This window comes from Gossypium hirsutum, chromosome D06, assembly GCF_007990345.1.
Source record: "Gossypium hirsutum isolate 1008001.06 chromosome D06, Gossypium_hirsutum_v2.1, whole genome shotgun sequence".
NCBI classification, from domain to species: domain Eukaryota; kingdom Viridiplantae; phylum Streptophyta; class Magnoliopsida; order Malvales; family Malvaceae; genus Gossypium; species Gossypium hirsutum.
The window spans coordinates 28,055,165-28,127,253 of record NC_053442.1 but is presented as its reverse complement, the minus strand read 5'-3'; the positions used below and the strand labels follow the sequence as shown (position 1 = coordinate 28,127,253).

General features: G+C 33.2%; 1 protein-coding gene and 1 non-coding gene across 2 annotated transcripts; one reads left to right on the top strand and one right to left on the bottom strand.

The window, feature by feature from the left end:
* The first annotated feature begins 16,361 nt into the window (after positions 1-16,361).
* On the top strand, positions 16,362-16,468 carry LOC121218930 (small nucleolar RNA R71). The gene has a single exon (XR_005915412.1). It is a non-coding gene; the product is annotated as a small nucleolar RNA R71 (small nucleolar RNA).
* A 25,619-nt stretch (positions 16,469-42,087) lies between these two features.
* LOC107901999 (importin-5) lies at positions 42,088-52,909 on the bottom strand. The gene is made up of 20 exons (XM_016828198.2): positions 51,515-52,909; positions 51,069-51,272; positions 50,037-50,141; positions 49,884-49,949; positions 49,634-49,798; positions 48,947-49,021; positions 48,700-48,854; positions 48,263-48,398; positions 47,740-47,809; positions 47,521-47,648; positions 47,356-47,412; positions 46,760-46,945; positions 46,534-46,626; positions 46,319-46,404; positions 46,168-46,234; positions 46,022-46,088; positions 45,811-45,947; positions 45,401-45,492; positions 45,225-45,291; positions 42,088-42,768 (listed from the first exon to the last, which is right to left on the bottom strand). Exons 1-20 carry the CDS (start codon positions 52,724-52,726, stop codon positions 42,607-42,609), a joined length of 3,330 nt encoding a protein of 1,109 aa, XP_016683687.1. The 5' UTR covers positions 52,727-52,909; the 3' UTR covers positions 42,088-42,606.
* Between the last annotated feature and the right edge of the window lie 19,180 nt (positions 52,910-72,089).

The window sequence follows — 72,089 nt, the reverse complement described above, 5'->3', positions numbered from 1 at the left end:
ATTGCTACCTCATGGTCCTCTTCAAAATCTAGGATAGCAAAATCAGTCGGGATAATAAAGCTCCTCACTTTGACCAACACATCTTCAAGTACTCCTTTCGGTAGTAATGAAGACCTATCAGCTAACTGTAGTGTAATCTAAGTATTTTTAAGCTCCCCTAACTCTAGTTTTTCATATATAGATAAGGGCATTAAATTTATAATGGCTCCTAAATCACATAGAGCCTTGCTAAAATTTCTATCCCCTATCTCTATAGGAATCGTAACACTTCCTGTGTCTTTTAGTTTTGGGGATCACACTACATGAGGCGCTTGCGTTAACTTGCTCTCCTATTTTTATTTCCCTATGCCTAGACATAATTTACTTTAAATATTTGGTGTATTTAGGAACTTTTTCAATTAAATCAATTAGAGACAATTTAACATTCAGGGATTTAAATAAGTTTAAAAAACTTACAAATTCTGCCTCATCCCATCTTAGTTTCTCTTATACCCGTGAAAGGAATGGTACTGTCAGTGTAGGTTCCTTGACTGGCTCGTCCTCGGACTCAGCTACGAGCCAGTCTCAATTTCTTGGGGATTGTCTTGAAGATCTTTAAAATCCTCTTTATTCTCCTTGTGAATTGATTTTTCTAGGCTACTTATTACTTTGCCCAAACGAAGGGTGATTATTTTCACATGCTCCTTCCCATCTTTCTGAGGACTATTTTCTATGTTACTAAGGATTCCAGTGCCAATTTGTCTTTTGATGTCTCCTATCATGCTCATCAATTGACTCATTTGATCTTTCAGCTTAGTCAATTTTTTCATAGTGTTAGTAAACTCAAATTGCACATGTTTTACTTCAGTCCTCATTGACGGCATCTCCCCTTTGATCTGATCCAAACGTTGACCACATACAATATGGTCTTTTGGGTTGACCATTTCCTAAGGCTTTTGCAAATAAGGAGGTTGATAATTAGTATTTTTAATTCGTTGTGCACTGTTACCTCTTCCTTGATTTTTGCCCCATCTTAGGTTTGGGTGATCTCTCCAACTAGGATTATAAGTGTTTGAATAAAGGTTCTCACCCTTATTTTCAACGTAGTTGACATCCTTAGTTGGATTATTAATGTAATGAAAGAGTGGTTTTCCTCCGCCATAAATGGATGACGCACTTCATGAAGAATCTATGCAGTTGTGTCTATCCATTATTTGTTGGTATCTATCATCCTCCTAGACAACTTTTACCTTAGATGCCTTCTAGCCATATGTATAGCGTTCGGTTGGCCATTGGTAGGAATTCATCTCCATGTTTTCTTTCAACTCATGCGCATCTTCGTATGTTCTGTTTATTAAAGCTCCTCCTACGACTCCATGTAGTCCTGAATGTGTGTGCACATCCAACCCGTTGTAGAACATTAGCAGTCTTAGCACATATATTACACATATAATCACCTAACATTCAAGCATATATCACAATATTCAAAAATAGGTTTATAGGTAAATTGCATAATGGTCACACGTCATATAAACACATATCACAATACACATATATTCATAATTTAAGATAATTTGGCACTTGAGCTATAAAACATAGAAGTGATCTATATCATCACTCATCAGATACATGAATCTCCAACACACCAAACATAAACTCATAGAGTTAAACATGTCCCAAAAGTGAAGCATAAAGCTAACACTCTCCTTATTTCCCCTCACATGTCCCATTGAATGGAGCTTAGCTCACATTCCCTTTTCCTTCCAACATGTCCCAGGGCCTCAACACCTAAAATCACTGTACATATAGATGAGTAGTCACAATCATATGGCATGCCAACCATATCCAATGGTTCCAAGATCACAAGGCCAAAATATTTGAAATCAAACACATATCACTTATCGATTATCTATGCACTATCACTGCATATTTGCATCTTTAGCAAAATACTATCACTAACATTTAGCATATACCTAACACGTACATATTTGCACTTTCACAACAATTACCATAACCACATATCACATGTTATAGTATCTCATCTCAATTCTCATATTCACAAACACATAAACACTTTATTCACAAGCTAACATAGGTATGAGAAAGCTTACACTCAAAATTTAGAGTAGGGGTTTAGGATACTACTAAATTCCAAAATAATGCATTGAATCATGTCCACAAGTAATTATTCCAAATACTCACCAATTATGCTTTCATCAAAAAGCTGAAAGCCTAAACTAGCTTTTCCTTGCCTTTATCTCTACCTGTAGAAGGTTCTATCGAATCTGAAACTTGAACACAACAAATTCACACAACAATACATCCAAAACTCAGTCAATGACTCATTACAAGCATACAAAATATAAGTCTAAATTGAGTTCTCATGTAACCAAAACATTTAACATAGCCAACTTAAAACTCAAATATCTCGGTCTATACTCAATCTTTCGCCTAAAACCAATTACGTTCATCTTGTAATTCACCTACAACTAATTCTCAACCTTTAAAATACAACAAATACTCAATTCATAGTATTGACTTTTTCAACATGTTTTATGGCTATTTTCTAAAAATTTATTAAAACTCAATAAATCTTTAACGAGACTTCAAAGTAAGTTTAGAAACCTTATACTCATGTTAAAAGAAGTTGAAAAACACTTTGAAATCACATTTTTATGCAAAATCCCAAAATCCACCATTAACGACCCAATTTTTAGCTTTTATTCAAAACAGGCGATTTAATGGCTAAAAATTCCATTTAAAAGACTAGGTAACATTAAAAACTCATAGAAAGATGAATGGTTACCTTAGATGATGAAAATCCAAGTGTTTGATTAAAAACCCAAAAAAATCTGAAAGCATGACAATAGAGAAAACTATGGTGATTTTTGGTGTTTTTCTTGGTATTTAATGGAGGTTTCTGATTAGGAGGATGATAGAAATCAAAGGAATAGAGTTTAGGAATCAAAATCAATTGGGAGAGGCTACTTCAAACAAGGGACGACAATACACGATATTGGGGAAGAGACTAACGTGAAACTTATAAGTGGGGGATGATTTTAGGTTGATTTTTAAAATTTGGTTTAATTGCCTCTTAAAAACTCACAATTTTGACTCTTTTACAAATTAGACCTATTTTCAAACTTAAAGGTATTTCAAACTCATTTTCAGAAATTGATTTAATTTTCTAAAAATCATAGTAAGAAACATTGTCAATAAACCATGTCATAAAATTTTAAACACTCTAAGGCTAAAATTCCTAAAATACCCCTAAACTCTTAGGCCCTATTTTGAGGTGTGATAGGTGTTCCCTTACTACGAGTCATATACTGAAACCAAAAATAAAATAAAAGATGTAAGTGAAAATAAAATTTGTCTCTATAATTTATTAATTTCCTAATTATTCTATTAGAACGTAAAAATTAAAATCAATTTAGTAGCGTTGCCTCTCCGAAAATGGCGCCAAAAACTTAACCGCCTCTGAACATACCAACGTCTAAAGTGTGAATACTGCAACTAAAAGATATGGAATCAAGGGGATGTCTGCAAGTATACAGGTTAGGATGTAATACAGTTACAACGAAGTAGATAAGTACTCCAAGGATTATACCTAAGGGAGGCAAGTACTATAACATCCCAAAATTTAGCTCAATAAAAATGTAGAAATATATCAAAAATAAGGAATTGGCCCAATGGCTGGTTATTAAATGTGGAAGCAAGAAAGTTAGTTGGAGGTCCCAAGTTCAAGTCCCATCTCTTGCAAAATAAGTTTTTTTTTTTTGCAAAATTCCCTTGTTTTTTTTAATGTGTTATCGTCTAAGCCTAGTAAACCTAGGTATAAATACAATTTTTACTCAAAATAATCAATCATTAACTATTTTTTCTCCTACCTTAGTCATCCCTAACCTCTTCTCCCTCTCTTGATCTTCATTTTTTTCTCTTTCTTTTCTCTTACCACCATTGTTGTCGTTACACCTATCACCATCATTCACTCTTGATTTTTCTTTCTTTTGTCTTCAAAACTGAGCATCATCTTCATCCCTATGTTGCTGCCATTTTTCTTCAATTAGAACAGCCCAAAATTGACATCTTGAATCTCCAAGATCAACTCCAACCTTGCCAAGAAAGTGCCATTGCCTCCCATCTTCATTAGCTTGTGGAAAAACGTTCTTGATCGATTGGTCATTCGAAACTCACAATTTGGGAAGCGTGTTGACCCAAACATCCCAAATCAACCGTAAAACCAAAAAACGATCGCACATATGATACACATCAAAACAGTGTTTGTATAAGAATTTATTAAGGAAAATTGGAAGATTCGCTAATATGCTACGAGGAAGCGAGAAATAAGGTGTGGGTCCTAAACTTGTAAATTTGTTTGATAATGATAAATTTCATGATATATTTGATAAATTAGCTTGTTGATTGAATTGGCATAATAGTCAAAATATCATTTTTTTGAATGGCCTCACTAGGTACGTTTCAAACCTTAAAAGATTGATGTGTTGGCAAAATTGCTAGTTGGACAGTATGAATGTGTGATTGAGATTATCTTGCGTAATTGTATTATGTGATATGAGAATGTTTAATTGAATGGTATGAATTATTGAGATATTAGGTTTATGCATGAATTAAATGCATGAAATATTCGCTATGATGTATATTCATGAGGTAGCTATTTATGCACAATGAAATTCGTAAAGTATGTGAAATTGAAAGATATTGATAGATACCATATTAATGGTAATTTGAAAGTTGGAACACTATTTCCTTTTACTAAAAGTATGTCATTATTGAGGACATGTTGAACATGCCAAATAAATATGAAAAGTATTGAAATATGAATATGTATGAGTTTGTGTTGCGTGTAAAATGATATGCAAATTGTGGAAGTATACACGTCAGATCAAGTAATAAAGTGATGAGTGAGTATCGTTCTCACGAGGATCAGTTTAAGGCACAAAAGTGGTCAAGTTATTATAAAAATTACAATTAATGTTATGACAAAATCAATGATTGGAGTAATGATGTAAGCAATACGTGAAATTAATGAATAATTGGAAATGCTAAGGCAACAGTGAAAGTAGAAATGTAATGGCAATAACAAGAGTGATTATCCAAATAGACTGTAAACAAAGAAATAAACAACTATGCTATGAAAAACTTACTATGACAAAGAATAAGGATGGAATGATGTTGATTCGGAAAGGTTGGGATTACCCAGAATCGAACCTTATTGTCAATAATGCCTTGGCAAAATCATATCTACCTTACTGCATAGAAGAGTTCTAAAATAGCCTGCCTCTCGTGAGAATAAAACCTCAAGTTCCCTTGCCCGTGTCTATAGGCTTTTTAGATATCTTGCATGTATTCCTTCTATATGATCCTAACTCTATGTCTAGAGTTGACTACAAGTGTCAATCGAATACTTGCTCATTTCATTTAACTTTAATCCAACCAATCCAACCCTTTCGAAATTAGACTCAGTTTTTAGCATGGGAACAACCTTCGATGTCTAGAGATCATTGCAATTTAATTAAGAACTAAGAAAAATCAAATTAAATAGAAAATTAAATGAGATACATACGGCATTTATAAAATAGTTAAGGGTTTATCGAAAGTAATCCCGACCCTATGAGATTTAGCTCATGCACTGGGAATTAAAATTCCAAACCAAAATATTATCCGACATCGTGTTCAACTACTACAATTCAATCTTTCAAAGGAAATAATGGAAGAAATTTGTGAAGCATCTTGTGCTTGCCCAGTCCACACTTCGGCAACACAGCCTCTTTGTGATGGCTAAGAAGGACTTCCTTCGACTTCCTATCCCTTGCACAACCAAACCCTTATTCATGCCTAAGGATCTCTCTCACTTTTTCTTTGCCCTTTGTGAGATCTCCTTCATCAGTTTTTATAGATAGATTAGGCTAGGGTCGGCTAACAGCTCATGATTATACTCTCCTCTTTTAGGGGGCTTTATTTGGTACAATTTTGAATTTGAATTTGAATTTGAACTATTGCGTGAAAAATGTTGACTTGGTCTTCCCGACATTGCCACGGCATCTGTGCTGGCAAACTGTCTTCACTTTGCCCTGACACAACTTCACTCATTTATTTCCTCATTCATAAACATGTTCCTGCCACACCAACACAAAAATTCCACCAAAAATGATTAAAATCACCCAATTCCCACACAGTCTAAGTCCTAATGCAATATTAAAACTGCTAACTAAAATGTCCTAAAATGCAACAAAATGTACTTGAGTACACGCAACTATTTAGGTCTAAAGGCATGAAATATAACTCTTTTCAAGAGTTATCACACCTCCAAACCTGAGTTTTTTCTTATCCTCAATCAAAATACACCTAAATGCATGAATACACCCATCTTGCCTTGGCAAAATATACTTTTTTGTACTGCCTAGCTATCAAAAAAATAATTTATACCTCTATTCTCAACAATATTCTCTTTTCCTAAAAATAATTCAATTGTCAAAGGTTTGTTCAGCAAAGGCAGTGCAAAAAATTATTCCTAAAAACAAAATTTCCTAAGTACCCATGAATTCTCTCTTTCGTCCTATAGCATATATCTTTTTTATTTACTTAGTTCATTTGTTACCTAAACAGAAGTCGCTTCCTTTAAGTCCATATCAAAATTATTCATATATTTATTATATTTTTTTAAAATAGTAAAGTAAAATATTATTAGGGGATTTATCATGTCACAACATTCTTTGACTTGAAAATCAAAATGGAGCATACAATAGATTACCGAGTACTCAAACATGTCACAATTTAAACCAAAAGTCACTTATGAAGCTAAGGCTTTTCACTAAAAAGATGGATGGAGCAAACAAGCACCTCATTCACTACTTATTCCTTTGCTACAACAGAATGCCCCTTAAAGTTATACCACACACTTTTACTTAAGTCCTCCTTTCTAATCAATAGCACAATGGAGCAAACAAAATGATGTTGACTTACTTAGCAACTCTAAGCATTGGAGTGCATATTTATTTAAACATAATGTCGTGGCAATGTACTAATGTTTGGTTCCAAAAATCCCTAAGGGCATTAAAAAGATACTATATTTCAAAAAACCAAGAAAAACACAGAGTATAGGACATCCCACTTTTAGAAATCAATTTCTAAGCAACTTAGCCTAAGCTAACTTCACCCTATCCTAGGCATATTAAAAAATCGTAAGCTCATCATAGAACATCATAAAGAAAAATTGTACTTCTTATAGTCAAAGCAGTATTTCAATAGTTATTATGCCATGACAAAATATCCTCTCAAAAAAAAATTTTTGAAGTGATTTTCATAATGCCAAATCCCTATATTTCACATATGACCAATACCTAGCCTGACATTCATTTCTTTGTTCCAACTCTTCCATCATCTGGAATTGTTGCACCTCAAACAGAGGCAACCTCTGTTCTAACTATTTTAAAGAAGTCAAGATTTTCTGCTCATGAGAGGCAGGAGATGCTGTTGTGGGAATACGTGTGGTAGGGGAAGCTTGACTATTATAGGATGTTGCAGCAAACTCAGTTCCTCGTAGCTTGGAAAAAATTGTTCGTGTTATCCCACCCTTATTGAGTGTAACATCCTCAACGTCATCTAAAGGCACATTTTCCGCCTTACATAGGGCAAAAATAAGGGAAGAAAAATTCAAACTTCCGGCATTTTTATTAGAACACCTATGAACCTCTTGAAAGATAATCATCCCTATATTTATTTGTATTCCTTGTAGAATAGAATGCAACAACAACATTCTTTCTTTTGAAATAGTTGTGCTATGCGTAAACGGCGTAAGATTCTGTCTTCCTTGTAGAATAGAATACAACAACAACATTGAAGAATATCTGTCATTGTGAGGCACCAGCGTGCGAAGATTCTGCTACTTTAGAAGTACTTCTTACACTCGACATGAAGAAAAGGTTAGGGAAATAGAAAAAGAAAATTAATAGAGTAAAAAATGAAATAGCAAAGAAGTCGAAGACGAGAGGACTGTGAAAATGTAAACTTTGTGAGAAGTGGGAGACGTGAACTAGTTGGAGAAAATAAAAAGGGATAATGATGATAGTTTTTAGGGAATAGGAAACGTGAGGGAGAATGGTTATGATGTGGATGAAAGGTTAAAAGTTGACAAGACTTTTGGAGGGGAACTGAAATAATGGAGCCCTACATTGTGGGCCTCATACTTTGCATTTCCCAACTTTCACTATATGCACTATCTAAAAAATCTTTCCTTTGGAATTTTCTAACAGGTCAACTTTATTAACACCTCATCATTCAGTTTTTCATGGCATAACGTTTCTTTGTAATGCCGCAACAAACTGTTGCTTTGTAATGCCGCGACAAACTGTTGCTTTGCTTACAATTAACAAGTCCTGCTTCTTTTATGCTGCTCTTGTTCATAATAATAATAATAGAAATGAAATTGTATTAACAATAATAATAGGAAATAAAATGGAAAAACTACTTATTGACCAAAAAAATTCAAACATCACGAGGGCTAATTCTTTGCTTGTCACGGTCTATAAGAACACCCCAATAATGCTTCAAGCGTTGTCCATTAACCTTGAATATAGCCCTTATTCTTAGGTCTTTAACAACAACAGTACCATGTTGATACACTTAAATTACTTCAAAAGGTCCTGACCATCAGATTTTAACTTACCAAGAAATAATTTGAGCTTGGAATTAAACAATAATACCTACTGTCCAAGTTCAAATTGCCTTGGTAAAATTATGGCGTCATGTCAATGCTTGGTCTTTTCCTTATACAAACAAATATTCTCATATGCTTGTGTCCGAAACTCCTTTATCTCATTCAATTTTAGCAATATCTTGCTACCAGCAGTAGCCCAATCCATGTTCAGCTTTTTAATTGCCCAAAACGCTTTATGTTGTAGTTCAACAAATAAATGACATGGTTTACCATAAACAAGTTTAAAAGGTGACATCCCTAGTGGTGTTTTAAATGCAGTTCAGTATCCACATAGAGCTTCATCCAATCTAGTAAACCAGTCCTTTCGAGATGGATTCACCACTTTTTCTAGAATTTGTTTAATTTCTCTATTAGAAACTTCAGCTTGGTCATTCGTCTGAGGGTGATATGCCGTGCAATTCTATGTTTCACCCCATACCTACGTAAGGCATTGGCCATCATTTTGCAATCAAAATGGGATCCCTCGTCACTGATAATTTCTCTCGGTGTACCAAATCATGGCAAAATGTTCTTATGAAAAAATTTCAATACCAACTTAGCATCATTCTACCCACTTAGAAACATAGTCTACTACCAAAAGTATGTATATCTTGCCTACGGATGGTGAAAATGGACCCATAAAGTCTATTCCCCATACATAAAATAGTTTAATCTCCAATATTGTAACACCCCAAACTCGGCCTAGACGTTATGGTCGAACCTGGCGCGCCACATCAAAGTCTCTTTCGAAAATAGGACTTGTTGGTAAAAATTTGCTTCTAGATTTAAAAACCCCTTTATTATTATTTAACAAATCATCTAGTCAAAAAGTTTTCTTTGTTATCTGCAATTGATATAAAAGGTTGATCTAAAATCGCAGAAGCTTTTGAAAACTCTAATGTTTAAATTTCATGTCTTTGAAAACAGTAATTATTTTGAAAATTCGTCTTCTCCTAAACTAGCAGTTTAAAATAAGTAACCAAAAGCCCAATTAAAAATTTAAACAAACATAAATGGCCTTATTACATAAATAAAACCCAACATAAACTTTAAATTTAAATAAAAACAAATATAAAACAACGGCAGTTGTGTGGCCACCTCCGAGTCCCTTGATGGACCGAATCGCCTATTACTGAGGATTGCCTACAGAGTAAAAAGGAGAGGGTGAGTTTACGAAAACTCAGTGTGTAATCCCCTATCAGTAGATCAGTATACAACATGCTGTAACAGTCTAGGCCTGAGCCCTATTCAGTAGCAGTACAGTGTGGGCCTTAGCCCAATACAGTAACAGTGTGGGCCTTAGCCCATTACAGTATCAATACAGTGCAATAATACAACCCATCCCAATCCAGCCAACACACCATTCTGTCCTGCCAAACAGACCATGTGGAGATAAAATCGAGCCACCCAGCCAGACACACCAAGATTAGCACCGATTGCGGCACTAAACAGTATTGCAGCAGAGCTGCCAGTAAGATAAACGGCATATAGCCATCAGTAGGTCTACAGTCGTCTTGGGCGAGCAGTGCAACCTTATCAGTACGGTAAACTTCCTCCAAATATAACAACCCATCCCCATGCAATATGTCGTGACATAATCTCATACGTGTATGCAAAATGTCATGCTAATCATAGTCATACATATCATAAAGCAAATCAGTCATACATAAATAAGGCCATAAAATTCGTTTCATCTCTTAGAGGTATAACAGTCATTTTACCCTATTGGGGTATTTCGATCATTTTACCCTATGGGGGTATTTCGATCATTTTACACAATAGAGGGTATTTTGGTCATTTTACCCTATAGGGGTATTTCAATCATTTTACCCTATACGGGTATTTCGGAGCTCGATGCATATATCGGCCTCTTGAAACATCTGCAGTCGCCTCGAGCGACTCAGGCATCCTAAATGCTCATCACAGTGTAAATAGGCCTAAGGCCCATTACTCGGCCCAAGTGGGCCCACACGCTCGTGCGGCCTGTTCAGCCCAAATTTCACATCGACTATGATATCTACAAAGCTCAGTCCAGTATTTAACTCAAATCGTGGATTTCATCCGTGTGGGGCCCATGAGCCCACTGAGCCCACACAGCCCATTTCGGCCCAACGTGGCCCATTTGGCCTAAGCCCATGAAAATGATCACAGAGGCCTCTACCATTTAAAGCCCACACAATTCACTGGTTGGGCTTGCCACACGAGCGATCGTGTGCCTGTGTGGTCTCAAACGTCGTATTTTCGGCTTTTCCGCTTTTTCCCATTCTACAGTTGAATGGGGTGTTTACACACCTGTTTACGAGAAGAGCGCAAATCTCCACGTACACCAACCTAGATTCAATCATGACCCAAAGTTAGTCCTTTAATCATTAGGGTAAAACACCCTCTTATTGACACTTAATCCAATGCTTGAAAGAGGGCGACTTTACTCCTCCAAGACCGCCAACCAAAAGTGGTCACACACTTATCAATTATCTGCACCACAAAAAATTATCTCAATAACTAAGTTAGGCCATATGAGTGGCCTCAAACCTCGAACGATATCCTAAAGGAACATAGTCAGCATACGGATTAAACCCAAAAGTGAGGAGCATATTACCTTGTTTGAACGTTCGGAAGAAGGGTTGCGACTACTTTAAACCACTTACAATCCACCACTCCTCGAAGGAAACCCTAAAACCACAACAAGTAACACCTTAATAGGAACGAATCAACAGTCGGTAATCAGAGAATAAAAAGAAAAGTTTTCAGTTTTAAGAAGAAGAAGAGAAAAGAACAAGTTTAATCAAAAGTGAAGAGTATAAACACTTTACCGATAGTCAGAAACACTTGCAGCACTAGAACTTCAAGAAGAAGCGGAGAAAAGATTGGCATAGAGAATGATACAATGAAAGGGTGATATTCGGCTAGATGGTAAAAGGAGAAATAGCCTGGAAAGGGTAAACCGATTGAAAGACAAGTGGATATTCAGCCAAGAGAGCACAGATTGAGGAAGAGAAAAGAAAGAGAAAAAGAAAAGAATGGAGAATCAAAAGCCAATAAATGAAAGAAAACAAGAAGAATTCAGTAGAGGAGGGAACCCAAAATACTATTCGGCCAAAACAAAGAAAAAGATAAAAGATAAAAGGAAAGGGCAGCAAAAGAAAACCCGAGAGGCAGTCGAAATCTTAGCAAAAATTCGGTACCAAAAAGTAAAAAGAGGAAACACTACAGGGAACTGAAAATGAAAAGTATACCAAACTGTATAGTATAACCCTCTAGCTGAATTTCCTGAGTACCAAAGTCCATTTTCACCACACTTCTCCTCTCCCCTCACTTCCCTTGATTTTCTCCTAAAATCTCTCCCCTTATCCCTCATTGAATTATTCCACCAATTTCTCCTCAACTCCCCCAACAACTCCATTCAAATTCTACTCAAAGTCCCATTAGCTATGTTTCAATCCAACTCCACTACCTACACAGCTCAAGCAGCAAAATAAATACTCCATTGCACAACCCAAGATTGAACCTCAAACATCACGGCTACACAACACGCCACCTTCCCACTAGACCACAAGCTCTTTTTTTTGTCATAAAACAATCATTATTATTTATAATGCCTATATGTCAGTGTCCAGATTCATTTAAGAGTAAAAATAAAAATTTTGCATAAGCCAGGGCTTGAACCCTTGACTTCTCAGACACTTCCAAACACTCCTAAATCACTTAACCACTGAAGCAGACATTCATTTATGTCACTTCCTTGCACAACTAAATATTTATGTGCAGTCTCCTAACTGTTCCCTTGTTCAAAACCTATTTCTTCTAGGCCCAAAGTTTGAGGTGTTACAAATATACTTTACAACGACATTTCATGTCTCATAGAAACATTTCCTATTCTCTGAAAACAGTCATATGACTTATAGAATTCATAAGCATCATTAAATAAACTCAGCCAATAGAATCCTGACTGGAGTACCTTGGCAGTTGCTTTCATCCCTCCAAAATGTCCTCCATAGAGGGCTGCGTGACAATGTTGTAAGACACTATACATCTCTTCGTTAAGGACACACTTCCGAATTATTTGATCTACACAATGCTTGAATAGGAATGGTTTATCCCAATATTACTGTTTGGCATCATGAAGAAATTTTTGTTTTCTTTGAGCATCGAAGTCAGGTGGCATTACACCACTTAGTAAGAAGTTTACTATATCTGCGTACCAAAGTAATGCCTTGGCATTGAGCAATTTTTCATCTAGGAATTCTTCCTTAATATATTTCATGCTCTCATCTTCATTCCTAGATTCTATTCTTGACAAATGATCAACCACTTGATTCTCGGTTCCCTTCCGATCTCTAATTTCCAAATCAAACTCTTGTAACAAGAGTATCCACCTAATCAATCTCAAATTGGCATCTTTTTTTCGTACCAAGTACTTAATAGTCGAGTGATCTGTGTAGACATTGACCTTTATTCCCACTAAATAAGAACAAAATTTGTCGAATGCAAAGACCACTGCTAGAATTCCTTCTCCGTGGTGGTTTAATTTAGTTGCATCTATATTAACATTCTACTAGCATAATATATTGCATGTATTACATTGTTTCTCTTTTGACCCACAATTACTTCCACAGCATAATCACTGGAGTCACATATGAGTTCAAAGGGCAATGTCCATTCTGGAGCAACCACAGTCGATGCTGTTACAAGTCACTTCTTAAGCTCGTCACAAGCCTGCAAACATTGATCATCAAAACTAAAAAGTTTATTCTATTCAAGTATAGTACACAAGGGTTTAGAGATTTTTGAAAAATCGTGGATAAATCTTTTGTAAAATCCTGCATGTCCTAAGAAACTTCTAATACCTTTAACACTGGTTGGTGGTGGAAATTTTTCGATCACTTCTATATTTTCCTTGTCCACTTCAGTCCCTCACTGTGACACCCTATGTCCAAGGACAAAGCCTTTACGGACCATGAAATGGCATTTCTCCCAATTTAATACTAGATTCGTTTCTTCACAACAACATTAAACTATCTCTAAATTTCTTAAGCAATCTTCAAAATCATTTCAGAACACAGAGAACTCATCCACAAAAACTTCAAGGAAGTTTTCCACCATGTCTGAAAATATGTACATCATGTAGCATTAGAAAGTTGTTGGGGCATTGTATAACCCGAATGGGCATCCGCCTAAATGCAAAAGTGCCATATGGACACGTGAAAGTTGTCTTCTCTTGATCTTCAGGTGCTATGGCAATCTGATTATATCCTAAATAACCATTTAAGAAGCAATAAAAAGCCTTATCATCCAATCTGTTCAGCATTTGATCGATGAACGGCAAAGGGAAATTATCCTTCCTAGTTCCATTTTTAAACCTACGGTAGTCCCTACACACTCTTCATCTCGTAACAGTATGAGCCGGTATGAGCTCATTTTTGCCATTACTTACTACCGTGACACACCCTTTCTTGGGTACACATTGCATAGGACTTACCCACGAGCTACCGAAAATTGGGTAAATAATGCCAGCATCAAGCCACTTGATAATTTCCTTTTTGACAACTTCCTTCATAAATGGATTCAGTCGTCTTTGTTTTTCAATGGATTTTCTATTGCAATCTTCCAATAAAATTTTGTGCATACACCATGTAGGGCTAATCCCCTTATATTGGAAAGGGTCCAACCTAGTGCTCTTTTAGATCGTTGTAACACTTCTAACAACTTGTCCTCTTGCTCAGGTATTAATTTACCAGAAATTACAACTGGCAAAGTACTGTTATTTTCCAAATACACATATTTCAAATGTTGTGGCAGTGGCTTTAACTCTAGAACGGGATATTCCTCTACAGATGGTTTAGGAGGCTAAAAAGATTGTTCTATCAAATTTAGGGATTCAAATTTCCCATTATATACTTGGCTTCCATAAATTCACCAAGCTCTTCAAAGCTTGTTGTATCACCTTGCTCTATCAAATTGTCTTCACTATCAGAATTTTCGTAGCAAAATTTTACAAATTCGTCCACTACTACTTCTATCAAGCCAATGGTGTGACATTCCTCATTCTCACCTATGGATTTTAATGCATTAAACACATTGAAAGTAACATGCTGATCATTCAGTCTCATGGTTAGCTCTCCTTCTTGTACATCAATTAGGTTTTTGCTAATAGCAAGAAACAATCTTTCAAGAATAATTGGTACATCATGGTCAGCTTCACATTCTAAAATAAGAAAATCTATAGTAAAAATAAATTTATCCACCCTTACCAATACATCTTCAATTTTACCTTTTGAATGAGCGTAAGATCGGTCAACCAATTGCAACGTCACTATGGTAGGTCTCGCTTTCGCAATCCTAGCTTCCTAAAAATAGACATAGGCACTATATTTATACTTGCACCTAGATCACATAATGTTTTTTCTACATAATGATTTCCAATTGAACATGGGATAGTGAAACTCCCTGGGTCCTTCAACTTTAGAGGTATTTTATTAAAACACCTTTAGTGAGAGCAACAGTTTCAATGTCTCTCAGTCTGTGCTTTTTTGACAATATATTTTCATAAATTTTATGCAACTAGGAATTTGCTCCAAGGCTTCGATTAGTGGTATATTAATATGGAGTTGCTTCGAAACCTCTACAAATTTTTTAAACTGATCATCTTGTTTGCATTTATGGAATCATTGTGGAAAAGGTAGAGGCAGTCATCCTTCAGGTCGCTAATATTGTTTTGTTGTGACATTTATCTCAACAGCCTAATTTGGTTCTGCCACAGTATTATCATTTTTAGGTTTTGTATGCTTTTTAGATGATCCTGGGATCTGTACCTGATTGTTACTTGCATTGTCCTCTTTTGTCATGACATCGTGAACAACATCACTCAACTAAGTTCTGCTTCTAAGGATGATTTCTTTGCAATGCTCCTTGCCTTGTGTTCTTGAATTCTCAGTATCACTCGGCAGTGCTCCTTATGGCCTTGAATTTAGAGCATTCATAATTTTCCCCACTTGATTTTCAAGTGCTTAAAGAGATACAACCTAGCTTTTTTATTACAGCTTCATTCTTAGCCATACATTCCTTTAACAAGTCTTCAATAGAATTAGAAAATGATACCTGAACTTGCTGAGCATTTTGCCTTGGCATAAGATGATTATAACCAGGCGGTGCATTATTGGTATTCTATCTAATGGCATTGTTAAAATTCCCTGCACCTTGATTACCCCAACTGAAATTCGAATGCTACTTCCACCCTGAATTGTAGGTGTTGGAATATGGATTGCTATTTCGATTAGAATTACCCATGTAATATATTGACGCTAGGTTTGATAGGCATTTGTCAAACACATGAGTTTTCATGCAATAAACACATGACAACTCTGTTGATTTCACCTCATGGACTACAATTGGATTTTTCATAGTTTTAATCATATTAGCTAAAAAAGATACTTGGGTTGTTAACGAAGTGATTGTATCAAGCAAATTGGAACCAACAACTCTTTTACCCATCCCAATTCTCGTGGTCGGATAATGATAATTATTGTTGGCAATCTTTTCCAAAATCTCATATGCTTCATTTTAAGTTTTGTCCAACAAAGTACCATTGGCAGATGCATCAACTACCATTCTTGTGTGCACATTCAACCCATTATAAAACATCTTCATTTGAGTCCAGTGTTAAAATTTATGCATCGAACATTTTCGATTTAAGTCCTTAAATTGTTCCCAAGCTTCATATAGTGTTTCATCCTCCAATTGTTGAAAAAATATAATATCATTTCTCAACTTAGCATTTATAGTAGTCGGTTTATATCGTAGCAAGAATTTCTAGCAAAGATCATTCCATGATGCCACTGTTCCCGATGGCAAAGAATTTAGCCATGCTCTCATATGATCTCTTAAAAAATATGAGAATCGCTTAAGTCACAGAGCATTTTCAGGAACATCCTGATGATTGAATGAGTCACACACTTTTAGAAAGAGTCTTAAATGTAATCGTGGGTCTTCAGTGGGGAGTCCACTAAACTATCCTGCGGTTTGTAACATTATAGGTTTCAACTCGAATTGTTGAGCTTGTATGGTTGGTCTGACTATCCCTGGATTCAAATCATCCAACACTGGGGTGAAATTCTCTCTAATTGGCCTATCTATTCATCCACCACACATCTAATGGGAGGATTTTCATTGTGATCATTTGAATTGCCATTAATATCATTCTTATTTCCATCCATTTTTTTCAATTCTTTTCTACTCCACAAGGTTTTGTCAATCTCTGAATCAAAAAGGTATTCCGTGTTAGTAGGAATGCCTATTGTCATGCACCAATGGGAAACTTGTAAAAAGAGTAAATACACTAAGTTAAATAAAACTACTAAGTAAAATAACCAAACCAAATTTTGCCAAATTATCAATCCCTGGCAAAAACGCCAAAAACTTGTCGCGTGAGAAATGGTATGTGAATTGTGCAAGTATACACATTGGATCAAGTAATAAAGTGATGAGTGAGTATCGTTCCCACGAGGATTGGTTTGAGGCACAAAAATGGTCAAGTTATTATAAACATGCGATTAATGTTATGGAAAAATCAATAAAAATATGCAGTTGCAATCGGTGGAGTAATAACGTAAGCAATACGTGGAATTAATGAATAATTGAAAATGCTATGGCAACAGTGAAAGTATAAATATAATGGCAATAACAATAGTGATTATCCAAATAGATTGTAAATAAAGAAATAAACAACTAAATATGCTGTAAAAAAATTACTACGACAAAGCATAAGGATGGAGTGATGTTGATTTGGAAAGTTTGGGATTAACCAGAATCAAACCTTACTATCAATAATGCCTTGGAAAAATCATATCTACTTTACTGCACAGAAGAGTGCTAAAATAGCTTGCCTCTCGCGAGGACAAAACATCAAGTTACCTTGCCCATGTATATAGCTTTTTAGATATCTTGCATGGGTTCCTTCTGTATGATCCGAATTCTATGTCTAGAGTCGAAACCAAGTGTGAATCAAATACTTGCTCATTTCATTTAACTTTAATCCAACCAATCCAACCCTTTCGAAATTAGACTTATTTTTTAGCATGCGAACAACATTCTATGTCTAGAGATCTTTGCATTTTAATCAAGAACTAAGAACAATCAAATGCAACAATAAAGTGAATAAGATATATACAGCATTCATAAAATAGTTAAGGGTTCATCAAAAGCAATCCCAACCCTATGTGATTTAGCTCATGGGTTGGGAATTAAAATTCCAAACCAAAATATTATCCAACATCGCGTTCAACTACTACAATTCAATCTTTTGAAGGAAATAAGAGAAGAAATTTAGGAAGCAACTTGCGCTTGCCCAGTCCAAACCTCAGTAGCAAAGCGTCCTTGTAGTGGCTAAGAAGGATTGCCCTCAACTTCCTATCCCTTGTATAGCTGAAACCTTATTCACGCCTAAGGAACTCTCTCACTTTTTATTCGCCCTTTGTGAGATGCCCTTCATCGGTTTTTATAGATAGATTAGGCTACAGTTGGCTAACAACTTATGATCATATTCTCCTCTTTTAGGGGGTTTATCTAGTACAGGTTTGAATTTGAATTTGACTTGTTGCGTAAAAAATGTTGACTTGGTCTTCCCGATGCCACGGCATCCGTGCTGCCAAACTACCTACACTTTGCCTTGACACAACTTCACTCATTTATTTCCTCATTCCAAAACTTGTTCCTGCCACAACAACACAAAATATCCACCACAAGCGATTCAATGCACCCAATTCCTACATAATCCAAATTCTAGTGCAATATTAAAAATGCTAACTAAAATGTCGTAAAATGCAACAAAATGTACCTTAGTACACGTAACTAGCTAGGCCTAAAGACATGAAATATAACTCTTTTCAAGCGTTATCAGTTTTTGTGACATATTGCATATGCATTGGGTTGAGATATTTTGTTGTTAACGGACGACTTTCGTGGAGTACCGACGGCTTATTAAGTTCACATGTATTCGTAGCCAGTGCACTACATTTGGAGTATTGGTGGGATAGGCGATTTTATAACATATTATATGTTATTGGCGATTGTATTGTACTATTTGATATTCGGTAGATTTTTGACATTATTGATTATTGGTGGTTTTACCACATCGAGCTATGCTAGCAATTGTTGGAGTTTGGCTGACGGGTTTTGGGGAACTCATGGTGTGTAGCGGATGGTATGGGTAGGATCTCACATGTGCATTTGTCATGATCATGTGCATTTAAGTTTTTATAGATAATGTTTGAATGTGCAATGGGTATCTTAATAAAATTGCTTGAATGAATGCTTAATGCATGTTTGTTTAGTCTCACACTGAACGTGTTAAGCTCACCCCATTACCCTAACTTCTCAGGTAATGAACGAACATAGGATTGGAATTGGCATGCGAACATACGACGGACTTTGAACTCAATTTCGTCTTATTATTTTTACTTTACTTTAATTTTTGGTTTATTTTCTCATTATTTTTATTATTTTGTTTTTGGATTGTAAGTTATTTAAAATTATGGTTTGGGATTATTTATCTTTTTGGGGATTGCCATGCATGCATGACACTCATACTTGGTTTAGTTTTACGGATCTTGCATACTGAAATTCGATTATGCATGATACATGGCTAAGTTAATAATTTGACTAGTAATGATATTTTTTCACTACTAAGAAGGTATTCAAAATGACTTTTCTAAAGCAATGCTGAAAATTAGGTTTTAGAAAAATTCACCTAATATTTTAATTTGACTAAAGCATAGTTGGGCTAAGTAAAGGAATGTTTCCCAAAGTTAACAATAGAAACCACAATTTTTTAAAAGAGAGTACTTGAAGGTTTTCAGTTGTCGTTAAAGTAGGTTCGACACTAAGGTGTCCATTGTGGCCTTCACGATTTGGTTGTAACATCTAGGTCGAGTTTGGGAGGTTACATTTAGTGATATCAGAGCCTAGGTTCAAAACCTCAGACTGAATTTTCAAACCTTTTCAAATTGGGTTTGCATGCATACAAGAAAAATGAGTATCTTTGAGAAAAACAAACCACAGAATTTTGAAAGTACTTTTTACAGGGAATGACGAAGTCCGAAGGTCCAATGCCAAGTCCATAGAATAGTAACAGAACTTTATTAAGAGTATAATGACTATTGCTTAAAACTTTAATGAAAGAATTATAAAATGTGAGTGTGTAAAAGACTAAACAAAGTACTAAAGGCTCTTACTTGAAAATTGTAGATTCATAAAACACAAAAATGAGCGAACGTGGAATGATAACTTGTTATTGGAGGGGTCGTAGGGGGCAACCTCTAAGGGCTTCGGTTGAGTTGGTTGCAACATTAGGGCCGGAAGAGGATAATGAATAGAATGAGGTTAATAGTGAACCCACTACTGAGGGTGGGAATATGAAAAATGGGAATATTAATGATGACCATGTTGAGAATGATCCAATACCTCAAGCTTTATTGAAGGCTTTGAATAGGGTTGTAGGGGATCCAATAGGAGGAGTTAGTCATGGGACAATTTTTGAGAGTCTCCCCCCTAGTGGGGCAGAATTTTTTAGGGGTATTTTTGGAACTACTTCTACAGTGGTTGAGTCTTGGATGGAAACCACTTAATGAAATTTCTAGGATTTGGACTGAACTCCTAAGCAGATGCTTAAGGGGGCCGTGTCATTTGTTAAGGGATGAGGCTTATTGATGGTGGCAATCAGTGATTAGAGGTACGCTCCTAGAGCGACTTAATTGGACTTATTTTTAAGATGCCTTTCACAGTAAGTTTGTGGTCCCTTATTATGTGGAGGCTCGTCATTTGGATTTTATTGAGCTTAAATAGGGAGACAAGACAGTTTTTAAGTATGAGGTGAAATTTATAAGGTTGAGCCGCTATGTACCAAATATGGTGGTGTTTGAGCAGGAAAATAGTTTCCATTTTCAACAGCGTCTAGGGTATGACCTCAAGGTTCAAGTAGCTCCACACCAAAAGCATGTGTTTGAGGCTTTGGTAGATAAGACCAATATTATTGTGGAGATTAAGCGTGTGGAGCATGAGAAGAAAGGGAAATAGAGAGATCAGCTCAAAAGAGAACCAGGCTCTACTGGCCCAAAACCGCGACCTGTTAAGCGCCAGAGAGGCTAAAGCACTGTAAAATAGGGAAGCAGTGGACCCTAGAGAAGGGCAGATTTGGGTTTGCTAGTATTGTCAAAGGTGTCATTCGGGCGAGTGTTGGAGGAGGTTGGGTGCTTATTTGATATGTAGTTCGATGGAGCATAAGATTAGGGATTGTCCTCGGCATCAAGACCAGGTCCAAGCTCCGATTCAAAATCAAGGCCCAGCTGGAGGTCAAAATCAGAAAGGTAATCAGGGTGCTCAGAGGGACTGTAATCATAGTCGAAATGGGAATGGTAATCGGGGTCAAAGAGCACCAGCTCAAGGTGTGAGTCGAGCTAAGGCAAGACAACCTACCTTGGTTTATCTGGCTAGGTGCTGAGAGGATAGAGATGCGACTGACATCATAGCAGGTACTTTCACTATTTCATCGATACCCTATTTTGCCTTGATTGATATAGGATCTACCCCTTCGTATGTTGCCTATATTGTGGCTGTAAAATTAGGAATTTGGATAGAGGATACTGAAAACATTGTAAATGTAGTTAGTCCCTTAGGATCTTCCACACTTGTGAATAAATTTTATAAAGGATGTCCTTTAGAGGTTCAAGGAGAGGTATTTCTTATCGATTTGATGGAGCTTCCTTTCAATTAATTTGATTAGATTTTAGGTATGGACTGGTCGGTTGAGCATCAAGTTCGATTAGGTTGTGCATTAAAGAGGGTGACTTTAGTGACTGAGTCTAGAGAAGAAGTTATTATGGTAGGGGGAACGTCGAAATTGTCTGTCCAATGTATCTCTATTTTAGTAGTAGAAAAGATGGTGCGAAAAGGATGAGAAGTGTTTTTGGCTAATGTTCGAGATGCAAGCGTCATTGCTCTTTTAGTTGAAAATATCCGTACAGTGAGGGAATTTCTCGATGTATTTCTCAAGGAATTTCCAAGGTTTCTTCCGAATAGGGAAGTAGAATTAGGAATTGAGTTACTACCAGGAACGGCACCAATATCCATCGCTCCCTACCGCATGGCACTGAAAGAGCTTAAGGAGTTCAAGGTGCAGTACAAGAATTATTGGATAAGGGTTTTATTAGACCTAGTGTATTCCCATAGGGCGCACCGAGTTTATTTGTGAAAAAGAAAAATAGACCCTTACGGTTGTGCATTGATTACCAGCAACTGAATAAATTAACTATCAAGAATAAGTACCCTTTACCAAGGATTGATGACCTATTCGATCAGTTTAGAGGTGCAATTGTCTTTTCCAACATTAACTTAAGATCTGGGTATTACCAACTCAAAGTGAAAGAATCTGATATCCCTAAAACTACTTTTAAGACTCGTTATGAACATTACGAGTCCCTTGTCGTGCCTTTTGGGTTGAGTAATGTGCCAGCGAATTTTATGAAACTTATGAATCGTTTCTTTTAGCCTTTCCTTGATCAGTTTATCATGGTTTTCATTGATGACATCCTTGTATACTCTAAGAGAGAGACCGAGCATGATGAGCATTTGAGAGTGGTTTTACAAATACTTTGTGAAAAGCAGCTTTTTGCTAAACTCAATAAGTGTGAATTTTGGTTGAAGGAAGTGATGTTTTTGGGTGACGCGGTATCAACTGAGGGTATTCGTGTAGGTCCTAAAAAGGTTGAAGCTATCCTAGATTGGAGGAAATCGAAGAATGTTTCGAAAATTTAGAGATTTTTGGGTCTTGTTAGGTATTATTGAAGGTTTGCTAAGGGATTTTCCTTGATAGCAGCCCCATTGACTAAGCTGTTAAGGAAGAATGCTCCTTTTAAGTAGGGAGACGAACAGTAGGCCAGTTTTAAAAAGTTGAAATCCGTGTTGACAAAAAGCTCCCATTTTAATTCAACTAGAATCTGGTATGAAATATGTTGTGTATAACAATCTTCGCATGTTAGACTTTGTTGCGTCTTGATGCAGGATGGTAAAGTTGTAGCATATGCTTTGAGACAGCTTAAGCCACATAAAGGTAACTACCCCACCCATGATTTGGAGTTGGCAGTTGTTGTTGTTGCTCTCAAAATTTATAGACACTACCTATATGGTGAGAAGTGTATTATTTACATCGATCACAAGAGTCTCAAATATCTCCTCACCTAGAAGGAGCTTAATTTGAGGCAACGAAGATGGACTGAGTTGTTAAAGGACTATGACTATATGATCGAGTATCTACTTGGGAAGGCCAATGTTTTGGCCAATGCCTTAAGTAGAAAGGCAATGTTTGACTTGAAGTCTATGTTTGCTTGCTTGAGTCTCTTTGATGATGGTGGTATTTTGGCAGAATTGCAAGTAAACCTTGCTTAGGTTTCCTACAACATATCAGTTTTATCCTAGTTTTGTTTTATTCCAAATTAGTCCTTTTATGCTATAAACTATAATTTTTTTCTCTGTTTATCTTGGATTCGATTTCGACCCAATCGTTTAATTAAATAGCTTTTTTATTTCTTTTCAATTTTCAATTTTCAATTACAATTGGGATTGTCTTCGTGACTGTCAAAGGAAATATGGCTTTCGCGCTCAAGCAAATATTGAAACGGATACATTCTCATATTCTTTTTTTCTATATATTTTTTTTGCTTTGTATGTTGAATATGAAATTAGGGATAAGTGCATTTAGATCCATAAGTAGCTAATTTCCAAAAGGTGATTAATGATTCGATGTGGAAATAATTAACGGAGGAATTAGGGCTTGAGTCTGAGTTAGTTGGCTTAAATTATGTGTGATTAAACCCTAGGAAATAATTTAGGATAAACAAGATCAAAAGATAAGTTTACTGAGTAAATCATAATTTATCACAGTTACGAAAGTAAGGTCGAAAGGTAAGCGTATATTCATTGATTAGTTAATTAGTTAGACCAAAAGGTAATAACTGGTTAATTAATAGCTAACTTGACAAAACCCCAGTTTTGAAGTTAAGTAGGAACACTGAAGTGTGTTAATCTGCTGCTTAGTTAATTAGATTTCTTTAATTTTAGCTAATTTATGTTATTTCATTTAATTAATTTTAATTTGGTTTTCTTTTACTATAATATTATGTTATTACTATTTAGCCATGTTAGTGCAGAGAATTAATTTTTGTTTAATTCAACCTCCCTAGGGTATGATCCTCGGAATACTTCCTGGAGTATTTCGTTGTAACACTTTACTCTATTACAATGACCCATATACTTGCAGATACCACTACTTTATTATTTATCTTTTTGTTGCAATATTTCCAATCCAGACGTTCACATGTTTGAAAATAGTCAGCAACCCTAGTTAAATATACTAGGGTTTGCCGCCCCCCTTTATTACATAAGGACATTTGGGCCTCTTCCATATCGAGTTTAACTACAAGTACTTCCCAGGCTTTAAACCCAATACTTTATAATTTGATCCAACCCAATACTTTTTTTTATTTTCCAAAATAAACTTCAATATTAAATAATTTTCTCCTCCCAATTGTGATGATTTTACCCCTGATAAAATTTTTGAGAAAATATATTAATATTTCACCATTCAACTTGTTCATTATGACTGTGTGGTCTATTTTTATTTTTAGGCTTTAAAATAGCTCAAAAATATAAACTCAATCTTCCGATCATTTTTGAGAAATCCATGTTCATTTCTAAAAGATTTCATTTCTCATTTTCATTTTCATTTCCATTTCCATTTCCATTTTGAGAAAACCACATTCATTTCCAAATGATTTCATTTTCTCCATTTTCATTTTGGAAAAAAACAAGAATCATTTCCTGAATATTCTCCATTTTTATTCATTATGATTCAACAAGCAATTCATTTTTTACTTCAACGAGCATGCGAAGAGACCGATTGGACATAAGCAATTGACGCTTAAATGATTTACAACTAAGTTCCAATTTTTCACCTATTAATTATAAACTCATTTAGTCATGAATTCATTCCACTATAGTATCGTGATAAGCTCTCCCTAACTACATACAATTATGGAAGCAACTCGATTAGTGCTCGTCCAATTACCTTGTCATAAGTGGGTTACCCTCATAAGATATCCTTAATCTCTATGGGATAATAGTTTTTTTCTCCCAATATGATTCTATTTATCTCATGGTAACCATTACATCTTCCTTCATGAAAAGCCAATCACTATCAAATACTGATCAAGTCATCCATCAGAAAGACAAATGACCCGTGGCTATGTCTTACTTTTCATCAACCATTTAATGTCAATAAGAGGATATCATTTACTCATATCTCAGGCTATGAATTCCACTGTTGTTCTTTATCTATTCAAACTTAGGTTTTTTTCTTACATCAAAGTCTACATAGTCTGTCATCCACTCAGGATTTAGGTATGACACACTATGAATGTCACAAGTGAATAAATCCATAAATGGATTCAGGATCTATTCTTCTTGGTCCTGTACAATGTACTATCAATCTAGTAGTCACATTTATGTTTCTATCTTTTGGGAGTCATCCGCTCCGATGCCCAAGACAAAGCATCCCCACAATTGGACTTGATAGATGTCATATTAGTCTTTCAATTGGTTTATTCATTTTTTTTACTAGAATAAAGACATGTTTAGGTTTGTCTACTAATCTAAGTTGTCTTTCTATATTATAATCCAACCATGTAATATTGCTTACTATTAGTTAAACAATAGATAACCAGTGAGCAACATTTGCTTCCATTTTGCTTTGCATTCAAAAATCATGTGAGAAAAATATACAAAGTATTAATTTAATTCATGAATTTATGAACCAATATGTTCGATAAATTAAAAGTGTACTTAGACGAAAATACTACAGTTAGGGCACCAAATCCAACAACCAGTGTCACCACACCTTTACTAATGATACCTGTTTGTTTCTTACTTCTCTAATTTCCTAATTCAAAATCTTAACTAGTTCTTAATCGTATGTCAGATCAAGTTGTAACTCGATTTCATTGGAAGATAACACATGTGAAGGGTTAGAACAATAACAAAGTAATATTGATACGTGACTCCTTTCATTTTCGGAAGAAAAAGCAAGTTTGTAAGATACTCAACTAATCCTTTGAAGAATCTCATAAGGCCCTATAAATCTCAAACTGATTTTTCCTTTTCTGTCGAAACGTAGAAATTTCTTTCAGTGTGAAACTTTCAAAAACATTTTATCGTTGATCTGAAACTCAATATCTTTTCTTTAAAATCAATATAGGATTTCTAACAATCTGAGGTAGCTTTCAAACATTCATGTATAACTCTGACTTTTTCTTTTGTCTCTCATATCATATCAGCCATTGTCAATTTTCTTTCTCTCAACTCTAACCAGTACAATGGGGTTTTGCACTTACATTTGTATAAAGTCTCGCACAGTGCGATTTTCATACTCAATTGATAACTTTTATTATAGTCAAAGTCAGCTAACGATAGAAATTTCTCCTAGCTGCTTTCAAATTCAATAATACAACATTATAACATCTTCAACAATCTGTATCACCCATTCTGATTGTCCGTCAGTCTGAGGATGAAACATTTTACTGAAGTTCAATTTTGTACCCAGGGCTTCATGTGACTTACCTCAAAATCTATAAGTAAATCTTGCATCTCGATTAGAAATATTAAACAATGGTAAATCGTACAGTCTAACAATCTTAGAGACATACAATTCAGTCAACTTCTCAAGCGAGTAATCTATCCTGACGATAATAAAGTATTTGGACTTTATCAATCTGTCAACTATTACCTAGATTGCAAATTTTATTTTCGGTGTTAACGGTAAATTCGATACAAATTCCATAGTAACATGCTCCCATTTCCATTCCAGAATCTTCATAGGTAGTAACAAATTTGACGGAACTAAACATTTTGCCATAAACTCTTAAATTTCTCAATTCATCCATGGCCATCAATATAACTGTTTAAAGTCTAAATTTCTTAGCATACACAAATGTTTTCGAAAGCACAGATTCCCCTTATTATCAACACTAAACTCTAAATTCTGATCATTTTCAGTAAGTTTTCGTTTAATTAGAAATTATGAATCATCTTTCTACAACTCCTGAATTCTTTGTAGAAACACTTGTTTAGTTCTCAAATTGGGTAAAATAGAACTATCACATTCTAGAATCAGGTGAGTGTTCATAACATTTAGAGCAAAACAGAGATTTTTGACTTAGTAAGTCAGTTTCCACATTAAATTTACTCGTATGATATTCAATAATCAAATTATAATCTTTCAACAACTCTAATCATCTTCTCTATTTCAATTCAACTCTTTCTGTGTCAATAGGTTCTTCAGACTTTTGTGATAAGTGAAAATGTGACACTATCTCGTATATATAATGTCACCAGATCTTTAGAGCAAACACTATAGTAGCTAATTCTAGATCATACATAGTATAATTCTTCTTATGTGGCTTAATTTGCCAAAAAGCATAGGTTATTACTTTTCCTTCTTGCATTAGTACACAACCCAATTCGTTAAGAGAAGCATCACTATAAACAACGAATTCCTTCTGGATTCAAGCAAAGTCTATACTAGAGCTTCTATTAACATAGCTTTATGGTGACTCTATTCAACTATCTGTAATCAATACACAATCCCATAGTTTCGTCTTTCTTTTTTCACAATAACATTGACACACTCCAAGATGATATGCTCAGTTGAATAAATATCTGTCTAATAATTCTTGCAACTATACTTTCAATTTTTTTGTACAATTTCATATGATGCAATCGAAATTAGAGTAGTTTTGGGTGTCACTTAAATAACAAAATAAACTTCTCTCTCAAGCAGTAAACCTAACAATTCTCCAAGGAAACATATCAATGAATTTGTTAACTATTAGAACCTATTTTTTCCTTGATCTCGGTACTTCAGTATCTAAAATGTATACTAGATATGGTTCACAACCTTTTCTAATCAGTTTTTGGGCAGATATCGCTAAAATAATACTAGTAGTAGAATCAAACCGGTCAGCCTCAACATTAATTAATTCATCATTCAGACATCTCAGCGGTATTCTTTTGTCTACATTTGACCAAAACATCATGCAATATAATCAATCAATACCCTAAACAAATATCAAATTTATCAAACAGTAATAACATTAGGTTGGCAAGGTACTCACGACCTCAAATTTGTAGTGGACAGTCTCTACATATTTTATTACCAACAACACACTAACCTAACGGGTTTATTACTCTGAAATCAAATTCATTCAACTCTATTAGCATATTTCTTTCAGCTACTAATATAGTGTAAATGTATGAATGCATTAATCCAAAGTCAATCAATGTATGTTCAGAAATATCAAATAAAGAAAATGTACCGATAATAACATCACGAGTAGTGCTCTCTTCTCTGATCTAGTTAGCATAAGCTCTGGAAGATGCATAAGCTTCAGATCTCATCAATGTAGCTCTGGATTTACCTCATTTGACACTAGCAGTACCACTAATTTAAGGTCTCGTACCCTTCTGTAAAGTCGACATCTATTTTATATTCTAATCGCTAATAACATTTAATTTCCTTAGGAAATTTCTCATAAAGTGCTCAGTAGAATTGCATCAGAAACAAGCTCTTATTCAAAACGAATACACATCCCGACCTCAGTAAATACAAGTTCTCGGGTATACTTGTTGAATCGAAAAAAATTACACTCATGTTCCGCCACTATCATATTCCCCTATCTTAATTCCATAAACTTTCATTTCTTATTTTTAAGATATAATAGACTAATATATTTCTTTTTAAATTTAGTCTGAAAGAAGTCCAAACTCAGTCAGTCTTTCGGTGTCACTGATGTCAGGGTTATCCACCACTAATATGCTTTTTCTTTCACTAGAAATACTACACATTTCGAACAATCTTCCAAACAACACATTAATTCCACCTAAAACCCTCAGAATGATTTCTAGTCAATACTCTTGTTGGATCATCATCTTTCTTACCTCAAAATTCTTCTATCCCACATTTATGAGTTTTTTCAATCGGGGTCAGTTAACATTCACAGGATTTGAGTTTTGAGGACAATATATTGCCATAGAAGGCATACTCAGGGTAGAGGTTGGATTTGGGATTGCAGAGCTGAAGGGTAGCTCCCATAACTATATGAACCATTGGTTCATCAATTGGAAGAAGGCATCTCTTGCCTCATTCCCTAAACCTTGTAGAATGGGCACACTATAAACAACTCCCTACTCAGAAGTAGAAACATTACTTTCTACTTTTTTAGATACATCACGATTTGATTCGGTCGATATAATTTATCTATATGAAAAACAAAGTCAATTTGGATCAAAAGGTTGATCACCTATAAAAGTGTTACCATTTATCATAAAAATAGCACACCAAAAATATATATAATTAGAATGGTGGTGTTCGCAAGTATACGGGTCAAATTGTAATATAGTATGTAACGTCTGAAAGGTCAATCGTGTCAGAAAGTGTATTTTCGAGGCTCCATTTCTGTAAATCAAACTTGTAAATATTTTTATTTAATATTTATGGAACTATGTTGGAAGTGAATTGAATTTTGGATACGTAATTTCGATGAAATAGTGTTTAATTAAAGTACATGGACTAAATCGAAAAAGGTCAAAAGTCTAATTATTAAGGAAATATAATTAGAATTGAATTTATAGGAGTTATTAAATAAATAAACCATTATGTATAGTCATAATGGCGCCCATCTAAGATTTATAATACATGTTATATATATGTTAAAACTTAAGTTAAAATTTAAGTTATTATTAAAATAAAACAAAAACAAAAGGGTTAGTGGATTGAAAGAGAATGTGACTATTCTATTTTCAATTTTTTTTCTTCTTTTGAAAAAAGAAAGAACAGGGAGAAGAAGAAACACACAGCTAATGTTGTTAGATTTCAAGCTCAAATTGGCTAGTTTAATTTAGTCATTTTCTTGTAATTTTTTATGTTTTTGGAATCACGGTACGTAGAACTAACTGACCCATGTTATAATTTTTAGTATTGTTAAAGATTGTGAGTTTTATCATTAGTGAATAATTAATGTTTGAGGTATTATTCTGGTAGAGTTTAAGCTTGGAAGGTTAAATGTGAAAATTTTGTTATTCTCAGTTTGAATGACTAAAGTAAAAAAAGAAGAAGATAGATATGCAAAATTTGTATAATTTAACAATTGAATAGGAATTGGGTTGTGTATTAGTAATTTATTTTATTTTTATTAATCAGTATCTAATGTCGACTCAGAATCTGCGAGAAAGAAAGGGAAAGAAAAGATTGTCGACGAGTAGCTCGGAGAATACAGTTTGTGTTTCTATAATTTGAACTATTTCAATTGTTGTATTTGTACATTGCATTGCATGGTAAGTTATAAGGTAAGCTACAAGTTGATTCAGCGTGATATATTGAAGTGGTTGAATCGGATATTTGTGCTAGGTATTGAATTGAATATTATTTGAAATGTGAAATTATTTTTGATATGGAAATAAAATATGTTGCTATGTGCATATATATATATGTGTGTGTGTGTGTGTGATTGAATTATTGGATTGATGAAATTGTGTGATGGAATTGAGGAATTGGTTTCTGAATTGAACCGAGAAATATGTTACTGTAATATCCCGAAAATTACTACTGTAATACCCCGAAAATTACTACTGTAAGAAAGTAGGTATCATTGATAGTAAAATAAGAAAATAAAGTGACAAAAAGGGAAATTTTGAGTTATGGCAACATTGGGAATTATATTATGATATATTAATTCAAGAAAGGATTAAATCGCAAAAGTGAGAAAAGTTTTGTTGCCCAAGAGTAAATACTCAAAATTTGAGGGATTAAAGTGTAAATATAAAAAAGTTGAAGGATCAGTAGTGTAAATATTTTAATAGTGGAATAATCTAGAAACTAAGGAAAATGGATGAATTAGGACCAAATTGAAAAGGTGAAGAATTTTGAGGGACTAAATTGTAATTTTACCAAATTGAGTGATGACTCAAGGATGGAATTTCAAAAGATTATACAGGGCAAAATGGTCAAATAGAGAGAGAGAGAATTCTAGAAGGTAATGATGATGTTTGTGATATTTTTAATTAATTAATTAGATAAATGTTATTTAATTAATATTTTATTAAGATTTTTAGTATTATTTTATTATTAAATGATTAATATAAAAGGGAGGAAAGATGATGAAAAAAATTATAATCTTTTCATACACCTAACGTTAGAAGAGAATAGAAGAAAGAAAGTTTTGCTTTCTTTATAATTTGGTCCTTTCACCAAAAATTCACTATTTTCACCTAGAAATCAAAAGAATTCCCATAGCTTCCAAGAGAGAAAAATAATAATGAGACAATGGGGAGCTAGAATGTCAAGTTAGATTCAAGACATAGAAGCTGGAGGAGAGAGAAAATCAAGTTAAAGATTGAAATCAATAGCACAAGGTAAGAACATCAAGATTTCAATATATTTTTAAGTTTGTTATTGTTGAAAAAGCATGGAAATGATGTTATAGTAGAGTTTTCTTAAATAAATTCTTATGTTCTTGATATATTAGTGAAGGGAAATAAGTGAAGATGATGGGAAATATTATAGAGAAAGGGAATTAGGGAGTTATAAACTTAGTAATCAACATCTTGCACCAAAACAGTTTTGGATAGCAGCAGTAGGTTAATTTTGAAAAATCACCATAAATTGTGGAAATATAATTAGAGAATGAAAAAAATATGGAATTAAATCTTATTAAGTATAGTTTCTCATACAAGAAACGGTGTAAGCAATGGAATTGTAAATCATGAGATATAATAAATTTTGTGAGACTAGATCAGAATGAATTTGGGTTCCCCTGTTTTGACTTTTTAAAATCATCAAAAATTGAATAAAAATAATTATAGGCTTAAATTTATATTTTTAAAATCCTAAATGAGTCTATTTTCAATAGAAACAAACGGTAACATCATACGAATCCTGTACGAGGAGATAATTAATTTTTAGTGAAGAAGGGTTGGAACTGTCAGACAGCAGAACAAGGATGACTTTAAAGAATAAATTGTACTTATTGGCTAAACCAAAAATTATAAAAATATTATGGTAAGACTATGTGTGAGTCTAGGTTCATATGAATTTATCGGATCTTAATTTGGAGTTCCGTAGCTCAAGATATAAATAATTTAGTGACTATGACTCAAGTGGACAGCTTTCAATGAACAAATAAATAAATAGTGAAATTATAGATAATGTTACATATAAGCATGGTATATACATTAAGGATGTGGAATGGAGAGGAGGAGGAAAATAAATGATTATTTAACTAGAATGAGTTCTCATTAAAAATGGTCAATTTGCATGTTTTAGGTTCAAGGACTAAATTGAATAAAAGTAATATTTTAAGGGTAAATGTGTAAAGATGTCAAAAAGTGACAAAATTGCATGAAATGGATTTTTTTATTATTTAAATTAATAAATTGAATGAAATATTAATTTATATCAAGATTGGGTGGAAAGTCGAGGGAAATAGAAAATTATCAAAATGTCCCTGAATTTTGGTATTTTTGCAATTTAGCCTAGTAAGTTCGTGTAAATTGAATTATATTCTTAGATGATTGAAATATATATATTGGATTGAGAAATTTATTTGAATTGTGAACGTGAGAAATTGTGAATTGAATGAAATGGAAATGAAGCTTTGAATTACATGAGTAAATATTGGGTCTCGTAAGCCCTATTTGTTATGAATATAATATTTCGAGGATATGTTGTAAAGAATTATAAAAGCACGTTAATAATTTGAAATTTTTAATTCGGATGAAATTTTGTAACTCGGTTTAATACGTATGCAAATGTATGTCTTCTAGTAATGCCTTGTACCCTATTCTGGCGTCGAATACGGGTAAAGGGTGTTACAATGTGACATCGCCAGATTCGGTCATAACGTTTAGACCGGGTTTGGGGTGTTACAGTTACCCAATTAACTGTTCGGGTAGGATAGGGTACAATTGACATGCCATATGATAGAAAGAGTTCAGGGCTTTACTACTATGTGTCGGGGACTGTTGGGCAACCCATTTGATAGTTATACCGACCAGTGCAAGGCACATCTATTTGTCAGTTTTACCGACTAGCGCAGGGCTCAATTCTTTTCTAAGGATTTATCCGTCAGGCACTAGGTGTCAAACATTGGTGTGTTGGTTGGTCCGCATATCTAAGTCCGAGTCATTTTAATAGGGGAAAATAAAAAGGAAATGTGGAATTGAAATTAAAAATAGAAATCAAAATTTTGGCATGTGAAATGATGGAAATAGAAGTGGTTGTGAACTTGGGATGTTTATATAATGAATGTATGAAATGAATATGTGGTGGTTTATGAAATACTCATGTTTGAATGGATTAATGAAGTTATAAAAGGAGAATGAAAACCTATATGTTTCTTTGCATTTCTCTTATTGCATTTTAATATTGAAAATGAATGTTCTGAATTATGTTAGTTATTCGGATAATAGAAACACCCTTAAGTTATACTCAGCATACTATTTATTTTTCTCATGCGTAGGTCAGGTACTTGTCGATACGATAGCCAATTCAACGTCCAGCGACAATCGCGAACTCAATTGTGGTGAATGCTTTTTTTTTCCTTGGCATGTACCTAAGATGTTTAAGGTTTAAAATGGTCATTTTTTATTTACTTAGGCTTTTGAGGTTCGTGTAAATATGTATAATTGTGATAACAATGGTTCTGTGGTTGATAATTTGATGAGTTGCTTTGGTTATGTCTTTAATGTTTCCTTGGTTAAGAAAATAGCATGTTAGGCATTGTGTTTTGGTTAATGCTTGGTTTTGGTTGGTGAAGGATATGCTTAGATTATATTAGAAAATGTTGGGTAAGTTGGTACTTATATATGTTGTGTTGAAGGATTGGATATGTGCATGTATGGTGTGAACATTTGAGGTAAAAATGAAGGCATATTGGCATGAATGAATTTGGTAAATTGGCTAGTCTTGAATTATTGATTGAGGAGCCCATTTGTGGCATAAAAGTTAGACACTTAGGATGATGGTTTTAATTGATGTTTTGGAGTTGATTTGAGTGTTTTTTGAACAGGTTAAAATTTGGTTCAATGGTAGCTTGTGGAGTATGTCTTTTTAGATAGTTTGCATACTTTGAAAGAGCTATTTATAGGTACACACAGCTTGAGGTATGGCCTGGCACATGATCGTATGTCACAGATGGGCTAGTGGCACAATCGTGTGGTCTGAAAATTTTTATTGAATTTTGTGCACACGGGCACAATGAGTTACACGATCTACTCACATGGTCGTATGACCCCTGTTTTCATTTTTTTCATATTTTTCTATTTTATTTCAGATTAGTCCTTGTTTGTTTCTAACAAATTTTTAAGGTCCTGTAAGCTTAATTTAAGGCTCGTTTTATACGATTGATACAACTAATGATTGAATATTGATTTATGATATTTAAAATTAATTTTTTAATTGTTTTTAGTTGCTCTCGGGTTTGTAAATCATCGTAATATCTCGTGGCCCTATTTTGGCAATTGAGACTGGTTAGGGGTGTTACATAATATGTGTGTACGACGGAACATCAACAGAACATAGGAAGTATTCTGAGGATTGTACCCAATGATGGAATAAATCTAATGAAAGTCTATTTACAATAATAAGTTTAAATAGCAATAATTAAATATTATATTATGACAAATCATAAAAGGAATTAATAAGAGAAATTAAAAAATTAAAATAAATAAATAATAAAATAAACAAACAACTAAATCTATAAAACCAATTAGAAAGATTAACTCATTTTAGGGTTTGTAATTAACTTCAAATTTAGGGTTTGATGGTGGATCAGTTATCAATTAACCAATTATTACCTACTGACCTTAAACTAATTAACCGATTGGTTAATACTCGTTTATCTTCCAAACTCACTTTCTCAACCAGGATAAACTACGATTTACTCGATTAAACTTATCTCTCAGTCTCGTTCAACCTATGATTACATCCTAGGTCAAGCATATTTTGCCACTCGTCTATGACTCTAGTCTTCTCATTCTCTCGCGATGACCCGGCGTCATCTTTAGCTACATTTGATAATTCAATTATAACAACAATGTTTAGTTTGTCCGATTTACATTCAAACACATAATCAAGCATATTTTGTATTTTACTTATATTCTTCCAAATCTAATATCAGATTAAAATTCAATTTCACATTATTTCATTAGAAACCCTATACTTTCTACATGTAGTGTAAGACCCCTAACCCGTATATGTCACTGGAATAGGGTTGTGGTGCATTATCGTAAAACCGTAACATAAAAACATACATTTCCAATCATTTCATTAAACATAGCAAAGTCCATTCGTACATATGCATATCGTCCCTTAATCAAGCCTTTGAGGCCCTAGAAACACTTTAGAAACAATCCGGGGCCAAAAAGAAAACATTTGGAACATTTAAGAAAAAGTTGGAAAATTTGAACTGCAGGGGTCACACGGCCATATGGGTAGGCTATGTGACTCACACGGCTTAGACACACACCTGTGTCTCAAGCCATGTAACAATCAAAATAGGGACACACGGTCGTGTCTCAGGCCGTGTCCGTGCCCGTGTAACTATCTGAGTTGGGTCACACGACCAAGCCACACGCCCGTGTGCCAGGCCATGTAACACTCGAAATGGCCTCTCACGCTCGTGTGCCAGGTCATTTGCTAGTCCGTATAATTTTCTGACTTGCAACCTTTAAAACCTAGAGGGGACACACGGCCGTGTCTCACACATGCCCGTGTCTTAGGCCATGTGGACATGAAATTGGCTAAAATCAATCCATTTCCATCACCCCTTTCAAGCTTGTACCTAAACACATTTTGCACATATGACCAAGGCATCATAAACATACCAAAACATACATAATATGACCAATTCAAGTGACCAAATTTCATTCAACCAATACGTCATATAAGGCACCTCAAAAGAAAGCATTCAACTTGACTACACATATGCATAATTGGTCACCTTGCTACCATTTCAAAACATACCATACTTCACTTATACCATGTCAATATAACTTACCATTTGAACCATTGCTCTTATGCATCTCAAACACATATACCTAAACTTATACATATTTGACCATAACTCATCCATATATATCTAACTTAATTCTATACCAAATTATACCATAATTGACCACATTGAAACTACACCATCACATACCCAATTGGTCATTCAAAACATACATCAACTTAGCCATAATAACACTAACCATCAAGGCATCCAAGTACCATAAATACATCAACCATAATAACATATACATGCTAAACATAATAACTAGATCATTAAACACAAGTCCACCTATATATGTCATTACAACCTTGACCAAAACATCAAAATCTACCGATACAATCGCTGAATAGTGTGATAAATCTCTGACAAGCTTCCAAACTGATCGAGCTTCCGATAATCTGTAAAGTAAAGGAAAATAACTACGTAAGCAATGATTGCTTAGTAAGCCCGTATAAACTTTAAACATAACATTTCATTTCAACAATGAACTTTATAGGTTAAATATAAACCTATACCAATGCCTCAAGATTTATCAACTACATAACCATCATTAACCTTTTCATAAAACTATGAACTACTTCTTTTACTTACTTTCCATTCCATTTACTTAGCATAAACTTAAATAACAACATCAATTCACTAATTAGTATATTTGTTCATGAACTAGGTAAATTCATCCATATCATACGTAAATTTCTCACATATAAGTACATTATTCAACTCATCAATCCCTTTTTCATCATATTACATCTCAATTTCTAAACTTACCGTTTCATTTCCTTTTCTTACTTGTTTCATTTGCATAATGCAATACATAAGCATAAACATCAGCCACATGATAAACCATTTCATTAGAAAATACATACCTTGATTCTTACCACTCTTTCATGAACATAAGCATATTTCCATTTGGACACTTACCATTTTAATGCATAACTTTTAACATTAAACATAATACAATCCAACCAATAGCTTGGCACAAGCCTAAGCATCAGCAACAACACATGTTAACATATTCAAACATAATCCACATGAATATAATTCATTTGAACTCATCATTTTCCTTAACATATCATACTTTCAATGAAACTTACCATTTCAACTTTTTCATAAATACATAACATAGTTTCTTTTGAACACTTACCATTCCTTTCCTTTTCATCCCCGTTGAACCGTTTAGAATACCATCGGATACGAGGGACAGCTCATACGAAGTGTGCTAAACATATAATTGTAACATTTCCTTTCCTTTACATCATTGCTCACACGAGCTGTGAAATGGGCCTACTCACACGAGCTGTGGGTCAGAATGTAAGCTACACGATACTGCTCACACGAGCTGTGGAGTATCCGCAACTAATGTAGGACCTCAGCCATCAATAGGACATTCAAGACCAGCACCTGAAACATGAAAACCCTAATGACATGTCATTTGTATCCTATGAATTCCAAGGTTAAACGGACCTCGATAATCATCGTGACATTGTTGGATTTACACTGTTTCATGACATGATAAATTGCATAATAACATATATATATATATATTGATTCATTTACATTAGAACAACGCATTAAACATTCAATTTAATCAACATTTAAGTGATTATAGTTCATACGAACCTACCTGGCTAAATTGCATAAATGTCAAAGTATTGGGGCTTTTTGGTAATTTTTATTTCTTCTCGATTTTTTACTCGTTCTTGATCTAAATTAATAATTTAAATAAATTTATTAACTTATATATTAAAACTAATTCATTTTATGCAATTTATTCATTTTTAATATTTTTACACAATTGCACCTAATATTTTACTTTTATTCAATTTAGTCCCTAAACCTAAAACATGCAAATTAGCCATTTTTATTGCAAACTCATGCCAATAGAATGTTTATAACTTCCAATACATCCCATATTTATAAAAATTTCACATCAAGTTCTTGCATTTTTACTATTTCAACAATTTAATCCCTGATCGTTAAATTCATCAAAAATCACTTAACAGAATACTTATAAATAACAACTAATACTTCAAATTCACCATTTAACATATGAAATCACAAATATTCATCAATGGAAACATTCAAAATCTTTAACAGTTTCAAAAATGAAGGTACGAGCTAGCTAGACCTAATTGCAACGATCTCAAAAACATAAAAATTAAAAGAAACAAATGAAAAATGGCTTACCATACATAAATTGAAGCATGATTGAACCTTGGTTCTTCTTGCCATGGTGTTTCGGTGAAGAACAAAACAATTTGAAGAAGAAAGCTTTATATTTTCTTATATTTTTTACCTTTATTCTTTATTTTAATAATAAAATAACTTATAAAACTTATAAAATTAAAGAAATTAAAGCATTCAACCGTCCCACTATCTTAAGGATGGTTAATTTACCCATTAAGGCCATCCAATTATAATTCTTTAATCAATTAACACCTTTAAACTAATAGTGATTAACTTTTTCAATTATTATGATTTAGTCCTTTTTGTTTAATTAACCAACTAAACATTAAAATTTCTTAACGAAACTTTAATATAACTCTAATTACACTCCATAAATATTTATAAAAATATTTACAGCTCGGATTATAAAAATGAGGTCCCGATACCTCATTTTTTAAAACCACTTGACTTTAGGGTCTTACCACTTGAACTTAATTAATCATTTATATAATATAAATTATCATATCAAAAACCTTTTTAAAACTTTATTTGACTCGTAAATATTAAGTAATAATATTCACGAACTTACTCGTCGGATTTGTGGTCTCGAAACCACTATTTCCGATACCATTGAAAAACGGGTTGTTATATGTAGCATAATTTTATGAAAGTTTTAAATTTATTCAATTTAGTCCCTAATGTCACAAAGTTATCTAACAAGTTTAACTTACTTTCTAATTTAGTCATTATCGTAATCTAAGCTCACAAACGGTCAATTTCTTCAAATCAATTTTAAAATCATCAATTTCATTTTAATGACAACTTGCTAAATATTTAGCAATTGAAGAAATTGATACATGGGTTAATTAAATCAAACTCTCCTTGATTACAAGAAAATTCAAGAATTAGCATTGTTTACCTCAGTAAATTGAATGGTCGAAATGATTCTTTTTCTTTTGGCATGAACGGTTTGGTGAAGAAGATGACAACATCTTTCCATCCACTAATATATATAGTTTAATTAAGCTTTAGTTAATCATGTTTAATTAGTCTAATTAAGGCATTAATATACTAATTTATTTATAAATTAAACTAAGTGGAAAGCACCATCATTTTCCACTAACTTATATTTAAAATTGGTTAAATAACCATTTTGATCCTTTGAATAATCGTTAACTAGGTCCTCAGACGTTTTTTAAATTAAAATTTGATAACAATTAGATTTTTACAATTTAGTCTTTGGGCTTTAATTAACAATTTTTTCGATTAAATTACTTAACTGGTCTTCAACATATTTTCATATTAACTCTGCACATTTTCCTATTTTGTCTTTACGGACTCGATTTATGGAAATTGGATTCTGAAACTGCATTTTTCGACACCAGCAAAAGCCGGGTCGTTACAGGACACCAACTCAATTAGAGAAATTATGGAAATATCTTTCCGTAATTAAAATAAGATATATTATTCGAGAATATGTCTTTTTATTTAAAAAAACCAATAAAAATATGCATAGGGTGAGATTAAAACTCATACAAATTGCATCAGTAAAACCTTAAATTTACCACTCAACCAAAAATTTATTTTAATATTCAAAAAATTATTTTATTGTTTACATTTTATTATCTCCTTCAATTGTATATACATATTAATAATGTTTTTGATTAAGTTTGTATCACAATTTAATATATTTTTTCTATTTTAATATCATACATATTTCATGTACTATTTTTAATTAGTTTTAAACCATACATTTCATTATTTATGGTATGTTATTTTCTAACACACATTTATGTTCTAAATATGTGGTTTCTATATGGATATGCATGTGATAAAATTTCTAGTTATATATTAAGCACTTGACTAAACTTGTGTCACGAGTCAGCCAGGCCCCAATTTAATTGGGTAATGACAAAAGCACTCACTTTACAAAATAAATTGTATTAGATTGAGAGTGTTTCAATCATTTTATATCTTTTATATAAAAAAATAAACACGTAATAAGATTTGAACCTAAGATTCTATGTTTTCAACATTTATACTTTATCATTTAACCAAAGCTCCATTTATTATTTATAACAATTTTTTATAAATATATCCATTATATAATTCTATTTTTCACTTCCATCGTGTGTACTGTAAATCTATTTATAAAAAAATTGGTTTGTTTCATTTAGATTATGATTTTTAATGTATATTTTATTTTAGAATAATCTCAAATAACTTTTAAGGATGTAGACTAGGACTTAAGTTTATTTTCAATTAAAATTTTAAATTAAAAAGTTAATAACATTAAAAAGTTTGTCGTGCCAGCGTAACTAGATTCCTGGTGTTATAAAATTAGCAAAGCATTTTTAAGGATGTTGTAGCGGAACTATATTCCTAATGTTATGAAATTAGCAAGGCATTTTTAAGAATGTTGTAGTTTGTTTGTGTAAAAAAAAAAAGTGAAGTTAAAACATTTGGTTATATACCAAACATTTGGTTCAATAGGCTTTGTTGATTGATTTAAGATTCAATTTGCTTTATTGAAAATGGGTCGTGAAAAATTATTTATAAAAAAAGATTTATTTTTTTGCGAAAGCTAATATTTTTTGGTGTTTAGATGAATGGGTATAAAATATTTTCTGTTGTTTGGTAATTTCTCAAAAATATATCAAAAAAATTGTTTTCAGAAACATATATTTGAGATTTTCCAATCTTTTCATTATTTAATTAAATTTATTTTATATCTATAAATTTATATTTTATATTATTTTTACATATATTGCAATAATTTATTTATAAATAAATACATCAAATTAAATATATAATATTACTCCATTATTAACCTAGACTATTAAAAGTAATAAATTAAAAACAACCAAGTCAAATAAATGATTATTGATTGTGTTATAAAAAAACAAAAAAATAAGGATTGAATAATAATAATAATAATAATAATAACAACAACAAATTAGGTTTTAAAACACAATTAGTACTACATAACATTAAACTAATAGTACTATCCAAGTGCATAATTAGTAGTACATCACATGATGACTACATTATTGCTCAAGTGCATATTTAGTACTACACCACAATTAATAGTTCACCACATAATAATACTGTCCAAGTACATATTTAGTACTAAACAACATAATTAATAGTTCACCACATAATAATATTGTCCAAGTGCATTATTGTACTACACCACATAATTAGCACTACACCACATTAAGACATTGATATCTTTAACCTTGGGAAAAATTTTGAAGCTAATTTTTTCTATGCTTTGTACTTTTAGCTAAGAAATATTTGGCATCAAATTCACAAGTTGCAAGTTAATCAAACACACTACAAAGAAAATCGTCATCAAATGTTTTTATCCAATCACTCGAAACCTTACATTGTGACCAATTATATGTAAAAGTATAACCACTTGCTCCCTAACATTCACCGATCTAGTTGATTGTAATAAATTGTTCCTAGTAAGAATGTCACATAATTTTTTTTTAAAAAAATAAATCTCATCCTTATTACATCAATACAATGTAAGTTGCTTCTACATAAAATATTATTAATATAATTTTTTATTTCATAATCTCGATTTAAACTAGGGTGACGTTATTTACTTCCTAATTTTTAATCTTTCAATCCAAAAATATCTAAAAGCTAAAATTAAAACCACATCCCCAACAATTGCATTATAATCTTTATTAAGTCTATCTAAAAATAATAATACCACATGAATATTTAATCATTACAAAAAAAATAATTATATTTTGGCCTTCTATAATATATAAAAAAATTTGTTTAATTATCTCATTTTATAAAAACAATCACTAAATCAAAGCCGAATAGTATATTAACCCTTTTTCTTTAGGCCATTAAATTCTCCATACTATTGCTATATTACAATACCAAAATAGCTTACAAGTTTGGACATTTGAAGTGCATTGACCCAATGTCAAACATCAAATCCTATGACTTTGCATGGCGAAAAAACCAAAGAGAGGCAAACATTGATTCTTTTCTTCTGTTCAAAGCAAAGAAAACAAAATACACCAGCAAGGGATAACATTAGAAAAACCACAATTCAAAAAAACATCCATTTAGTTTTTTATTGCTAGCTTTTTAAGATAAAAAGGGAATTGCAAACAAAGAATAACCATTCAAAATTTCGGTCCACAACTCTGTAATAATCACAATCGAGCAAAATATTTTCTGCAAACTGAAACCGAAAACGCATTTGACACCAAAACTGCTACAAATGACAACCCTAAAACCTCAGGCATTTACCCATAAAAGAAAAGCAAAAATGCTCCCAAACCATAAAATCACATTATGCTTCTTTCCCAGACTCAATACCCCGTATTAAAAATCGACACTTGTAATATACACATCCTACCGAGTAAAGATTCATTTCAACCGCTCTGACGACTTTTTCACACTCACTCAAAGCTTCCCCTGCCCGCGAGTAAAACATCATGCAAAAACAATGGGAACCTTCTCAGGGAAAAGAATTGGTAATAAATATGCTTTCAACACATGGACTGGATATTGCATTCCTTCAAAACCAGAAAGATAGATGCCTGTCAATGTCTGGCCGATATACTATGAGGAGAGCATGGATTGCAAGGCAAGCTGTTGTTGTGGCTGCAAGGACGACCAAGTTGAGGCCAATGTTGCCGCTGGCAAAGTTTGCTGAAGCTGCCTCAGTAAATTCAGCATCCTACTTGCAGTTTGCTCTGTAGCTAGATCCTTACCACATAGAACCTACAAGAACAGTAACCATCTGTAAGAGAACACACCCAAAGGCTTTACTTCACCCAACAAAAGAATTCAGTGTTTGATCCTTCCAAAGTAGTTATTTCCTTATTTCATAAAACATGCACCTTACTTATCTCACACCCTATGCAAAATGAAGGAAAAGCACGGTTATTTATGCTGATGTTGGAGTATCAAAAGCCAGATAGGTGGGACCAAAAAAGAAAAGCAAGAGCCTAGTAGCCATGTATGATACAGATACTCGAACAGAGTCATAGTTAGCCAGATAAGAAGTTTCCTATTTGTAAATACAACAGTGCCCCCAATTGTCTGTCTGATTTGGAGGTGAAAACAATTTAGGAGTTAATTTATTAAAAGAAAAACCACAGCATAGGCTTCACATGAAGACTAAACTGAGGACAGGATAAACTAGATAAGAAGATGGATTGGTTAGGCATTAACATCCTATGTTGATGTGTGGAAATATTAAGAGCAAGATATAGTTTTTATCCTATAGCATACATGATTAAATTGTAAGATAGAGATTTTTTGCCATCGGACAAAATTTACCACCAACAAATAAGATGAGTTCGAACTATTTACATTCATGAAACTATTTACATTCATGAAGAACCAAAAGTGATACAATTTCATAAACAGTAAATTTTTATGCAAAAGGATGCTTTTCCAACTGATAAATGCCTGACAGTTTGTAATTCTTCATGCACTATTTAAACATAAGATTCACATGATTCAAATAACTTGGGTAATTCTATCGGAAAGAAAAGACTAGGCTATACAAATAAATTTCAAATAGGAAGCATAGTACACCCATAGCATTTAATTTTTAGAATTATTAAGGCCCCCTTTAGATGGCCAGTTAGCTCCAGTGATGTCTGGCTAACAGCGTAAACTGGACTGAAGTGGTGTTTGGAAAACAACTTCAGTGAGAAAGTGTACCATTATTCACATCACCTCCAATGTGATCTTTCATTTCCACCGCAGCTTTCTATTTCCTCTAGTACACTCACCTTTTACCCATACTTTCTTACTTTTGAAAGACGATGGTAGTTTATTGTGCCTTAAAATTGGTATTTTCACTATTTATTTTGTTATTTAAAATTTGCATAAATATTTTATAGAACATTAATTAATAAATAAATACTTAAAAATGAACATGTAGATCTATTTTTATATGATAAACTGAGAGCAAAAAAATTATTATATAATTATTACAAGTTAACTAGAAAATAAAGAAAAATATATTGTTAGAAACAATATTATCATTAATTGAAATTTATTTATTAAAGACTTTGATATACAAATAATTTAATAGTTTGTAATTATTAATTTTAAAAGGCTTAAAGCATGATTTGACCCATAATATATCACTTTTCCCACGGTACCTAAACTTTTTTTCCCAAATTAGTAACTCAAATTACCTTTTATTACCAATTCAATCCAATGACGTTAACAATGTGGAAAAACTGACTGACATAATTAGAACAAGCTACATAACACTTCTAACCAAATGCAACACAACATGCGATTTCCTTGTTAATGAAATTTGATTAGAAGTACATCTTGGCTTTTCAATTAGACTGAGGTGCTGGGCAATTAGCTCGTGTAACTTTTGAGGGGTAAAATAACAATGTGAAAATACCTACCATCCAATCCCATGGGATGGAAGATAATCCTCCCTTTTTGATCAAAGTACTTCGGAAGTCCTTGTATTATATAACATCTAAGGCAAAACCACTAATGAGGTTAATCTGAACTGTTAAAAATTGCTGATGTGGCTGTCAAATCCGGAACTGTTAATAATGGCATGGAAAAAATAAAATGTTATTTCAATATTATGTGGACAAAAGAAATCATCAAATACATTAGAATGACATCAATATGTGGTATTTTATCCACATATTTTAAAGTATTTGATTTTTTTCTTTTACCACAACATATTAAAATAATATATTCTCCATGTCATTATTCAAAAAATCATAACACATCAGAACTTGACTGCCACAACCGTAATTTTTAATGGTTCACAATAACGCAAATAGAAATTTTACCTGTTTGCTTAGTTTTTGAAAGTATGAGGATTAAATTGGCTAGTTTTATAGCAGGGGGCTACTAAATTGCCTCAAATGATACACTGCAGACTTCCCATATACTTTGATCTCCCCTTTTTGAAAAGACTAAACAATCCTATATTAAAAGGATGACTCATCCAATTTTGAATCCAATCCTCCCATTTAAGTGTCCAAAAGTAGGATAGGATGATGGTTATCATACAAGTCCATTATCTTGCACCAAAGACCACCTAAGTACCATAATGATAAAACAGATAGATTGCTATGCATAAAACTTCCATTTCTCAGTCAATTGTTTGTTCAGAACAAGCAATTCAAACAAAGACAGCAATTGGTTAAGACGAATTTAATGGAGCAACTTGAAAATTTTACCTCAGCAAACACTGCAACTATCTTAGGAAGATACTGATGTTTGGGACCCAAAACTTCACTGTCTGACCTGAAAACACATTAGACGCTTTGTTTGATAATCAGCAGTAATAGCATATTGAAACAAAATAAATAATGAAAATCAGATCAGTGGGGTCAAAACAACAAAGCTGAGTTACCTCTCTACCATTGAACAAAGTTGTTCATGAACAACTTTGGCTTCTATCAGATCACCCTTTATCGGCAAGCAGTTTAACCATGCAGGAACAATCTACCAAACACAAATGGGTGTGTTGAAGGCAACATAAAGAGAACAGAAATAGAGTATCAATATAAGCATAACAACACACACAACCTGCATTACTTTTGTGAAAAATGCACTGCAAAGTTTACTCAGAAAAGGTACAATTACAAAATCACTGCAATCCATCTTGATTTCTAGAATGGTTTTTAACAAGAAGACATTTGGAGACTTGCAAGATAGCTTAGGAACATGCATGTGTTTAATCCAAAGCACAGATCCAATCCTTCCATATCAAAACATCTACTTATTAATTAACTTGGAAAACTAATTTTATTGATTGCATACCTGAGCTGCATCAATACTGTCACGATGGAACAGGCATATTTTTCCTAAAGCAGAAACAGCATTATCATATGCCATTACATTTTCAGGTTGCAAAGCATTGGGATGCCAGATTACAGCATTTAACCTTGATAGAGCCTCTGGAAAATGTCAAAAAGAAAAATGTTATTCTTGGGGGTAGGGGGGACCTTACAGACAATCATGAAAATTTTACCTCCTACAAGCGGCTTAAATACAGGTCCACCAAATTCTGTACAAACACCCAGTCCATACACCGCTGCCTGAAACATAAATCACTGAATTAAATGGAAACCTCAACAATTAAGATGCTTTAGACACCGAAAGTAAGAATGTACAGACCTGTCGCACATCCGGATTCTCATCATTGCAAGCCTCCAATATGAAAGGAAGATATGTATCATAATATCTGTGTCAATAAAAATATAGCAATTGCATTAAATGACAAATCTCTATGATGATAATTCATATAATAAATTCAAGCAGAGCATACTTTATAGCTGCCTCACGACACTGCTCAGCAACATCATCAAAAATACAAATAGCAATTCTTCTTTCTTCAGCTGTCTTATCTTTGCCCTGTATTCCAGACACAGATGAGAGAGGGGGGAGTGAATGAAATTGGAACACTTCAGGAAAGAAAATTTTCCTTAGGCTTTTCCTCAAGAACTGTAAACTGACTACTGAGACAAATTTCTAAGAACTTACCCACATAGGTGTAAGATATGAAGATAGCTCATCAAAGAAAGGCAAGAAAGAGGCTTTAAATGTTTTGACCAAAGTTCCCAAGATTTCTCCCACCTGGATGCAGAATGCTCATTACATTAAGAAAGATGGAGTGCCATGGCTCAAAAAAATAAGACACACACACATATACACACACTAGCTTGACATTTAGGTGCAATATAACCACATATTTTATTTTAAGACAGACTTGGTCAAAAACTTCTTCCTCTTGCTCATTTTCCTCTTTAATCAATTCTCCCTCCTCAGCATCAAAGTCTTCAGCTTTGGCTCTTTCAGCTCTCTCCCTTTTCCTGCTTGCACTAGCTGTGATTACTTGTTTTATCTCATCCACAATAGATCTAACCTGGCTTTCATCTAAAAGTAGACCAGAGATCTGAAGAAGAAAACGCTCATAAATTTTAGTAGAATTACACTTTTCTATGATATCAATTATGGCAATAACAAAGACACAGATCAGACCAAAGAACTTGTCAAATGTACTCATACATGCCAATTAAAATAAAGGTCATGAATGGAACTTTCTCAATAGCTTAACTACACATATCAACCTAATGAGACAAGGAAATTACTGGTGTACGGTTTTCAACAAAACTCAATATGTAACGCTAAACTTAGGAATTAAACTTATAGCCCGTAGTGAAATACCCAAATTAAGTTCAAGTAAGTTCCCATGTTTCAGTTATTAAAATAGATTTTTACTTCTAACCATCCGTTGTACCACAAAGCAGAATAATTTCAGACAGATGGCAATGAACAAAAGAGACGCTATGTAATTAACTTAACCTGTATGCATTCATTCAATGCGTCCAACATGCTTGCACATATTTCTGTATCAGGTTCCTGCAAGAATAAGAGGCAATTTTAAGTACTTCATCTATAACAAGCGACATATCAACAAAACAATTAGAGCTTCAATAGAAGCATATTTTAAGAGTAAACAACAATAACCTTATGTAATGCCTCCACAAGAGCCGGAATAATGTAATCAGACAATTGCTTCACACAGGTCTCATTACGCCCTTGAGCCATTCCCTTCTCCACAGCTAATTTTGCAGAACGCAATAACTCCGGCATGGCTAGAATAAAATTGAAAAATAGGCAAGGATAGAATTAAAAAAAGCCTAACTTGAAAAGAAAGATTTAAGTAACAGAAGTGTTTGCTCATACCTGAAACAGCAGCTTTTCTAACTTCCTCGTGGAAATAAAATTTAAGAAGAGGAACTAAAGTTGGAGCAACCTGGATCATATGTTAAGACTTTTGTTAGTATTAATGTTGCTAGAAAGGCTAGAATGAAAATGATGCAGGAGCATCTAAGTTAGTTAATTATTTACTGTTTTACGTTAGTTATTGGAGTTTATTTGTATTAAAAATTATTTGATTAAATATTTAATGAGTTATGTGATTAGGCTAATACTCTTTGTGAAGAGTTCTAGTTTAAACAGTACTAGAATGTATGATTTGTTAAGAGTTTTACCAAAAATAAGCTGTACAATATTTACAGCCAGATAATCATTCTCATTATTTTTCTTTGAATTATTATAAAGAAATTAGAGGTTACCTATAACCCAAAGTTTTCTAGTGTTCCATCTTTCCTATTCATTTGTTCAGCCCTATTTATTTAATTGCTGTTGTTTTCTCCCCTAAACCACATCAGTTAACCCAATACCAATACAATGAACTGAAACAAACCTGATCAATCCATGGAAAAAACCCTTCCTTCAACTCATCGGCATAGCAACATAGCATGTTACATGCTGTAGCCTTCTCCTCCAGAACACTTGTCTTGATCCCAATTCTTTTGTCCCCAAGCGTAATGGTTTCCATACTGTGCAATAACAGTATAATCTTACTATTACCACCAAATAACATAATGCAAACAACAAGCTATTGCAATAAACCAACCACAAGCCATAGATGAACACAGCTAGGCCCAAGACTTCATGTGATGTGTCTGTACATGCTCAATTGTGTGTGTTTCAGCAAGAATAGAGAGAAGTAGAAGAGAGAGGCAATAGAGTTTTCAATTACATACAAATGAGTTGGGAGGGTAAACAAGATGCCAATGCATGTATCAATATTTAAGTTACTGCCAGAAAGTATAAATTAAAGTAGTAACAAGGTATAACCTTTCATCATCAGAGTCCTCTATGTCATTATCTGAATCTGCAGATGTAATAGTTACATCTGGCTTAAGCTGAGCAGACTGAAGAAGGGGAGGCATGACAACACTCATGTAAGGGAGGAAGTCTTGTCCCAAACACTTGCAGAGTCTAGCCCATGCCTGTAACAAGGATATATTATCATGAGCAAGGATGAATAAACATATGAGCAATATTATGATAGTTTTACACATTTCTGGTACTATGAGCATACTTGCAGCATGTAACTTGTTGTTGGATCATCTGTTTCCATTTGGGATCCTTGCAATGACATAAGCACTTCCATAACCTTACAAGGGAAAAAAATTTAAGTGAAAGTCATTTCAATCTTTGATAGAAGAACATACAAGCCACCAAACAGATGGTGGAGAATCAATATAACTATACCATATAATGAAAATAAACAAAGAACAATGAGAAAAACAAAAAGAAATGAACGTGCTACAAGTCCACAAGTTTGCTCATAAGGGTGAAGGTAGGGTCTATACCAAAAAACAGAAGTGTAAAACGGCGGTTATGCATTAAACTTCTTCAGGTATAGGTCATATATAAACTTTTAAGACAATGGAAACAACAATTTACAGTTTTTTTACAGTCATTCTATAAAGATACACTTGAATAAGATTTCTTTATCAACTGGTTATTCAAAAGAAAAAAGAAACAAAACTGAATCACTTACAAGGAACAAGAAATGCATATTTTTTTTCTAGGCTAGAGAACAGAGAGTGCATAATTGCTCCAAATCACACCATTGCTCCTTAACCAATGTCAAATAGTATGACTAAAGTCAAATAACTCAAAATTTCTATGATCGATGACCTTTTGAGATCTAAAAAAATAAATATAAGAGTAGAAGTAATCAAATTGAAACCAGACAAGGTATTTCTATACGCATACCCACCTGCTTAGCATCATCTCTGAACTTCTCTTTTCCAACAGCCATTCCAACAAGACTAATACACTCCAGGGATTTGGCACGTAGCATACGATTAGATTTGTCAGTTGCATTTACCAAGATTGCTTTCAGGTAAGGCATAACTGCATCATAATATTTTTGGAAGTGCTCCTGCAACCCCCAATATCACCGGCCTGAATCACCCATATAAAATATATAAACTAATGATCTAGTTTTATTTTGGGTGAAATTATACCTGAGATGAGTCGGCAACTGATGCCAAAGCAGTCAAGGCACCTTCTTGCACCATTTGTTTCCCATTCTGCATGATATAGTTTATATTAGACAAAAAAAAAATAATCTAAAATAAAGTGAATTGATGGATTAGCATTTAACTCACTTGTCATACCTGTAAAAGTACAAGCAATTTGCTGACTATTCCATCCAAGTAAGGTGTTAAAATTTCTGGAGTGCAGTTCTCACTAAAGTTGAGTACAGCTGAAGCAGCATGGGCCTGTTCAGACAATTTACATGACAAAAGAGTTATTCATATTATACAGTAAAATGTTGAGGTAAAAAAAAGGGACATACAATAAGAATATTAATTTTTTACACAGAGAAAAAGCTAGTTCAACTACATGTAAGTAGGCATATTCTATCCATCTATAAACTGGGACAGTGGAACTATCATTAAATCCATATCTACGTGAAGACTTGAAGATGGTTTTTTGTCCATTATCCACAAAATATTCAGGAGATTACACCTTCACAATCAGTTATGAGGCTCTTACAGTAAAGAAGCTAGCAACACTTAACATCCAAGTTCTGTTTCATCTTTCAAGAATAGATAGACATAGAATTGTATAACGAAATTTAAAAACTATTCCCATTATTTAAGAAATCAGTGAGTGTTAGAAAATTTAGATAACAACCACCAGTGAGTCTGTTGAGTGATAAAATAATTCGATAGTAACCAGTTGAAATGTTCCAAACTGGAAAAATATGTTAATTCTTATTATATAATATGAAATTTGTCAACTACAAAGATACTGATATATCCAAATAAGAACATATCCACTTGGATATATTTTACCTAAAGCAAGCCACACAACCAGAACAACACCAGGCATATCCACAGACAACTTAAGAATCAGGTCATTATTGAAAGGTATTGAATGTTGTTGGGTTCAGGGGAGAGAAGGGAGTGCTGATTATACCACAAAAACAGAGATAAAGATAGGATGAATAAAATACTCTATCTAAAGTGCAATGCATATTAGTGAATTATGTCACCAGCCTACAGCGAATTTCAGCTTGTTTCTCTCTACTTAAAGATTGAAGATCACATAAGCATCCACATCACAAAGTAAAACAAATCTTTACATACTTTCAAAATTATAATCTAGAATCATGAAAGCAAAATTAAATATCTCGGACTAACCTGCACTCGTGGATTCTGAAAATCATCCATAGCACCAGCTAATGCAGGCAATACTCTTTGGTGATATTGGTTTTGCAAATCTGGTCCTAAGTCGGTAGACAATTGCCCAATTGCATTAATAGCTGCCCACCTCACACGAGGATGAGAATCATGAAATGAGTTCAAAACCATGGAAACCACTTGTTCCAGATTTTTAATCATAACCTGCAAGTACAGAAACAAATAAATTTAAAAAAAGAAAATGAACATCTTCCTAATTTTTTACTCAACCATGAGACATAAGATATTTTTTCCTTTCAAAGACGAATTAGTTATGCCATTGGGCTATAAAAAATATGTTTGAATCCACATGCACTAGACAGAGTTCCATCCCATTGTTAGTAAACTTACAACACCATAAACCAAACTGAATAACCACATTAACAAACGATGATTAATAAGTGTACCTTGGCACACCCCTCAGCAATCTGAGCAAGGGCAATTAATGCAGCAAGATGCTTTTGCCACTCAGAAGCAGCCAAATAAGCAGGCAACTGCTCAGATGCAACAGGAACAATTGTGTTCCCACCTAAGGAAATTGCCAAACGATCCAAACACTCCTGTCCGACACTGTAATTGCTGGTCTCTCCAGCATCCTCATCCTCAGATTCTGCCGTGTGCCATGCTGCATCATCCTCAATATCTAACAGCATTCTCATCAATATTGCAAATAACCTACTAATAAATTGCGGCAACTTCCGCATCATTCCAGGAGCACGTTCCCTTGCTTCCGCCAAAGTCACCACAAATTCAATCGCCAAATGACGTGTCCCTTCCTCAAGAGATTCTGCCTCTGCAATCTGCAGCATCGAACCCACTACATCAACAAGCTGCCTCCTAAGAAACCGTGGCTCGGTACCTGCCAACTCGATCAACAACTCAAGTGCCTCCTGAGCAGTGGCCTCATTCCCGTTATTTAAAGCCTCTGTCAAGGTCCTCATCATTGCCGGCAAAAGATCCTGAAACCTATCCCGATCGGATGAGCTGGTCAAACACTGAATAAAGTTGATGACCGCATTCAATGCAGCAATTTTGACATCGGCATTAGAACTTTCACTCAGGCACCTCAAGAACACAGTGTGTAGATCCTTTATAAAAGGAGTCAACACATCCCCAATATATTGACTCAGCTGCGCGAATATCAAAAAAGCAGACTCCTGTAATTTAGGGGAATCCGAAGAGACACACTGGAACATAAACGGCAAGAGCTCTGGCCACCCATTCTCCGGCAAAATACTGGAAGCAAGCTCCGCAACAGTATCGCACAGCTTTTTAGATAAATTTTTGGTGGTTTCCACTTGGATTTGAGACAGAAGCACGGATTTGAGGGAAGACTGTGTAGAAATGTTGAGGCGAGGCCAGATATAAGAGTCGTCACGCGTCAACAACTTACGGAGGAGAATAGCTGCCATGGCACGAATCTCGGGCTGAGTGCAGACTTGGAGAAGGTGGGCGAGGCGGAGGCAGAGGGCGTCAGGGTCCGATTGCTTGCATAGATTAAACAAGGCCTCAGCGTGAGAACGTTGTTCGTTTGAGGAGGACATCAAGTGGGAGACTAGGGTTTCGAATGGAATCGGGTCAGGTCCTAGGATGAGGGCGAGCTGCGATTGCTGGTCCATGGCGGCGAAGGAGAAGGAGAAGGGAAACGGAGACGGAGAAAATGATGGAATTGATTCCTTTGTCGCCTCTTTGTTAATGCTTTTGCTCTGTGTTTTGTTGGGCGTCTTCTTGAGTGGGAGTGTGGGGGAAAATAAGGGATTTTAAGAGAGAGAAAACTGGGCTGACAAGAAAAAAAAAGGGGCTGATTAGCTGTAATTTTACGTGTCATGATTATTAATGTGAGTACCCACTTTCTTTATTCTTTTATTTTTTCATTTTTGGAGGGAAAAATAAAATACTTACTCCTACAATCCTACTATCCACTAACGGGATGTCTGCTGTGAGCTTTGAAAAAAAAAAACTTCGGACGGATTCTACCCATTCAACAAGGTACAAGTTAAAATTGATATATTTTCATATTTTTTTGGTATTCTCTAGTAATAATTGGTATAGCTTTATAACTTTTGTAATTCTTCAAAAATTTTGATAATTTCTCATCTGTTTTAATATTGCCTCGTCATTTTGGTATTTCATAGAATTTTTCAATACTCTAATAATTTTTGAAATTAAGAATTGATACCAGAAATAATTTTGATATAAAAACATATATTATTTTAAAATATTAAAAACTTTTAAGGGGAAATTGCAACCGTAAATTATGATAAGTTTTAAATCATTATAGATTGGTGTGATGGTCAGATAATTTGTACATCCGTCTTGAGTTTGTGTTCAATTAATAATGATTATAAAATATGAACTTGTAATGATAGTTGATAAGAACTATCATTTGAAAATAGAATATTTTGTATGCATATGAAATGTGATAACTGAGAGCATGTGAAAGATTATGCAAACCGAATATATGAGCCTTAAAGGCTCGTATGAAAACGAAACAAAACAAATTATTCAAGAAGGAAATGTGGAAATGAATTGACTTAGTGAAATGTATTGGCATATAATTGAATTGTTGCAATGATAGAAAACTTACTATTCTATACTAATATGAATTTATCAATTAACATAACGTATGCATTTTGGACAGATGTGACATGAATTGAAAATTAATATTGTTGAAAACTAATTCATGATTTTAGTGAAGTCTAGCATGCTATGTTGATCGTATTATTTATTTGAATCATGAAAGTACCACTGAGCTTTATCGCTCAACGTACGGTTTGTTTATTTTATGCATATGTACTAATAGATCTCGAAGACTCGAGGAGTGATCCAGCATTCAAACCGCAACTCTCAACTTAGCAAAGTTTGTATAGTTTCTTTATGCTTCAATATGTGGCATGTACCCAAATTTGAGTCGGTTTTAAGTAGTAAATTGTCGATTTGGTGTTTTAGATATCATGGTTAGTTTGATATATGGTACACGAGTTGCATATGATATATATATGTGAGTAGCATAAGGTTTAAAATAATGTAAATATGTTAATGTTCATATTATAAAGTTGTTGTGATTTTATGTTCAAAGAAGTTATGAAAGCAGTAGGTGACGTCGCGATGAGAAATCAACAGAGAGTGACATCACAACTACGGACCTTCGATGTCATGACGTCAACTCGATAGTTTTAAAATTGTTGCATTTTAGTGTTAGAGTATGCCCAAAGACCAATCATGAAATGATTGTAATCACATAATCATTTTACCTTGTTTTTTAATATAAGGCATTGCGATTGTTATTTCAGTTTCTTTTTATGTATGTACAAATAAAGTATTTAATAATAAAGTCCTGAGAATAATATGATTATTCTTAAAAGGTCCTTAGTCAAGTATTATTGTGGGCTTGGACAATGATAATGCATTGAGACTAATGTGTAGTTGGTTAATGATGAAGTGTTGTCATTGACATAGGGATGTCAAAACTGATACACGAGTATGTGTTAGAGAACAACATATTGGACTGACCTGCTATGAGTATGGTTCTTAGATTATTATGTAATAGTCACAACATTAGTGGTAATTATGTATATGATCCTCAGACTTGAGATCAGCATTGTCTCAACATAGTGAGTTGTATATTTTGACACAGTCAAACGTTTACCATAACAGGTTATACTATAAAGACTGATGTTGGGTATGTCACAATCTATGTAGAGGAATATGGTTGATCAAGATAGGATTTGTCCCTCTTACATTATGGGAGCAATATCTTAAGCCTTTTGATGGAGTGAGACTAAAAATGCATGCCCATGCTCGAATTAGTTAATATGAGATATCACACTTATTTTTTTTATAGTAGTCTACTCAAAATATCAAGAAATATGATATTACACTATATAAGTGTGACTATTTCATGACTTGTGTCCAATCTAGATATTAAGGATAAAATGATATAATACATGAAAAGATTATTACAGAAAGGTAATGTCAAATCACAACTTCTTATAACTTGGGTAGCAATGATGCATTGCTAGATGCCACTCATTGTTTGTAATATTAGAAAATTTATAATATTATTATTAATGTTACAAGAATCTACAAGGTCACACCATATAGTTGAAGCAAACAGAATCCAAATACATTTGGTATTGTATTTAGTTGTCACATGAATTAAATTAATTATTGAATTAATTTAATTCGATAGTTAAATATTGAACACATTATATATACAAACTTGTTGTACACAAATAGAGAACATGGATAAAATTAATATATGAATTTGATTCATACAAAATATTAATTATATATAGTTTACCGAAATTATTAATATAAATAGTTATAATAATTAATTTTAGTCAAAATATAAAAAGACATGGAAATTGATATTCTTTAGGAAAGAATATAATTTGTTTTTCTAACTTTCCATTTGTTTCTCTAATAATAAGGGAATAATCTCGTTTTATTTCTGATATTTGATATCAAAGAAAATAAAAGGAATATAATCCCTTAGTGTGTTAAGGTTACCAAGAAAAACAATATCTAAAGGTCTAACAGCCGTTTTTGATTTTTCTCTCTGAAAAAGTTCAAGAGAATTTTGTTGTTCATACTTTGATTAGGTGGATTACATAGAGGCCAAGACGTTATTGTTACGAATTGGGATAGACATCGTTCAAAGTAGGGGTGAGCATTCGATCGAATCGAATCGAATCGAAAATTTTCGAGTTAATCGAGTTTTCGAATCTCATTTTATCATCCTAACTTTATTTGAAGTTTTCTCGAATCGAGTCGAGTGAGATAGAATTCGAATCGAATCGAATCGAATATATTTGTTCGAATTAAATTTTAAAAAATAATTTTGGGTCCTTGTAACCATTGTCACCCATCGTAATAAAATTTGTCCACCTTAATCAATTTTTTTTATTAACTTTCATCACCTCATAATTTATTTATTAATTTTTTATATACTGATTAGCTTCTTTGCTTGCTTAGTTGTTTCAATTATCTTCAAATCACTATGTATTTTGGAATTAAAAAATATATTAAATGTAAAAATATGATTTTTTTAATAAAAGTTATTTTAAAAATAAAATATGAAATTGATAGCAATATAAAATTTTAACACGAATATTTTATGGCATAATTAATAATTCAATTTTAATATAAATATTTAATATGACTAAACAATTCAATAATATAAATAATATAAAATGTGAAATTTAATTTAATAATATAAATAGTAGATATAAATAAAATTATTACTATTTATGTTTAGTGATTTTTTTGGATAATTTTTATTTTTTATTTGAGAGTAAAGGGTGAGAAGTAAAAGTTTAGGGGGAAAATAAAAAGTTTTGGAAATAAAATTTTGAGGGAATGTAAATAGGGGGAGTAAAATTTTGGAGGGAAAATATTAAAAAAAATGGAGGGGGGAGGGTTTGGGGTAAATGGGAGGTGGGATGGCAAGGGAATAAAATTTTTAGGAGAAAAGTGGGAGGGAGTAAAAATTTTGGGGAAAAATAAAAGGTTTTAAGGGGTTTTGGGAGTAAAATTTTGAGAAAAAATAAATGGAAGAGTAAAATTTTGGTGGGAAATGGATTTTGGGTAGATTGGGGGGTTGGGAGGGGAGATGAGTAAAAGTTTTGGGGGGAAAGTGGGAAGGAGTAAAAGTTTTGAGGGAAAAGTAAAAAGGTTTAGGAGTTTGGGGTAAAAATGTAAAATATTATAGTTTGATATTCGAATTATTCAAATTCGAAAACTCAACTCGATTCGAACTCGAAATTCGAAAAAAATTTTCGAGTTGATTCGAATAACTTGATTAACTCGAATAACTCGATTCGTTTAACTCGAAATTCGAATTTTTTTCGATTTTTTCGAGTCGAATCGAGTTTTGCTCACCCCTAGTTCAAAGGAATCATATCAACAACGTTGTTCGTCGCTCTTCCAGTTTCAAAAAGGTATGTTTTCGACCCTTGTTTTAACTTGATTCGTTCCTCGTACATGGATCCATGGTTGATGATTGACAGAATAATTTTTCCCTTGTGCCACGGGTTGTACCGACGATCCAACATTTAGTCCTTAACCAATCTCAATTTATCGAAAGAGCTTTCGTAAGCTCATTTAAATCCTAGGTTCAATTATATAATGCATTATAATTGTCTATTGAACTTAATAGCATGTATAAACTATTGAATTAAATTGAAATTGAGATCATAGTTGCTCCAGCAATGAATGTGGCATCCTGTAACTTGGACCCGACGATCAAGTCAGTATGGGGTGTTACATGTTCAGTTGACTTGTGAAACCATGTAACACCCTAAACACAATCCTTAGGTCTGAGCTACAGTATGCCACATTCGTTGTCGAGACAACTATCATTAATTTAGATACAAATACACATCACATTTCATATAACTTACTTATGAACATATGATAACATTATTAACTAAATTCACAAGTACTAACTTGTCACTGAAGTTCATATCAATATAAAGATATACCAAAAGTGACTCAACTAGTTAAGTACATACCAAACTATTCAGAACGTAAACACAACAACGTTGTTGAGTTCGGGATCCTCTTTGGATGCTAAAGCCAAAATTCAATGTAACACCCCTCGCCTAGCCTGATCTCCGGACCCAAGTTATGGAGTGCTACAGAAGAACAAAACATTCACATTCAAGGCCATAAAATAAATCTATTTTTAAAGTCATCATAATTTTTATTCTAATCATGCACATACATATATATACATTAGAGGTATAAACATTTATGAGACTGATCAAGGTTTAAGCAACATTATTAGTTTCAATTTTTTATAATTCTATACAAATACTTTTAAACAAAACGTGCCAAAGTGATTCGTCAAAAAAGTGACTACTCGAGCTTATCTGTCAAATGACTTTCCGTTGCGTGTTCTTATTACATTATTATTATTTTGCCCAAATGGTCTATTTTTATAAGTCTGTCAATTAATCAAATGATTTAACATTTCTAACATACGCAATTATTTCCATTTTAAACGTTTTTTAGTTTACGCCATCATTGAACAATTATCACAAAATGGCATATATATACACAACGTTTAAAACATCATTATTCATTTCATATATATTTTCACCAAATAAACCTTATATACATGCCACTTGACTTGGTGCAGACTTAAAATAATTCTACCGAAATAGAAGCTAGATTGTCTCACTCGGATTTCTCTAAGGACTCGAATTTAAAAGAGCTTTGGGAGTTAATTAAGCAAAGTAGAGAGTTGGTGGACTCAACTAGGAATTTTGGAAAATTTTGGAAAATTTTGTGATTGTCGGGTAAATAGTTAAGTTTCAATTCTAGTTTGGTTAAGATGGAATCTACTAGTTCTAAAGTAGGAGACATAATAATTACCAGTGATTGGCTAAAAGAGATTGAGAGACCATGTATAGGAGTTATATATATTTGGGTGAGAACGGACATTCGTGCAAAAAGGATGTAACACCCTTCACCCGGTCTGGTCACCAGAATCGAGCTACAGAGTGCTATAGATAATGCTGAAATAGAACACATTCAATTCACATTGTTTATTTCAAATAAATATGAAATTACCTCATAAATACACAAATAACATTCAAATTAAACATGAGTCACACAATAATAGTCAATTCAATGTATAATCACCAAATATAACTTTTTTTGAGCCTGATACGAGCTTATGTATGCTCCAATGTCAACCTAGAATTTAACTAGGACTAATTTGCAACATTTCCAAAATTTCAGATCAATTAAATCATAAATAAATCCTTCAAATAATCAATCATGTTATAAACATTCAAATATACAATTAAATTTGAGTCTTATTCGGGATTACGAAAGCTCTTAAGTTGACTTGAGCACAAATAATGATAAAATTAAAACATTTTCGAAAGATAAAAGTAATCATGCAAAATAGGGGTCACACGACTGTGTGTCCAAGCCATGTAACTCTCCAAAAAGGTATGGATGAAATTGCAAAAATTACATCAAAAGTCACACAGTCGTGTGGCTAGGTCGTGTAATAAACTGAGACCATGTGAAATTTAATTAACCAAATCTACAGTACTCACACGGGCGTGTGACCAGCCCGTGTGACAATCGAGAACCGTGTTCTCCTAATTCATCCTATTTTCCAATAAAGGCATGATCGTGTCATCAGCTTATGTGAGACACATGGCCTTGTGGACAGACCATGTGGTGCAAGATATGCCATTAATGCCAACTTCATACCAAACTAAATCAATAACCTTTTTGATGACTCAATAGACATTTAACCCAATTCAAAACTTGCATAAACTTAATAGAAAACATGCCAGTTTATCACATTCCAAACACATTCAAGCATTATACCAATATGCCTCAAATGGCACCAACATATAACAAGGCTATAAACACATTACAAAACATACAAGTAGATTTATTTCATTCCATACCATTTCTCCAATTCAAATCATGCAATTCAATATAGGTTACAAGCACATATTTGTACCAAACCATCCTACCATTCTCATCACTTTAGGTCTACTCCTTTTATACTTAAAATTTGATCATTTAGGCTTCAAACATAGTTACTACCAAATCAATTTGCACATTTTAAACATTATATCAAGCATTTCCTCCAAATAAATACACATATCATTAAGTCTTATAAGCATACCATATAAACATTCAAAATAACCATTACATATAGACCATTTCATCATCAACCAAATAAACATTTGTTCACATGAAACCTAGGCACATGCCACATAACCGGTTCTAGAACGATTCAAAAACCTACCGAGATTGAAGCTGGATAGTGTAAGCTCTAGAGTGATCTGACAGACATGTTCGCAAAAATGCCAACTAGAGACACAAAATGAAACAGAGTAAGCATTACAAATGCTTAGTAAGTTTATAGGAATTAAAATAGTAAACTCACCTTATTTACTAGTAGTATAACTAATTAACTACTATATGACTTTCTTATTTCCACATTTAACAATAATAAGGCGAGATCATCAGAAACAAGTATCAAAGCAATTCAATTTATAGAGTGCTAATCAACTTAATTTTATATCACTTAATTAGTATCATCAAATACCTATATACTTCAGTTATACTATTCAATTGTCATATAACATATTAATTCAGAACACATTATCTTTTTAGTCATATAACATTTTTAATTTAAACAATTCAATCCAGATCAATGCTATTCCATCAAAACCTTTGAGCAGAAACAACATTTACATCATTCCAATTTCAAATAACTAATTCCAACCACAATATAAAATATCAAACAAATGGTTCCTTTTAACTTTAACCATTTAGCTCGATGAACTATAATAAATAGATACATATATGCGATAATCCACAACAAATGCTAGATCCCGATACAATCAGTGAATATATATATTATACGTTAACATTTCATCAAATATAAAAACACAACACATGCTAAATCACGCCTAAATCACTATAATATAAAAACACACCTAAATCACTATGGATATAACTCGATAATCCGCAACAAATGCTAGATCCCGATACAATCAGTGAATATATATATTATATGTTAACATTTCATCAAATATAAAACATGTACAACACACAAATAACCCTATTGGCATGCCAATTGTATCCTATCCTACGTTCATTCGAGCTTAGTACACATATCAGAACATTTATTACAATTTATTCCATTCCTCACGTTTTGTATTGTTCCAATCATAATTCAAAATACAATCACATATCATTTAGTCCACTTGATGTCAAAACAATATAAATATATATACCTTTTAACAGTATAACATCTCCATGTACATATCATACACTCGTATAATAAATTTTACATTCATTAAATATTGTATATCTATCCATATTTATCACATTTTTCCAATATAGTTATTTTTTTACCTTTTTGTACCAATTTGTAAACAATTTAAAATTTCATTCAATTATTATAAAATCAAAATTCAATCATAATAAGAAAATACAATAAGCTCCATATGAACTACATGGAAAATGACAACCACAAAGTGTCAGGGACTAATCATCAATTTCTCCTATTTCTTGATTAACTTCCGATTGATTTTATTCCAAATCTATAATAATTCATTACAATTTATCAATTCCAACAGCCTTTTAACATCTTAGTATATTCATATAACAACTTAATTTCTTTTTACACAATTTTCCTAAATTTTTGTAATTTATTCAATTTAGCCCCTAAAATCGAAACTATCATAATTTTCACATTTAATCCCTGTTTTTCATTTCAATTTCAATTCCATCCCTATACAGCCTGCTAAATTCAATAATTGCAAAAAAATTCGTGTCAATTTTCAAATTTTCCATTTTAGTCCCTAAACTCAAAACTAATAAATTTCACATTACAAATTAGTCCTATTACATTTCTAAGCTTCAAATCCTACCATTAAACATAAAAAACCTCAAAAACCATCAATGGAAATATTTTATAAACTTTAATAATTTTACGATTTAATACTTAGGAAAGCTAGATCGAGTTATAACTATCTCAAAAACATAAAATTTACGAAAATTGGACTTAGAAAATCATACCATGCATTGGCCGAAAGCTCACTTGAAGCTCAAAAATGGCTTCTTCACTTTCTTTTATTCCAAATAGTGGAGAAAGACCCAAAAACAAAAGATGATTACTGTGTTTCTTTTATTTTATGCTTTATAATTTCTAAATTAATAATATCATTATAATAATAACATTTCTTTATAAATAATTAGTATTAAGCCATCCATCATCTAATGAAAAGGGTAAATTTTTATTTAGACTTTGTTTTAATTGTTTTATAATTCCTTAGGGCATTAAAAATCTATAATGATCAAGTTTTACCACTTTTACGATTTAGGCTTCCTTTGGATGACCAGTTAGCTCCATTTCAGTGTGCTTGAACCACTTTTTTTAGTTCAATCTCACTGATGAGGTGTTTGGATAATACCTGCAGTTGCCCACTAAACTGATTCTCACTGTGCTGCACCTCCAGTTGCTCATTAATGCTTTTTGCTTCAGTGCACTCAACGTAGGCCTTTTTTCTAATTTTACCCATGACCTTTTCTATTTTTTTAACCTTTTCTTACCCTTTTAATATTTGAAAAACCCAAACAATTTATCTCTAGATTAGGTTGGATAAATACTTACATTATATAATAAATTAATAGAGCTCTAGAAAATGGAGCTCTAAAACTACTGTTTCCAGTACAGCTAAAAATCAGGTTGTTACAAAGGAATTCCTCTTAATTTTGTTTACAATTTCCTCTTATCTGTATCGTCTTCTTCGGTTGTTCCGAAGAAAAGGAGGGTATGCGGGATAATAAGATAATCCACCAAAGTGCATCGGTGAGGGGAGCTGATGGAAACTTCTTAATGTAGGTATGTATAAAAGGAAGGAGAAACTCCTTCAACATATTGGCAAATATAGTAACTACCTTTAGAGATTGCCAAAAAGGATGTAGAACCAACATTGGTAAGCAAATACGGAATCGATTGCTAGAAAATTAGGTTTTGGAAATGTAACGACAAATATGTTTTAGGGAAAATAAGAGGTTTAAAAAATTTTCAAAATAAGGATTTGGTTGTGTTATGTAAAGTAATAAACACTTAATTGAAATTGTACATTTTGATTCATCTAGGATGAACACTTTGACCAAATAGTCTTCCTTGCTATCCTTAAGCTCACGTCAGCTGAGTGTGGGCTTGGTTCAAATAAAAAAATTTTCCACAAAATTACTAGTGGGGTAATTTTGTAATTTCTATAAACTTCTAGGCCAAGTTCTAAATAAGAAAAATATATTTAGAAATTTTCTAAAATAATTTCTTTAGAGAAAATTTTTTGTACAACTTTCTATTAAATTCAAGTGTGTGAAAAATAATGACCCATAACTCTCTTTATATAGGGAAAGTTTAAAGAGTTCAACTATGATTAAAGTTAATCACTTTAATATTAAATCAATATAAACTTATCAAGATAAATATTATATTAAATTTAATATTAAATCTTATTAAATTAATAGAATATTTATCTAAAATATTATTAAGAAGATAATCATTTTAATATCAAATTAATAAATTATTATCAAGATAAATATTAAATTAAATTTAATATTAATATTATTAAAATAATATTATTTTTGGAATAGTTAATCTGAAATCAAATTATCCACTAGAGTCCCAATAAGAGTGTGATTCCTCCACTACTCAACCGCCAAAGGACCACCCGCTGGCCACTGGAATGTCATGATCGCTGTCGTCAGTACCGTCGTGTCTGGTGGTGCCATTGCAGGTGCGACACCCTCACGACACCCCGAGCTGGTTCGACTATTGCTCGTTTGGTCCAGGCCTAGTGGTGACCTAATAGATTTGGTCTAGCTACCAGTTGAACCTACAGCTCCATTTCACCTACCAAGTTTGGTTTGACTAGTTTTTAGGTCTCGATCTCAGTTTTGGGTTCTCAGGCTAAATTTTTGATCTCAAGTCTAAATTTCAAGTTCAATTACCCATTGGGCCAATTGTCTGACTTGAAAATTAATTTCTAAAAATATCTTATTTATTTTAATTAATTTGATTAATTTAATTTTACTTGATCAAAATTAATTTTCCCAAAACTCACTGAGATTTTCCAAAATTAATTTTTCAAGAAGATTCTTTAATCAAATTCTTTAGTTGAACAATTCTCATGACCTCCTAATTTAATTCCACATTGAATAAATCGACTCAATGAAATTATTTCCAAAGTCGTAGAATTTTCTTTTAATCCAAATGCAGTCCGATCGAGCTTTTGTTAAGCTAGCGGAGGGACCAATCGAACATATACAATTAGGCTCGAGTAGTTGCAATTATTTCCAGAAGCATCATTCCGATAATTCACAATTACTTAATCATGAAGTCAGTCCACAAGAAGTACCATGATTGAAAACTCATTATTGTATACTCTTTACGAGAGTAATTCATCCAACTACTTTGTCCAATGACCTCGTCATGTGTGTGTTACCCTCATATGATATTCTTAATTTATATGAGTTAAATCTGTTCACTCAATACAATCTTATTTTATCTCATTGTCACAATTGTGTCTTCTTAATGACTAATATGATCATTGTCAACAAATGACTATGATAAATTGCTTGTTCGAGAACAAGCAACCTGTGGCCATGTTCCATATTTATCAATTCACACAATGCCAATTAGAGGATATCATTAACTCTTTAATCGAGCTATGAATTTCATTGTTGCTAGTAAAGTCATGCCATACACAAGTCATGTACCAACATATCGGCTATGGGCTCAATCGTCTTTAGAGCATAAGCCTCCACTTATATCGAAGCACATGAGTTACAACCGCATGGCCAGTGACTAACTCAGGATATAGGTAAATCACACCATGAACGTCACAAGTGAATAATCCATAAATGAATTTAGAATTAATTTATCTTGGGTCCAACCCAATGTGTCATTATTCCAATGAATAAATCTATGTCTCTACCCGTGGAGTCAGCTACTCCTATAGCCAAGACTAGTCATCTCTCCAATTGAAATTGTTGACAAAATTATAATCCTTCTAAGAATTTGAATCAAATGCTCACTTTGATTCTTTTACGGAATTACGGACTCGTTTAGATTATCTACTGAAGTAAGTTATCTTTCTCATAATGTAATCATTCTTACAATGCCACTTATCATCAGTTTGAACTTAGACAATCAATGAGTTAATATTTTTTTATCACAATTTCGTTATGCATGCAAAACATGAAAGACAAAAGCAAGCACAAAAGACATAATAGTGAAATGTGAAATTAACTTTATTTATTCATCATTCAAATACATAGAAAACATTTACTTGTTTACTACAATATGAGCATATTTCCCAACAATATCCTATTTGCCCTAATGAAGTAAATGTGTCATGTTTCACATTCTCATATCCTCGACGTGTTTGTTAAAACTCTTAGTTATAAGAGTCTTAGCAAATGGATCCGCAAGGTTTTCTTCATACGCTACTTTCACCACATCTGCTTTTCCTACGACAAAATAGATATATGGATGTTTGTAAAGCATCGCATACATAAGGCTTCCAATTGCCGAAGCTTATGAAACCTTACTCATATGCTCTCTTTCTTCTACTATCTTAGGATAATCATCCAAAGAAAGATGAAAACCCGATGCAATCGATTGAGCACCTAGCTTCGCATCGATCATTGCAAATTGTTCCAATACCTTATCAATGTATGAAGCTTGTGATAGACTATCATTTTATTCTTTCGATCCCTAAGGATTTGAATTCCAAGAATATAACTAGCTTCACCTAAGTCCTTCATGCGAAATTGTTGAGATAACTACAGTTTAACCAATGACAATTCTCCTAAATCATTTTTGATAAGTAGAATATCATCGACATACAGAATGATGAAGACCACCTTTATACGTTTATAAACACAAGGTTCATTAGCTTTTTGCTCAAACCTAAAAGTCTTGACCGTTTGATCAAATCTTTTATTCCATGAGCTGGACGCCTGCTTAAGTCCATAAATGGATCTTTACAGTTTGCAAACTTTCTACTCATGTTCTTTGACAACATAGCCAGTGGGTTAAGCCATGTAAATAGTTTCATTAAGATAGTCTATAACAGTCATTTTTTCAGTGGTGTAAATAGTGGTTTCGAGGCCATAAATTCGACGAGTAAGTTCGTAAATATTATTATTTAATATTTATGAGTCATATATGGTATTAAAATAAATTTTGAATTGACAATTTATGCTATTTGAATGAATAATTAGGTTCAAATGGTATGGCCCTAAAGTCAAATAGTTTTAGAAAATGAGGTATCGGGACTTTGTTTCTATAAGCCGAGCCATAAATATTTTTATAAATATTTATGGAGTGTTATTAAGGTTGTATTAAAATGTCGTGAAGAAATTTTAATGTTTAAATAGTTAATTAATTAAAAAGGACTAAATTGTAAAAGATGCAAAAGTTGAATTCTATTAATTAAATGTGTCAATAGCTAAGGAAAGGTAATTAAATAGACTAAAATGATAAATAAACCATACTATAACTTAGTGGGCAGTTGGTGACTAATTTTATTAGTTTAAATGGTATATTTTAATGTTAAAAAGGTGAATAATAAGTATTAAATAAGAAAAAAAAGAAAAACAAAACATAAATTTGTTTGTGTTCTTCTTCTTCAATGGGAAGAACTCCATTTTTGGGGAAGAGAGATTCGACCAATCTACTTTCAATGCATGTGGGAGATTTTGAGGCCCGTTTCTAATAATTTTTATGTTTTTGAGATCGTTGCAACTAGGTCCAGTTAGCTCGTGCCTTCATTTTTGAAACTGTTAAAGATTTTGAATGTTGCCATTGATGAATATTTGTGATTTTAGGTGTTAAATGATGAATTTGAAGTATTAGTTGTTATTTATAAGTATTTTGTTAAGTGATTTTTGATGAATTTAATGATTAGGGATTAAATTGTTGAAATAGTAAAATACAAGGATTTAATGTGTAATAACAACAAATATGAGCTATAATAATGTTGCAATAAATTCGGCTAAGCTTAAATTTGAGTAAAAATGGTTAATTTGCATGTTTTAGGCTCAGGGAGTAAATTAAATAAAAGTAAAATGTTGGGGGTAATTTTGTAATAATGTCAAAAATATTAAATTGAATAAAATGAATTGGTTTTGTTGTCTAAATTAATGACTTGAATGAAATTGTTAATTTAGATCAAGAACGAGTGGAAAATCGAGAAGAAAAGAAAATTACCAAATAGCCCCTATACTTACTCATTACTGTAATTTGGTCAGGTAAGTTCGTATGAAATGTAATGATTATAATGTTAATTAAATTGAATTTTTATTGTGTTTTTTAATTTAATTGAATCGGCATATATATATGTGTGTGATTATATCCACATTATGACGAATCGACGATTATCGAGCCTCGTTTGATCCTTAGGAATTCGTAGCATACAAATAACATGTCATTAGGGTTACCATGTTTCGGATGCTGTTCCTGAATGTCCTACCGATGGCTGAGGTCCGTTATTTGTTGCGGATACTCAACAGCTTGTGTGAGTAGCATCACGTAGCTTACATTCCGACTGTTAGCTTGTTTGAGCAGACCTATTCCATAGCTCGAGTGAGCAATAATGTAAAGGAAAAGGAAAGGTTACGACTATATGTTTAGCACACTTTGTATGAGCTTTCCCTCGTATCCGATGTTATTCTAAATGGTTCAACGGGCAAGAAAAGGAAAGGAACAATAAGTATTCAAATGACTTATGTCATGAATCTATGAAAAGGATGAATTTAAAAGTAGTATGCTCATGTACATCTAACTTACCTCATGTTAATTCAAGTGGATTATGTGTTAATGCACTAATGTGTGTTGTGGATGGTGCTTAGGCTTGTGCCAAGCTTATGGTTGGATTAAATCATGCTTAATCTTAATGGTATACATCGAAATGGTAAGTGTCCAAATGGAAATATGCTTATGTGCATGAAAAGGTTGTATGAATCAAAATATATATTTTCTTATAAAATGGCTTATCATGTGGTTGATCCCAAAAGAGTTATGTATAAATGCACTAACTTGTGTATTGATGATGATATTTAGGCTTGTGTCAAGTTTGTGTAATTAGTTGATGTTTATGCTCATGTCTTATATTATACAAATAATACGAGTAAGAAAAGGTAATGAAACGGTAAGTTCATAATTGAGATGTAATATGATGATATAAAATGATGGATAAGTTAAAGACTTACTTATATGTGAGGAATTTACTTATGCTATGGATGAATTTACCTATGTCATGAATAAACACACTAATTCGTGAATTGATAATGTTATTTAAGCTTATGCTAAGTAAATGGAATGGAAAGTAAGTAAATGAAGTAGAAAGTAAGTAAATGGAATGGTTCATCGTCTTAAGAAAAGGTTGATGATTATGTAATACAACTTATAAAATCTTATTATGTTAAAAATATATGTGATGTTGATGGACCTACTCATTTGTGAGTTGATGGTTATATATTTTGACAAATCTTGTGGCATTGGTAGAAGTTTATATTTACCTTATAAAGTTCATTATTGAAATAGAATATTATGTTTAAGGTTTATACGAGCTTACTAAGCATTCATTGCTTACGTAATTACTTTCCTTTACTTTACAGATTATTAGAAGCTTGATCAGTTTGGAAGCTCATCGGAGATCTATCACACTATCCAACGATTATATCGGTAGTTTTGATGTGTTGGTCAAGGTTATAATGACATGTATAGGTGGACTTTAGTTTGATGTTTAGTCGAATTTTAGTTGATGAGTTTGGCATGTATATGTCATTTAGGTTGATGTAATCTTGATACTTTTGGTGCCTTGTTGATATGCGTGAATATGGCTAATTTATAGTGCATGTTTGAGTGACTAAATGGTATATTTGTGTGGACGTTTTAATAATCATAATTATGATATGTTTTAGAAGTAGTATTGAATTATATGAGTGTGATGAAGATGTGGTAAGTATACATTTTTAGGTGAATTTGTATGCTTCCTTTTAAGGTTCCTTATATGGTATATTGGTTGAATGAATTTGATTATTTGAATTGGTTTTTTCATACATGTTTTGGTAAGGTTTTGGTGCTTTGAATTTGTGCACAAAATGCTTGTAGGTAACCATTTGTGTTGGTGTTGGAAATGGCTTGATTTTGGACAATTTCATGTCCACACAGTCTGAGACATGGGCGTGTGACTCAGTCGTGTGTGATACATGGCCATGCGACACAATCATGTGTCTCCTATAGGTTTTAAGTTTTTCAAGCCAGTTGATTCACGGCCTAGTACATGTCTTAACACATGGGCATGTGAGGCCATTTTGAAAGTTACACTGGCATGGACACAGGTTAGGACACGATTGTGTTTTCTTATTTCAATTGTTGCATGGCCTAAAACACGGGCATGTGTCTCAGCCATGTGAGTTACACGGCTTGGCCACATGGCCGTGTGACCCTTGTAGTCCAAATTTGCCAACTTTTTAATGAATTTTTTAATTGATTCCAATTTAGTCTCGAATTATTTCTATTGTATTTCTAATGCTCCGTAACCCTAATTTGACAACGGATACGGGTTAGGGGTGTTACATAGTCATTCAAGCATGCTGTCTTGGCATCCATTTGCTAGATCTCATAATCGAGAGCAACAACAATGGGTAAGAGTTTACGGATAGACTTGAGCATGGCTATCAAAGAAGTGTTATCGTAATCGATGCCTTCTTTCTCTATGTAGCCTTTCCCTACAAGTTTAGATTTATGTGTTTCCACTTTTCTTTCTACATTTCTCTTCTTCTTGTAGATCCACTTACACCCTATAGGTGTAATCTCAACTAGTAAGTCTACAAGTTCCTACACCGTATTGGATTTCATTAAATCCATATTGGCATCCATGGCCTGTTTCCAGAGCTTGGAATCAATATCCTGTATAGCCTCATCGTAAGTGAGTGGTTCAGCATCCTCATGATTGACTTAATTATTATAAATACTACCATCATAGATGAAGAAGTCTGGTTTCCTAGAAACTCTCCAATTACTATGGATTCCCCTATGTTATTGATAGTTTGCAGGTTCCTCTACAACTTTCTCGAGAATTTAACTTGGTGATTGTTCTACAATTCCCAAAAGTTCCTTGAATACTACTTTACTTAGAGAATTAAAGTTATCCATGTAGCTTTCCTCAATAAAAGTAGCATGAGTAGAAAATTTAATCATATTATCTTTCAGATTGTCGAATAATGCACCTTCTGTTCCTTTCAAATATCCTACAAACATGCGCAATTCTTTCGTCCATCCAACTTCTTTGTATCCTGATCTAGAATGTGTGTTGGACAACCCAATATTCTAAAGTGTTTTAGAGCAGGTTTCTTTCCATGCCACAGTTCATAAGATGTCTTATAAGCAGACTTTGTTGGCATATCATTCATAATATAGGAAGCTGTTTGTATCGCATATCCTTAGAAGGAAGTAGGGAGTTGCGAATAGCTTAAAATTGAACGAACCATGTCAAGTAAAGTTTTGTTCCTTCTCTTAGGTACTCCATTCTGCTGTAGAGTGCCCGACACAGTCAACTGGGATAAAATCCCATTCTCTATAAGGTATCCTAAGAACTCGTCTGTGAAATATTCCCCATCTCGGTCAGACCAATGATTCTTTATGGATAAACCTAATTGCTTTTTCACTTTCGTATGAAACCCTCAAAATTTATCAAAGGTTTCACTTTTGCGGTGTGTTAGAAACACATATCCATATCAAGAATAGTAATCAGTGAAAGTCATGTAATAATCGTAACCTCTTCATGTAACAATCTACAAATGGGCCTAAAAGTTTTGGCCTCGTATATGAAGGGGTTTGCCAGTAGTAGTGTATGCCTGAATATGTTGTAGTGGGTTTACCATATCCGTTACCAAGTTAGGTTCGACAGTTTTTCTTCAATGTAGGTTCACTAATGTACTGGCTAGCTGGTGTTCGCCAGTCTATTTGCTGAGCTGGGGTTCACTAGTTAAGTTGCGAACTTGTGACACCTCTAAGCTATATCCGTTGCCAGAATAGGGTTATGGAGCATTACCAGAGATTTCATTTCAAAACAATAAAAATTTTAAATCATATATTTCACAAAATCAATCATAGCAAACTCTATTAGTAACATAAATATTGTCCCTTATACGAGCCCTCGAGCCCGTGTCTCAGGCTGTGTGGACATTCGAAGTAGGGACACACGGTCGTGTCCCATCCCGTGTCCGTGCCCATGTAACTCTCTGACTTGGGTCACACGACCAAGCCACATGCCCGTGTGCCAAGCTGTGTACCCTTTGAAATGGCCTTACATGCCCGTGTGTCACACCGTGTGCTAGGCCGTGTAACTGCTTGACTTGCAACCCTTAGCAAGTTACAGGGGACACACGGTTGTGTAGCCTGACACACGGCTTAGACACACGCCCATTTCTCTGGCCGTGTGGATGAAAAATAGGTCATTTCGAAGCCATTTGATTCACTCATTCATACACATACCTACAATGAATTTTCCACATATAAACAAGTTTTCAAGTTGTGCTTAAACCATGCATAATCAAGCTAAATTGTAAGACATATATTCATACAACCAATATGCCTAAAGGGCATCTCAATCACAATAACTAACATGTACTTTTCTCTATGTTCACATATTATAGTCACACTCACTATACCAAGTTTGCCATTCAATGTTCATTGAGAAGCACTAGCACAAATAGCCATAAACGTCAACTACATTACCTATACCAAATAACCAAATTCAAGCATATCAAAGGACAACTCATAATATACATTTTAAATACCATTTTATCTTCCATCATTTAAGCATCATAAAGACTACAAAATCAACCATCATAAGGCCACTTAAATATATCAACCTAACAACCCTTTCAATCACTCAAAATACCATAATTACAAGCCAAAACATATAATATCAACACCTATACATGTGCATATTTAAACAAATATCATAATAATTATACCATTTTGGCCATTTAAAGATACAAATCTAACCATATCCAGATGGTTCCAACAATCAACATGTATACAAACTAGATTTCAATCATGCACATCTATTCAAAACCTTTCCAAAGCATACCATATCTTGACCATGTTGAGGTCAGTTCATCATATATCACTTTGACCATTCAAACATGCTTTAACATATTATCAAATTAACACATATCAATAAGGCACCAAATGTACGAAGGCTACATCACCCCGAATGACATATACATGCCAAACTCATCAACTAACATTCAACCAATCATCAACTATAAGTCCACCTATACATGCCATTATAACCTTAACCAAGAAATCAAAATCTACCGATATAATTGTTGGATAGTGTGATAGATCTTCGATGAGCTTCTAACCCGATCAAGCTTCCGATAATCTAAAAA

Bases quoted from the DNA above. Each gene is read 5' to 3' on its own strand.
- LOC107901999 (XM_016828198.2), bottom strand. From the start codon at position 52,726: ATGGACCAGCAATCGCAGCTCGCCCTCATCCTAGGACCTGACCCGATT. The intron at 49,799-49,883 runs GTATAATTTCAC...TGGGGGTTGCAG, and splicing joins CAGTTGCCGACTCATCTCAG to GAGCACTTCCAAAAATATTA. The intron at 46,405-46,533 runs GTAAGTTCTTAG...TCTGGAATACAG, and splicing joins CATATCTTACACCTATGTGG to GGCAAAGATAAGACAGCTGA.